Consider the following 72,089-nt stretch of genomic DNA (forward strand, 5'->3'; position numbering starts at 1 on the left):
TCTCTCACCCAAGACATGAAGCTGACTCACAGCAGAGGGTACTATACAGAAAACAAACCTAACATCTAGAAAATTTATCCATACTCACATTTAAGCTCTCTTTGAGTTTTTAGTGCAGAATAAAATTACTTAATTCTTAATCATATTTTTAAAACTAGAGACCCAGACCAAATCCCTGTACAACTGTTACCTTAGAGTTATTTTTTTTTTTTTACCCATGATGGCCAACACAATTAATGGTCTCACTACAATACACAGTTCTGCAGCGGTGTTGAGGTGTATTACCAGGTCCTTTGAGGCCCGTGGGCCTTTTTGGCAGCATTAGAGGCCCTCTGCATAGTGACACATACGTGGCAAGGCAAGCTTTATTGAGTTTCAAAGGAACTGGCCTGCAAGCCTCTACAACAAGATTAACACTGCTGGAGTACGACTTTTCAGGAACTCTAATTTCCTCCTCGCATTAGCTTGGAGGTCAGTTCCTGCTGCTGTTTCTTGTTAAGACCCACTGGAGCATGGCAGCATGGGAGACTTCACTCAAATGAGCCACACCTCTAGTTTGTCTTATATTCTGGATGTTGATTCTGAGAAGAGTTTAATTATAATTTTGAAGTGTGGCCATAGAAGTGGAATCATTTTTAAAATTTCTAAAGAAAAAAGGGGAAACACAACTGATTGACAGATCTGTTAATTTGTGTAATGAATTAAGTTTTTATCCCTTGCAGCACCTCTGCAACTATAACAGCATGTGACTTTGTAAATGAATGAATGGAGAAATATGATATATTTTAAAAGACTAGAATACACAAGTGCCTTGTGCAAGAATTCAGTACTTTAGTCATATCACATGTCATTTTTGTTTTTAGTCACCTAGGTGTATTTGGATTATTTTGGGTTAATTTTTTTGTTACTTACGGTTTATTATACATGGTTTACTCTATTTTTGGTTATCCTAAGTTCTCATGCTCTGTTCTTGTGTATTGGTTTAGGTCCTTATTTGCATTAGTCTTTAGTCATTTTCCCTCTGAACTGCATTCTGTGGATTGTTCTCAACTGTTTCTCATGTAATTGATCACCTCCCCAGGACCTAGAAGCCAGCCAGTTTATTTATGTTCTATGTCAGTTCCTTCCACTATCCATTACCTCCCATGCTAGATTTCCTGTCCTCTGTCATTTTTCCTATCAGAGGCTCTTCAGTTACTTTCATGCCTGTACCTTGTTTTTGTACTTCTTTAATAAATGTCATCACCTCTGCAAGAGACTTTCATAGACCTGTCTGCCTCCACATTCAGAGCTAAATGTGGAGAAAAATTAACACTGAACCTCACCCTCAACACACCATCCACACTGTGAAAACTAGTGGTGGCAGAATCATGCTGTGGGCTGCTTTTCTTTAGTAGTGGTAAGGGAGCTGGTAAGAGTTGATGGGAAGATGGATGAAGATAAATACAGGGAAATCCAGGAAGAAAGGCTTCAAAAGACTAAAGACTGAACAGAGGTTCACCTTCAAGCAGGACAATAACCCAAAAAACACAGCCAGAGCAGGAATTAACTTTTATAATCAAATCATATTCATATTTTATGATTTCCAAGTCAAAGTACAGATCTAAATCCAAACGAGAATCTATGGCAATATTCTGTTCATATATGTTCTCCATCCCATTTGAAGGAGCTTGGGCTATTTTGTGAAGAATGGACAAAGTTTTTAGATATGCAAAGTTAGTCAAGTTATACCTCAAAAGGCAGTTCTGCAAAATATTGACTTAAGGCGGCTGAATAGCATATCCAACTGTTCAGATTTGTATTTGTAAAAACTTCGAAAACCATTAAAATTTTTCCTTCCTCTTCACAATTATGCGATACTTTTGGACATTCACATAAAATTCTAGTAAAATATATTTGTGGCAGTAATGTGTAAATGTGGAAAAATTCAAAGTTGCATGCACTTTGTCAAGGTTCTTTATAAAGTAGATTGAAATGTGGTCATGCTGAAAAGAGTATTAACTGAATTCATTTATCAACTAACACCAGAGAGCACCGTGGTGGCTAGTGAATCAGCAAGTTCACAGTGCAGCTATCTATTTCTCACTATCATGTAGCTGTGGTTTTCTCTGTGTGCCTGTGGTGCGACATATCGAGTCCACACTGATGTTCCTTGACCGACTAGACTGCTGGTGGAGACATATGGCTCTGATTAGAGGATCGTTTAACCTCTTTCTGTCAGCATGCCCAGAGTCAGTAGACTGATTGAATTTGCAGAGGGCCTTAGCTGGTACAAAATATTTAGAATGCAGTCTAGCAATTATTTCTGCACTTCTTGCCAAGTCTAGTGGACGAGTGTGTGCATTTATGTGTGTGCAGCTTGTTTATACCCAGACCCTTCTCGGAGTTCATAATCACTTTGGCTGACAGACACCTTTTCCCTCCAGCTGGTGGCACAGTCACAAAAGCTTTAACTTATTAACTTTAATGGAGAAAAATAGGCTTAGTTGTGGGGCTGATGGGAACTGTGGAACTACTGCGGAGATACAAGGAGGATGCAAGGGCATAAGGAAAGTCATTCAGGTTCTTCTTAATCTCTAACATAAAGTGACTTGCAAAAGTATTCATACCCTTTGAACATTGTCATATTTTGTCTCATTACAACTACACAGTTTAATGTATTATAATTGGGACATTATGTAATAGAGCAACATGAAATGGTGTACACTTGTTATGTTGGAAGAAACCTGATAGATAGTTTTTCACAAACAAAAGCCTGAAAAGTATGGCATGCATTTGTATTCAGCCTCCTGGAGTCAAAACTTTGTAGAACTACATTTTTCTGTAATTACAGTTGCAACTGTTTTGGGGTTTGTTTCTACCAGCTTTGTACATCTGGAGAATAACAATTTTGACTATTGTCTTTGCAAAGTGCTTGAAACTCAGTCAGACTGGATGCAGAGTGTCTGTGAGCAGTGATTTTAACATGCCTCAATTTCTCAGTCTGGAGCGTTACTCTCCAGCAGGAGAGCATTTAAAACAGAGATTAAATTGCACACAGGCAAACTCTATTTATGAATCAGAAGACTTCCAGTTGCAAATGGTTGCATTGGATTTTTATTTAGGACTACCAAAGTAAGGGGATAAACACAAATGCAACTTTTCAAATTTTATTTGTAAAAAAAAAATCAATGGGTTTGAATAGGTTTGGAAAGACTTTAGCTATAAAACTGACATCCAATAATGTTGACATTTTCCATCCTTATCTTTTCTATAGCTAATGTCTTAAATGCGTTCGTTTTCAGGAGCCAAAGTCTGGAAACAACCGCGACACATTTTTAAAAAGCTCTCAAACCATCTCCAGATGTTTACTAATCTCTAAAATCATTAGTCACAGACAGAGGTCTGCTCTACCATTGGCGAGAAGACAATTTCCATATGTGCAAGCATTCTTCAGGACACAGTGAAGAAAGATAAAAGAGACATTCTGCAGGTATTTTAAACGTGTTTATGACATTTCTTCAAGTGAAAAAAAAAAATCTTGAATCAACTTCCTGTTAATTTCAGCAGGAACCTGCTGTGGCTTCCAATAGTTTCTAATGTTAAATCAAGACGGGCGAAAAATAGCCTGTAATTGAAAAGCACCATGTGGGTGTCAATGGCCCCGGCCCGGCCCGCCCCTCACAGTGCCATTAGACGCTCCGGTCACGCTGGAAACTGCGACTTCCCAGCTCCATCACATCGACTTTTATTTCCTCCACACACTCGGTGCTTTCTTTTTTAAAGGAGCGCTGCGTTTTATTTACGCATCTTCGGTGGACAAACAGATCGCAAGCACCTTTTTTTTCCTCCCCTCCAACACTCCTGCAGCTGATATTCGAACCCAATGGCTCTGCGTGTGGTGCTGCTCTGCTCTCTGTCCGGGCTTCTTCTTGGCCAAGGTAAGTCACCTTTACAGAAGACGCTGTACACGTGAGGGATTTTAATCAAGTTGGGACAAAACAACATGAGATTGGCAATGATGTGTCAAAGTATTAGAAGGCTTGATAACTTTTTACACGAAGCGCTTGAAGGTATTCAGAGACAGAATCAGATCAAACAGAGTGAAACTTGAGGAAGTGATGATTTGTCTGGAGACTAGTTGGGGCATGTGATAAAAGTACTGCTGGGTGCTTCAAAGTGCCTCGGGTCTCTATGAAATACACTTATTGTATTACCTTAATTCAACATCAGCTTTATACAATGATAGTACAGAAATATATGCTTTCAGTAGCTAATCAGTTTTACCATCAATAGCCTAGCTGATTTATAGAAGGTGTGACGTCACATTAAGGCTGCTAAATTGTGTCTCCACAGGAGCTGTTCTGTTCCTTTGGTCATGCAAGTCAAAGGCATGGTGTCCTAGTGTGCTTTGATGTTATGTGAGAATCCTAAATTAGTATCTTACCAGGACAGGGCTCCACATCCCCCAGGCAAAGATCAGTTTGGTTTTTTTGAAGTGAGGTGAAGTTGTCTGCAATAGTCTTTTGTGAAACTGTTGATATATGGTCACATATCATTACACATTTTTCTTTTGAACTGGTTGATATTGAAATTATGTTTTAAACAGCTGTTAGCTTCCACCACTCAGAGGATTTATTAACTTTTTAAACAAGCAGATGTGTATATATGGCATCTTTCTACTACAGGTGCTATTACAAATAACTCCAGAACCTTACCTTAAATAAAATCTGAATTATCCCTTTTCTCAGGCCTTATTATAGTGATGCACCGATCAGACTTTTGTGGCAGATTTCTGATTTCTGACTGTTGTAAATGATTGTAAATGAAATTGTTGTATATGACAATACCAATCTTGGCCTCTTGAGAATTAGAATATAGAAAGCAGAAGCTTTGGCCCCAAAGCAGTCGCTGTGAAACTTGGTTTTGCTCATATTTTAAAACAAAGACAATATGATTAAGGAGCTGAGATTTTAAACCGTGCTTAGCGACTTGCATTAGCAATTAGCATGGCTAGCATTATAAAACTGCAGAATGTAGATGCTAACATTAACTCTGAAATTTCCAAAAAGCTGCCTGCATTTCTAACTCCATCATGTTCCATGACAGACAGAAAGCTCAAAATGATAAACGAAGACAACTCTGCAATATCTTTAGCCTTGCTGTTATCTGCTTCAAGTCCTTCTCTCTCTTACTCTCTCACAGCCTAAACAAACCAAAGACATGTCTCCTCATGTTGTAGAAAATGTAGTTTAGCTTTAAATAACTTCGTACATCTGTGGATGTCCTCTTACTTCGATTTTAAACACCTCTCTGATACTAAAACTTTGAGCCTATCTCCATTCTTGGAGAGTGTTGTGTGACATGGTAGTGCTTGCTCATGGTGCATTTAGTAATACAAAATTCATTAGATATTTCAGTTTCTGATCAGTGTTATTTGGAGAGAATGTAGTTGGACATGTTATTTAACGCAGTGGCGCCAAGCCCTGATCCTCTGACCACCTGCCCTGCATGTCATGGGATATCTTAAGGAGGCTTCATCTTCTCTTAAACAGGAGAAACAAAATGATTTCAGAAGTTGGGGTCAGAAACCTATCTTGGAGCACAATATATGAAGATCTTTGGCTGATCTCCAGAAATGTAATCATGTATTCGTAAAATCAGTATTCGTAAAATCCTAATTTTTAAAATGTATAAAATAAAATCTATAAAATACAGTTGTAAGAAATGGACACAAATGGCACAATTGGGGTTTGGGGTTGTTTATGCAGCTTTTTTCTCCCACTTAATTCAGAATTAAAATCTTTAGCAGTGATACAGTCTTAAGTAATTGATACACTTAGTTTGTGGAGAAGATGAAAAGTTTCAGAACAATTGGTATAGACAGACAGGTGTGATTTCTCCACTAGCACGAACAGCAAGGCGGGGTGTAGGATGGGCCACATGCTAATGGACATTTGTCTTCTAAGCATGCATGGGAAAATTCTTTCAGCTTTCTTCAAGAAGATGTCAGTAGCTTGATATTATTGTGGACAGTTATTATTTTCTAGTCAGTGAGCTGTTGAGTGAGCAATAGTTGACCACCAATCTTCTCCATGCTAGACTTTTATGATCATCCAGACAGAACAGAAAGCTCCCATTAAAAGCTTTGAGTGCAGCTTGGAAAGCGTTACAGTCTTCTGCTGTGATCTGGTCCAGGCAAGTTACTCTGTCTGGGCCGAGCTCCACTAGTGCGCTCCCTTGACTGTGTTTACATGAGATGTCTAGACTCAGGCAGGCCACGTGCTGCTCTGCATAGACAGAATGGCCCTCGCTACCAGCAGCTTCCAAAATGGAAAAGAGTCCCCTCCTGACAGTCGATGAGTCACAGAAACTGGTCAGAGCCATTCGGAGTGATCTGCGGATGGTTTTACCCTGCTAATAAATGTCAATATGTGTTGATCTACACATGTGGACTTTCAAGATAAAGTAACTTAGCAATGAGCTGTTATAGCAAGAAGACTCCTTAACAGAAGCAGAGTGAGATTATAAATAAAGGTTGCTTTAATATGTAAATATACACTAATCTCCCTTTACACCACAATTCAGATGTGCTATGTTGGATCACAGTGAACTTTCATGCTGTTCCATTCTACAAATTCACTTTCTTCCCTAGTTTAAACTTCAGCAAGTTGTCTTTGGCAAATTCCTAAATACATGTTGTTGCTACTAAGTGATTTGCCATTGTGTAGCTAATTACAAGTACTTGGACAGGTGTATCTAAAAAACTGGGTATTAAGTCTATATATACACAAAAATATTTAATGGCATTTTAAAAGGCCAAAATGACTATAAATCTGCTCTGCTTTTGATATTCCTCTGTCAGTTTTAATTTTCAGAAAAATCTCAATCACTTTTAAAAGCACTATAAAGTTAACGCTTCGCAAATAAATCCTAAGTTTATTTAAGGACATCAGCTGACAAAACCTCCACTTCTTGGACAATTCCTACATTTAGATTCTGTTGTCAAAGCAAAATATTGGTGTCTCTTTGTGCATGAAGTGATTCTTTCCGCATGCAGTAGCTAGAATCTGTCACTCCCAAATAAAATGTAATTTAGTCTAGCCAAAGAGACGTTCTTGTGAATTTGCCAATTTTGCCTTGTGAAGTTCAAAGGTCACAGAAAATTCATTCTCGACATTAAGCGCCCTCTATGGAGAAGTGAAACTATTTTTACTCTGGAACGGTACCTTTTGGATGCTTCTAAAACTGTGCAGTTTGACAGTAAAACTTGCAAACTTATGTTGACAAAATTACACACGGTTTAGGTATGGAGTTTACAGTGAAACTTTATAGACATATTAACTTTTCATAGACAAAATATTTTCTGATACTGTATTTGAAATGACTCTGAGTATAAGATTTAAAGCCAGATTGACTTTAAGAAGGCCACCTTGGTTGGCTTATGTTGAAAGCTTTTAAACTGGTTTCTAATTATGACAGGTGGTCGGTGCAAGAGAGCGTGATCCTGTGCGTCCTCACAACTGGTTGCTTGGAGAATAGTGTCACGAATAAATAGTAAATGGCCTGCACAGATTTATAGTGCTTTAACAAGTCCCCAGAGACCCCAAAGCACTTTACACAACAATCAGTCATCCAGGCATTCATACACACATTCACACACTGACATATCAAAACCGACATATAAAACAGATCATTGAAGAGACTTTTCCTGCCGAGCAGTTTATTGTGTGACACCACGTAAGCAGTTGTAAAAAATGAGCTTTGCACGGACATTGTCCAGCAGATATCCGCTTTGAGTCCGCACTGAGTCCACCTCAAGTACGCCCGACCGTGTGGGAGCCTTTACTTCTTCATGTGGGCATATACAAATTGTAGTTAAGCTTTTTGGTCAAGCTTGTAGGTGTCGAGTTTGGAGCAGAAGCTTTTTTTTTTGGTGAGCACCATCTCAGTCAATGGCAGTGTTAAACTTGCATCCTAACCAATATCCTTTTATCTATAGGGGACAGACAGTTGTCTGTGTCAGACAGGTAAAGCCTGAACTCAGTTAGGCAATGCTCCCAGACACACATCAATATTAATTTTAGAACAGATACATTAGACTAAAATGAAGCTTTTGGAAAGCCCTGACCTCAACCATTGGTAAACTTTGTGGACCAATGTTGATACTCAGTTCAAACAAACATTAAATGAAGTTCTACTATAATAAAAAGAGTGGGCTACATTTGTCAATCTGCAGTCTTTTGGTTTAATTGACTAATATTGCTGGTACCTCATCCAAACTGCTTTAATTGAATGATTCTGGTACACTTCCTTTAGTTCTTGTGGAAGAAAACAACAACTCTGTAAAACCAGGGAGTGCTAGTTCAGACACTTGTCCTCTTGTCCTAATCTCACTTACTATCTAAACTTGCTCACTCCTGCGAGGCCGCTTACAGCAGAGACAGCCCCCAGACAAAAGTATTCATACAGTGTATTTCCCAATCAGCATTCAGTGCAGTTATTCACAAACCACAGCCAAGGTTCTGTTACCAAGAGTCAATAAACAGCCTGGGTCTCTAATCCTGGTTCCAGCTATAGGCAATTTTTTTCTAGAAAAACAAGTATATCTGCCAAAGCATTTTCATGTTTGGCAGATCATACAAACCACAGGCAAGTGAATGTACTTGATGTGATTGTGATGGTTGATTGTTTACAGAGCTGAGGCATTCCACATTCTCTAATCCACATGAATCAGCAGCCAGATCCCCAAAGAACTGGTCGTGCTCCAGTCAAAAGCCTCTTTGTGTGTGCAGCAACAAATTCATCGTTCTCTGCCTTAGGCAAAAAACAAAATCCCTCAAGGACTGTAAAAGATTCTGCAATTCATCAATCTTAACAGGAATATTGGAATAGAAGGGAGGCATCTTTTTGTTTTTGTACTAAAAAGACAAATGTGGTTATCAAGACTCAGTAATAATTAACTGTCCCACATAATTAAAAAAACTGAGTTGTTATCTTCTGTTTGCCCTCATTCGCTGATAATTTGATCTAATTTAGGGAAACAGTTGTGGGATATACTTTAAGGAAGTTCTAACAGATACCTACCATAAGGTACTCATGGAGAACCTTTTATCCTTTATGAAATTTATAATTTGCTCTACAATGTTTTTTTTTCCATTCACAACTTGCTCCTCTGCAAGGTTATAGCCGAACCCATTCCACAAAGAAGATCAATTACATATTTGTTATATGTTCACAGGAGAAGAGCACATCTCAGTAGACGACTGTTGTAAAGATGGCCAGAAGCATGCAAATAATAAGAATGACTGTGCGTCCCTCCCCCTCATTTCTGCTTCAATCACTTGCAGGTAAGGTGCTTATTTGCTCTCAGTGATTCAATTGATATGAATTTAGAGTCGGGGGGGGGGGTGGGGGGGGGGGGTGTTCTCCAGCTTAGATGTACTTTACTCTCTGTCATGAAAAACTTCACCTTTTGTCACAATCTCTCATGTTTTTATCAGCACTCAATAAGTTCTTCCAGTATTGTCTCCTTGGATTTTGGTCTGCGGAATGCATACTGAAAATTTCTCTCAGTCCTTTTTCAGAATTACTTTACCTTACTGCCGTAAATCTCTGAACACATTATTCACTAGTGATGGGATAATTCATGTGTCCATGTAACCTTAGAAGGTGTTCTGCCACAGGTTGAAGGCCGCTGGCCTGGAGAGCTCTGCAGCAAACATGGATGGCAAATGCGTTTCCCATAATCTGCATGGCTTATCTTACATCTCTAAATTATAGTGTGAGTGGAAGATCTGGAAAGGGCATTAGTGGGGCAGGAGAGAGTACCTGGTGGTGCAGAAGAGTGTGTGTGGTCAAAGAAGGTTAAGAAGAGGGCCTGAACAGAAGGAAAAACGAAAAACCCTGAACAATGTCTGAACAATATTAAAACTGAAGAAAAATCTGTCAGAGATAAAGAATAGAGGGACAACAGGAGCACAGCTGCAGCCTTAAAAGGGTTTGTAGAGAAGGGGTGTGCCTTGACATAAAATACTGTTGTTTATTGGGAAAAGCTAGAGTGAGCTCCTTCAGCCAACATGCTGGAAAAAAGAGAATAACAGGGTGGGGGTTTATTCTATCCTTCTTGTAAAACAGCAGTAGACAGTAGACTAATTCTGTGTGAACATGTTGTTGACTGACTTGCCATAGATTTCTAAAGCAGTTTTTTTAGGATGCTTACACTGATTTATTAATTGTTATCTTGCTGAATCATGTCTGGCTGATGATGCAAAAAAAACTGAATTTCCCACCAACTGTTGGTCACCTAAGTAGTGGTCAACCCTCCTTTTTCTGACAGGAATCGGGGAGTTTGTTTTAAATGACTGGTTTGCTCTAATGATATGTTTCTAACTTACAATGCCTTGCAGAAGTATTCATGCCTCTTTTTACATTTTCTCTCATTACAGCGTATTCTTCTTCAGTGTATTTTATTGGGATTTTATGTGCTAGACCAACATAAAATAGTGCATGGGGTAGGGAATGTAGTCAGAGTTAATAGGAAGCTGGAAAGAGCTAAATATTGGGCACTTCACAAAAGGTTTGGAATGGCGCGAGGTTGTTGGGGAGGTTAGAATAAACTACTGAGTGTCAGTTTGGCCATTTTAGAATGGGCTATGTGCAGGGGTACTAAGTAAAATAATAAAGTGATAAAGTTTGTCCATCTAGAGCCCACTGGTGGCCATTGTTATACTAAAAACCACAAGGATTGGGGGTACCTCTCTCTGTCAGACTGATTATAACCATTGGAAAAGAGAAGGGGTCATACAGGTAGCAGAAATGGAGGGTGTGTTGCACCTCAACCATAACTGAGCCGGTTTAGGCTAAACCTGACTCCCCCTTACTGCAACCAACAGAGAGGGAAGAAGATGGAGCTAAAAATAATTGGAGAGTGTTGTTTCCTGTTGCATTGTGTATAAGGTGGGTAACTTTAAAATGGGCTGAGTCAATTCACTCGAATCATATAGATTTCAAGTCAGGTTCATACATTCCAATGAATCCTAACCATTGAACAGTGCAGTTAGAGTCAGTTATTTATTCAAATTTGTTAAAAAGTTTTTCTATCTAAGGAAACCCAACAGATTGGATCTTGTCAGTTACTTGCAGCATTCACTCCTCCCAGATGAGCATGTAGCGACAGTGGACAGTCACTGGCGTTGACTTTGCAGCAATCCCTCATACTGAGCATGCATGTAGCGACAGTGGAGAGGAAAAACTCCCTTTAAACAGGAAGAAACCTCCAGCAGAATCAGGCTCAGTGTGAGCGGCCATCTGCCACGACCGACTGGGGGTTTGAGAGAACCGAGCAGAGACACAAAGAGAACAAAGAAGCACTGATCCAGGAGTACTTTCTATGGGAGGGAAAAGTAAATGTTAATGGATATAGCTCTGTCGGTACTTTCATCTAGGAAGAAGAAACAGATAAACTGAGTCAGTTTTCAAGTTTATCTGAGGCCAACTTGAAAACTGCACTCCATCTAACCCTACTTAGCCCTGCTTTCTTGCAAAGAGGGATGAGCTAAATTTTCAATACATATCCGTATATGAAAAGCTGGGAGAGACATACCCTGAAAGACTGCTATAATTGCAGCAAAAGGCTCGATCAATTAGCGCCTGATATATTTTTTTTATCTTTTATTTTTTGAAAATAAAAAAAAGACCATGTATAATTTTTCTTCCGCTCCACAATTATTCACATTGTCATTTTCTGCTACACATAATTATATAAAACACATTAAATTCTGTGGTTGTACCATTGCTAAATTTAAAAAAGAAAGTGGTGCGAATCCTTTTGTAAGGCATTGTCCCTTACAATAAAAAAGGAAACACTGTAGATGACAGGTTCTTCAAATGAGAATAAAAGATCTGTTTTAACTTTTAAAACAACTGAATAAAAGCCTCCAGAAGTTCTGTTCACAAGAGTAGGGCAGAGCTTCTTTGCCGCATGGTTTGTTGACAGAAGAGACTGTAAATGCAACACCTGGGTTATGTGTATGTTTTTTTTTTTTTCCTTCTGGCAGGATTGCACAGGAGCAGTGCTGTGTGTCAGTGCTGGAAGATGGCATGTGTTCCACTGGTATCAACGTGGCCAAAGATCAGGCGGTCTGCGATTCTGTGCTTGCTGGCACCTGTGAGACCAAGACAACAAAGGTGTGATCGTATGTGACATTAAAGGCTAATTGACTTACAAATTATGCTACCTCTCAGAAAACAGAACACAAGTATAGCGCAAACAAAACATCTCTATTTATTAAATCCCTGTGCACCCATGTGTTTCTGAAGACTGACAGTTTCCATCTGAATAATCCAAGAGAGCAAGGCTGTGTTCGGTTAGATGAAAAAAAACAACGTTGTGTTTTGCACAGTACTGTTAAAACCCGTTCACAGCATTTCAATCAGGTTGAGGTCTAAAAGAAAAAAAGTTGGAGATAATGGTCTTGAAATCATAGCCATGTTTTATGTTTGGGATAAGCTTGAGCTTTTAGACATATTAACCTCAGATCTGACTTTAATAAACCTAGGTATGCAGAAGAATTCAAGGTTGACACAGTATCTACCAGGTATCCAGGTTTTGTAAATGAGGTCAAATGATCAAAGACAACAAAAAAGTAGAATTTAAATTGATTGTATTGTTGTTGTCTTTTTGTATTTTCTGCATGTGCAGGATGAGGCATGCCACTGCAGGGAGGAACTGAGTTTGTTGCTGTCAGATGGATTATAAATTCATATCTGACTTTAGAGCTATTCACAGGCTCACAGCCAACCACTGTTCAGCTTCACTGCATTTGGATCCAGATTTAAACTAACCTACTCTGTTTTCACAACATTGTACTTATCAACGCATCTGGAGGAAACTTGTCTTTGCCTGATCAACTATGTAGTTCAGGCTTGTACCTAAATGCTCTGCAGATGTAGTGGATAAAAGAGGATGCTCTGGATCCCACTCAGATGTGATATAAGAAGTTTTGTTATTGTGCACGATTTGAGCAGTATTTTACACTGACACTGGATATTTATATGTGAGTGACCTGTTCTACACTGTTTAATGGAAAAAGTAAGGGAATCCATTTGCATGGTTTCTCTAATGTGTTCAGGAGACGTGACTAAATTACACACTCATTAAAAAACACTCATACAGAAATTGCAACATGCAGACTCTGATTAATGGCTTAAATCTAAGTGGTGTTGACACCCACGCCTCTCTTGACAGTCTTCTGGTTTTATAATCACTATTTGTTGAATTTGAGGAAGCCATAATATACAAAACCCATTTTTTTAACTGGTTGAGTCAATTTTCTAATAAACTGTCTATTATAGATTATTCTTCAACATTGTTTAATAAATCTACATTTCACAAAAGGGCATATGGCTGATAGTATAAAGTAAGGAAATTGGTAAGGAGTTTGGTTAATTATTTCTTTGTTGTAACAATGCATCTTGGCTATAAATGTTCTACAGTTGGAAAGCTTATAGTATAATTTCTGCTTAAATGGGAACACAGTTGCAAGGAAAATGAATTTGGTAGGTTGCCAGTCCATCACAAGGCCACACAGGACAAACAACCACGCACACATGCAGTCATACCTAAGAGCAACAGTCATGTTTTCAGGCTGTGGGAGGAAGCTGGAATACGCGGAGAGACACTACACATATTTGGGGAGAACATGCAAACCCAGGATCTTCTTGCTGCAAGGCAAGAATGCCATCTGAATAACTCTTTCTTTCAAGACAAAATATTCCTCATTGCCGTTTTTAGTTGTGAACGTAGACTCTACAGCAACAAACGTAACGGTTACAAGTCAGTTACTTTACATTCATCCTAACTACTAAAAAGACAAGACGTCTATCAAAGGTCATTTGTTAATAGTTTCATAAGAATATCTTTAATAAAGTGCGTTTGCATCTTTAAGTCACGACTTTTACAGCTTTAAAAACTAAGGGGTATAAATTACCCCAAAATGTCAACTTTTAAAACATCATAGCTGTCTTTATTTTTAACATCCATATGTCTTGCTGACATTTGACCTTTAAAATGTAATTTTGAAATTGATTTATATAGAATCTTCATTTGGAAAGCTCATTCTTTAGTTTGAATGAAAGACATTAAAACAACTGGCAGTATCCTTATAGGATAATATCAGTTTGTCTTTTAAAAGTCTGATGAGGTTGTTGCATAGTTCCAAATGACATGAAAAATGATGAGTCTCCTTGTAGTTTATTTTCTAATTCAACAAGCTTGGTCACAATTCTTGACCCAATGTTTAGTTAAAACTACCCAACTTCTGTTCCACAAGCATAAGCTTGAGTTATTATGTGTATGTATGGTACACTTGTACCTGTATTCCAGTCAGCCAGCCAGCAAGCAGTCATTGGGCAAAAAGCAAGGTTCGCCCTGGACAAGTTGCCAGCCCATCACAGGGCGTACATTTAACCTTTCAGTTAAATAAATTATTGTGCAAAACAGACCTTTTAATATACACTGTTGGACTGTTGGACATAGTAACCCTACAGATTACCAGTCACACAGGCGGTGTGGCAATGATCCATCGCAAATAGGCAGATGTTGGAGGTTCTGGTTTGCATACAATCTCCAAATCGCTGCACTTTATTCAGTGTCAGATTTCAGATCTAAACCTACACTGAGCTATCACTCTTCTTCCTGACAGACTGTCATAGTGGTAGACTGAGCACACATCAGCCAGAGGGGATGATGTCAGCTCGTCATTGTCTGCCTGTTTCTCTCACTAACTTCCTGTCCGGGATGTTTGTCTTTCTGAAGCATGCCAGCTGGTGTATCTTCTTAATTCTTCTCTATCTATTTTGAACTCTTCTATTTGGCCATCCAAAGCAAACAAATTTTAGCAAAGTCTAAACAGCCTGTCCCAGCGACATTTAAACAACCAGCCCTCAGCTTCCCATCTCTTGCGTCCTGTTTTCACTCTTGGGCTTTCTTCTGCTGGAAATGAATTCCTTATAGAGTGCTTTTCCATCTTTGTCGAATTGCAGGATTGACTCAATGATTTACTCGCTCTTAAATGGGTTTTTGTGTTCCGTTTTGCACAGATGTGCTGCGAATGTTGTCTTCTGGGGAAGGCAGCTCAGGAGCTGAACATACCCTGCGACCACAGCCTGTCTGTAGGCTACCAATGCAGCCTGGTGTTCCGGGCCTGCTGCACGGATGGAGCCTCAGACAACCAGACAGCAGAACTAGGACAGTCTGAATGTATGTAAAAACTATGAATTCATGCAAAATATTTATATTCTGACTTTGTTTTGCATTAATCGGACAAACAAACAGAGAGAAGGAAAGAAAAAAAAAATTTGAAAATTTTGTCAGTGTTAACACTGGTTATAAATGTACGTCTCCACTGCCCTCTTCTGGACAAATATCGGCATTGTTTGTTGGGTACGTAGGAAAAAATACTAGCAAGCCCAGGGCTGTTCACAGACGTCCACCACTCATCCCCCTGCACATAAGTTACAATGAAGACCAAAACCTAATTCAAATTGAAGCATTTATTTAAAACATAAGTGACTTGAATGCGACATTTATTTGTGTGTGTGTGTGTGTGTGTGTGTGTGTGGTTGTGTGTGTGAATCCATGGGAAGCAACATCATCTGAAGCAACAGGGGACTCAGGGCACAACCATGATGACTCTGAAATGACATGAATTAGTTTATATGAATGTTGATTGTTCACACTGCACAAACACATTCAAAACCCAAGATCTGAGCATACTTCTTATCTCTGTACCACCCTCTCACCTGTCTCTCCTGACAAACCAGAAAGATAGACTGAAGTTATCCACCTGCCTTAGTCTGTCTTTCAGTCTGAATTTATTTTAGATTTGACTCACTGAAACATTTTTCTAAAAGAACACAAATATAAAGTGTGCTTTATTGAGTTATACACACATTTAATAGTGCAACTGTAATTTAGTACTGTATTCTTTGCAGTCAAATTTAGCCTGGATATCACTGTAATAACTTAACACATCTATCTGTGGTCAGTAGTAGTCTGGAGTGAATGTAAGAGAGAACAATCAGTTCTTGTTTGTTTTGAACAACAGAGGGACATGGGTCTCAGGATGTTTCACTGTCAGCTGCACTCTTCTTCTTTTGGCCTTTATTTTATTGGTGGAGTATGCAAAGCTGCACTCTTCAAGCATTAAACAACAGTGTTCTTGGGCCGCTTTTCATTTTAATTAATCTTTGTTAATAGTAGAAGAGAATGATTTTAAGGGTAAAAATAAAATTAAAAGTTTTTTGTAATAAAAAAGGAAACTATTAAAGCTGATAAATGAGGCTTTCACTCTGCACAACAATATACCGATAATGTCACCACAAAAGTAATAGTCACCGAAAAGGAATTGAAGCTACATCTGAGTGACTAGCAACACCTTAGGTTATGAGAGTACATGCTTTCAGGAAGAAAATAATTATTAATCATTGTATCACTGGTTAATTAAAAGTGTTGGGTTATAATGCACTGACCATAAAAGATATTGAAATGTATTATTCTGCTTACTAATGAAACACTTACAGTACAGACCAAAAGTTTGGACACACCTTCTCATTCAAAGAGTTTTCTTTATTTTCATGACTATGAATATTGTAGCTTCACACTGAAGGAATCAAAACTATGAATTAAAACATGTGGAATTATATACTGAACAAAAAAGTGTGAAACAACTGAAAATATGTTTTATATTCTAGGTTCTTCAAAGTAGCCACCTTTTGCTTTGATTACTGCTCCGCACACTCTTGGCATTCTGTTGATGAGCTTCAAGAGGTAGTCACCTGAAATGGTTTTCACTTCACAGGTGTGCCCTGTCAGGTTTAATAAGTGGGATTTCAATACTTATAAATGGGGTTGGGACCATCAGTTGTGTTGTGCAGGAGGTGGATACAGTACACAGCTGATAGTCCTACTGAATAGACTGTTAGAATTTGTATTATGGCTAGAAAAAAGCAGCTAAGTAAAGAAAAACGAGTGGCCATCATTACTTTAAGAAATGAAGGTCAGTCAGTCTGAACAATTGGGAAAACTTTGAAAGTGTCCCCAAGTGCAGCCGCAAAAACCATCAAGCGCTACAAAGAAACTGCCTCAGATGAGGACCACCCCAGGAAAGGAAGACCAAGAGTCACCTCTGCTGCGGACGATAAGTTCAACCGAGTCACCAGCCTCAGAAATCGCAGGTTAACAACAGCTCAGATTAGAGAACAGGTCAATGCCACACATAGTTCTAGCAGCAGACACATCTCTAGAACAACTGTTAAGAGGAGACTGTGTGAACCAGGCCTTTATGGTAAAATAGCTGCTAGGAAACTACTGCTGAGGACAGGCAACAAGCAGAAGAGACTTGTTTGGGCTAAAGAACACAAGGAATGGACATTAGATCAGTGGAAATCTGTGCTTTGGTCTGATGAATCCAAGTTTGAGATCTTTGGTTCCAACCACCGTGTTTTTGTGCGGCGCAGAAGAGGTGAACGGATGGACTCTACATGCCTGGTTCCCACCGTGAAGCATGGAGGAGGAGGTGTGATGGTGTGGGGGTGCTTTGCTGGTGACACTGTTGGGGATTTATTCAAAATTGAAGGCATACTGAACCAGCATGGCTACCACAGCATCTTGCAGCGGCATGCTATTCCATCCGGTTTGCGTTCAGTTGGACCATCATTTATTTTTCAACAGGACAATGACCCCAAACACACCTCCAGGCTGTGTAAGGGCTATTTGACCAAGAAGGAGAGTGATGGGGTGCTGCGCCAGATGACCTGGCCTCCACAGTCACCGGACCTGAACCCAATCGAGATGGTTTGGGGTGAGCTGGACCGCACAGTGAAGGCAAAAGGGCCAACAAGTGCTAAGCATCTCTGGGAACTCCTTCAAGATTGTTGGAAAACCATTTCAGGTGACTACCTCTTGAAGCTCATCAACAGAATACCAAGAGTGTGTGGAGCAGTAATCAAAGCAGAAGGTGGCTACTTTGAAGAACCTAGAATATAAGACATATTTTCAGTTGTTTCACACTTTTTTGTTCAGTATATAATTCCACGTGTTAATTCATAGTTTTGATGCCTTCAGTGTGAAGCTACAATATTCATAGTCATGAAAATAAAGAAAACTCTTTGAATGAGAAGGTGTGTCCAAACCTTTGGTCTGTACTGTATATACACAGCATTATGTATACATACAAATCCCAATGTATTTGACTGGGATTTTATGCAATAGACCCACACAAAATAGTGCAAAAAGAGGAAGTAAAAGTTTACAGAGACTCTTAAAACGTTTACAAGTTTTTGTGATACTCCTGAATAGAATCCAGTTCCACCAATTGCCTCAAGAAGTCACATAATTAGAGTTTACCTGTTTGTAATTTAACGTCAGTATAAATCCAGCTGTTCTGTGAAGACCTCAGAGGTTTGTTAGAGGACATTAGTGAACACACGCATTATGAAACCAAGGAACACAGCAGACAGGCGAGGAAGAAAGATGTGGAGATGTTTAAAATATGGTTGCAAAACTACCCAGAAATGGCCATCCATCTAAACCAACAGGACAAGCACGGAATCTCAGATCTGCAGAGATCCACAACTCATGTAGAAGAATCTGTCAACAGGACAACTGTTAATTGTGCATTTCAAAAATCTGATCTTTTTGGTAGAGAGGCAAGAGGAAAGACACTGTTGAAAGAAAGCCATTAGAAGTCCCATTTAAAGTTTGCCACAAACCATGCAGGAGACAGCAAACATGTAGAAGAATGGGCCCTGGCTAGATGTGACCAAAATTGAATTTCCGGGCCGACATGCAAAATATACGGCAGCAAACTAATAATGAACGACACCATGAAGACACCATCACTGCTGTAAAACATGGTGGTTGCAGCACCCACAGTGGATCAGATTTGATGGGAATATACATGGAGCTTGACTTAAAAGTGGGGTGGAAGTTCATCTTCCAGTAGAACAACAACCCAAAACAAATCTTGAAAACCACTTATTTTCTTTCCGCTTCAACTATTCCACAATTATGCACGACTTTGTATTGGTGTATCACATAAGCTTCTTAGTTTTCATAAATGAGGAAGCAGACTTGCTTCATCATTTATTAACAATGTGGATCTAAAGTCTAACATGGCAAGCTTAAGGTGCCAATTGTATTTGATGGATATGAACACAATTTACTTTCCCTCTGCTTCATACAGTACCCAACAAGCATGGCATCAATGTAAATGGAGGCAAATCAGTGGCAGACGATCCGTGCAAAGGTAAAGAATGTGAAAATAAGGCAGATGTGATTGTCTGTACTGAAATGCTTTATCCTTGAAAACCCTCCCATTGCTAGTATACAATGAAACAATAATTCCTGATCGGTGTTGTTTCCCAGGAAGGTGTGATCATGTCTGTGTTGGGAATGACATCTGCACCTGCATGGAAGGCTATAAGCTCAAACCTGATGGGCAGAGATGCGAGGGTAAATGATCTCGTTGATGTTGATATAAAAAAAAAAACAAAAAAAGAGAAAGCGATTAGGCAACTGTCCTGTCAGGAGATGGCAACATAAATTTCGCCAGAGATATTTGTGTTCTGTTGGTTTTTCAGACATCAACGAGTGCTTGCTGGGATCCAGTAACTGTCGGGGTGGAGAGCGTTGCATCAACACCGAGGGCTCATTCCGCTGCATGAGAGAGGTCAGCTGTGGAACCGGCTATGAGCTCACTGAAAGCAATGACTGCAAAGGTTAGCTACATTGTCCTCTTTTCTTAAAACTGTCTTTTGGCTGGTGCTCACATTCAGTGTATTAATTAACAGTTCTGGTGCTTCATCCAGATATAGATGAGTGTGAGACGGGTATCCACAACTGTGGTGAGCAGTTTGAGTGCCAAAACTCCCAGGGGTCATTCCGTTGTGTCCCAAAGACCAAGTGTGGCGAAGGCTTCATCCAGGACGCGCTCGGAAGCTGCATTGGTGAGATCTTTATATAGAGAAAGGGTTTTCTCAGATTTATTTTGTTAAGCTTTAACTGACTGGTACAGATTTAAATTTATGACTGTCATGTAACAGTGTGTGTAATATTACAATTACAAAGGACCCTAAACACAGTATTTGGTTGGATGTTACACATCAGGTGTGATGCATTCATGCTCTGTGTATTGATTATATATTTGACCAGCTGGATGTACTTTACCTACCTATTTTAGCGGCTGAGACGCTAGAGCATAGGGAATGTGGTGGGCACGTTGTGTAATGATAAATAAAGAATCTGAAGAATGTGGGTAAGTTGTAATTAATATCGTCAGTGCAATTCTCAGCAAATAGTATCACCATTACATATTTCCTGATATCTTGCAGCTCTAGTGTTTGGCATCACAAGGCTAAACAGCGATCTCTGTGTGTATTCCTGTTGGAATTTTGATCCTTATCTTAGCTTGGAGATTTCCAAAACGCTGCCAACAAATTCAACATGTTTCATGACAGATAGAGGTTGAAAGGCAAGAAGGATAAAGCAGAGCACCTTTTCCTGTTCTGTTCAGCCTTCCTGTTACCTGCTGAAAGTCTGGCTTTCTCCAGTCCGGCACCCTGAATAATCTGTGGACATGTCTCGACATGGCATAGAAAGTACAGTTTTCATTTCATTAGCGTGCATCCGCTAACTTTATTTTAAGCACCTCACCATTAGCGACCTTAACCAACCTGTAATCTTATTTACTCAGTAACAGCATCCGTCCACACCGAAGAGTGTTGTCGTCAGTCTGACCTAGTAGAGCTTAGTGTTGCACGTTTCAATAATTGGCAAAAGATTCAAATTTTTAGGTTCCGACCGGCTGGTCATTCAGTCCTGGCCTGCCAATCATCTGATTTCAAACGCCACTTATTTCTTTGTGCATCTCTAAATATTATCAATACAATAGTAATCATCTTCTGATGCTCTTTTCTAAATTCCACTCCCAAATAGCAGTATAGTAACAGCAGTAAAATAGTAGTTTTTATAAAATATCTAATTAGCTTTATAAGCTGGTTGAGGGATTGATTTTTGTATGAACCTCAGTTCACCTTGTCAATGTTATTGACCTGAACTGTTATCCCTCTGAACCTTTTTACATTACAACCATAAATGTCATAGATTTTGTTAAGGACAATATATGTTAAACTGTACAAAACACTGAATAATTGATCGCTGGAGTGAAAATGATACATTGGATACTCCTGGCTGATTTCCTAATCTCCTTTCCCAGCGTGTCAGTTCAGATGGACGCCAATGTCTTGGTATTTTTGCAGTGGCGCCCTACTTTTTCCGTAAGATGTTCAAGTCTTGTGATGTTGTTTTGTAACCAAACCCTGCTTTAAGTTTTTCCACAACTTTATCCCTGATGAGTCTGCTGTGTTCCTTGGTGTACATGACACAGTTTGTTCACTACAGTTCTCCAACTAACCTGTGAGGCCATCACAGAACAGCTGGATTTATATTCTATTTGCTAATGAGGGAACATCTGGAGTTAATTGTTTGCACTAGATTTTATTTATGGGTAAATCAGAGTAAAGGGGGCTAAACATAAATATATACCTGACTTTTCAGTCTTTTATTTGTTAAAAAATGTGAAAACTAGGTAACATTGTTTCTTTATTTTTATAATTATTGCAATATTTAATCAAATCAGGTCACGAAAATACATAGAAATTTGTTCCTATGTGAAAAAATGTATAAAATGTAAAAATACTTTTGAAAGACACTTAATGTTTGATTTATGAAAAGATGGAAATTGGAAGGTTATATTTTTCCCCCAAAAGGAGCTATTTCCAGAGTGGAGTCAGGTTAAGCCATTATTATATGATGTTAATGTCGGGGTGCAACATTTTGGACTTTGTTTTTGGTTCTGTGTTTGTTTATTTTTTCGTCTAGTTTGGGTTTTGTAGTTTGTTTGTTTATTTCCTTTTATCCCTGATAACTTTGTTCTCTCTATTGCCTCCTAGTGTTTGTTTTCTCTCCTCTCTTTCTTAGTTTCTAAGTGGTTGCTTTCTTATTACTTTGTGTGGTATTATTATTATTATTATTATTATTATTATTATAGTCCTTTGTCTTCCCTGGATTCTCTTGTTTAGTTTCTCATTTAGTATCTCGGTGTTATGTTAGGTATTTGTTCTCTTCTCTAGTTTAGTTCCTTGGTTTAGTTTCTATACTTCCAGCCTCACTTATAGGTTAGCTTTAGTTATTGTTTAGTTATTGTTTACTCCACACCTCAGGAATCTGCGCAGGGATAAGGAAGAAGCTCACAGCAGTGGAGATTGGGCGCGGTACAGGCAGGCCAGGAACAGACTAACAAAGGAGATCAAAGCAGCCAAGAGAAGCTACAGTGAGAAGCTTAAGAACAGCCTTTCTACTGGTGACACTTCAGCTGTTTGGACCGGTCTGAGAAACCTGACTGCCTTTAGGAGCCCCTCCACCCATCCTGAACAAAGTTGTCTCCTGGCCAACTGTCTGAATGGCTTCTACTGCAGACATGACAAGAAGCCATTCACACCTCAAATCATCCCCTCTACATCCCATTCAGGAACAAATTTGACCCGTAAAACAACCCACCCCCTACCTTCAGATCCTCTGTCTGCACTAAAGATCTCCGAGGAAGAGGTAAACAGGCTCTTTCAGTGCATGAAAACAAAGAAAGCTGGAGGACCTGATAACGTCTCCCCATCATGCCTGAAAGCCTGTGCAAATCAACTCGCTCCGATCTTCACAAGGATCTTCAACAAATCACTGGAGAAATGTGAGGTCCCCTCCTGCCTCAAACGATCCACCATCATCCCGGTGCCCAAGAAACCCACCATCGTAGGATTAAATGACTACAGGCCTGTAGCCCTGACGTCTGTGGTCATGAAATCCTTTGAGCGGCTGGTGCAGAAGCACCTGAAAGACATCACAGGCCCCCTGCTGGACCCCCTGCAGTTTGCTTACCGAGCAAACAGGTCGGCAGATGATGCTGTTAACTTAGGTCTACACTTCATCCTGCAACACCTCGACCGTCCAGGGAAGTACGCCAGGATCCTGTTTGTAGACTTCAGCTCGACCTTCAACACCATCATACCAGACATCATCCACCAGAAGCTCACCCAGCTCAACGTTCCAGCCTCCACCTGTCAGTGGATCAACAGCTTCCTGATGGACCGACAGCAGCAGGTGAGACTGGGGAGCATCTTCTCCCAATCCAGATCAATAAGTACTGGTGCCCCCCAGGGGTGTGTTCTATCCCCACTCCTCTTCTCTCTGTACACAAATGACTGCACCTCATCGGACCCGTCCGTGAAACTCCTGAAGTTTGCAGACGACACCACTGTCATTGGACTGATCCAGGACGGTGATGAGTCTGCATACAGACAGCAGGTGGATCGGCTGGTACACTGGTGCGGTCAGAACTACCGTGAACTGAACCCACTCAAGACTGTGGAAATGGTGGTGGACTTTCGGAGAACACCACCCCCATACACCCCCCTCACCATCCTCAACAACACTGTATCCGCCGTGGACCACTTCAGGTTCTTAGGAACCACCATCTCTGAGGACCTGAGATGGTCTTCACATAGACACTGTTCGAAAGAAGGCCCAGCAGAGACTGTACTTCCTGTCGCAACTCAAGAAGTTCAACCTTACACAGGAGGTTGGTCATCTTCTACACTGCCATCATTCAATCTGTCCTGTCTTCATCCATCTCAGTGTGGTTTGGCTCATCCACAAAACAGGACAGGTCCAGACTGCAACGAATAATCAGGAATGCAGAGAGAATAATCAGAGCTGACCTTCCAGGACTTATACAGGTCTAGGGTCAGGAAAAGAGCTGCTAAAATCTCTGCAGACCCAACACATCCTGCACATAAACTGTTTAGAGTTTTACCTTCAGGCCGCCGCTACAGAGCACTGTTCACTAAAACCAGCCGCCACAAAGACAGTTTCTTCCCCCAGGCTGTTTCTCTGTTGAACATTTAATAGAGTACAAAACAACAGCATACAGATGTTGCAAATGCACCTTTTTATTATATATGTGTATATTGTACATTGTAAATTGTAAATTTGTATATTCTGTAATGCAAAAACAAAACCAAAGAGCAAAGTGTACCGGAGTCAAATTCCTTGTTTGTATGTACAAACTTGGCAATAAAGCTCATTCTGATTCTGTTTACTTTTGGTTTGCACATATTCTAGTTCTCCCATTCTGTTTCCTTTCCAGTTTCTTCAGCCAGTGTTGGTTTAGTTTTGTTTACTTTTCTACTTAGGGTCTCTTTATGGTTTCTTTGGTTATGGTGTTCTTCTGTTCCCTCTAGTTCTCTGTTTACTTTAGTTAATTATTTATATAGGTTCTTATGTTTCTTTGGTTATTTATGGTTTCATTTAAATCTGGTTCACTGATTCTTGTTTATTCAGTCCTTTACTTAGAGTTTTGTTTTTGTTGTCATGTTTCCCCCTGGAGTTATGTTAATGTCTAGTTCCTCTCGTGTTCCCTTTGTTTTTCTAGTTTGGTCACCGTAGCAACTATTCACATTCCCTCAGTTCTCTACTGCCTGGTCCACACCTGATCTCTATCTCTCCTGATTACCAGCCTCCCTGTCTCATTGGTCCATACTCCACTTCCTTCAGTTTATAAGCTCTCTGGTTTTCTTTGTTCCTCGCTGGTTCTTTCCGTTCTCTACCCATGTCAATGTGCTGTATGTACCATGTTCCTGCTAAGCCAACTTTTTAAGTTGTGGATTTTCATCTTTGTTAATTACCTGCAGTGTTTTGCTACGTTTTGGAGGAACCTTTAAATAAAGACAAAGCCTTCCTTTAATCATGCTGCTATCAAGCTCTTGTCTGCACTTTGGTCTGACCCAAACCCTGAATGTGACATTTGTGTGAGGAAAAGCAAATAATTACATAATCTAACTTTGTCTGTGTTTCCAGATATCAACGAATGTGTCACCCAGACGAGTCCGTGCCACAGAGGGCAGATCTGCCTCAACACGGTCGGGTCCTACATCTGCCAGAGAAACTCTGTGAACTGCGGTCGGGGATACCACCTCAATGAAGACGGCACGCGCTGTGTCGGTACGACAGAAAACTGCTCCTCAATTAGGCCTTTCTTCAAGCAGCCTAACTGAGGTGGATGTGACGCTGAGGTTGTTTATGTCTCTGCAGATATTGACGAGTGTAAAGGACCTGAGCAAGTCTGTGCTGGTCATGCTTGCATCAACCAACTGGGATCGTACCGCTGCGAGTGTGAAATGGGATACAACTTTAACAGCATCACCCGGCTCTGTGAAGGTAAGCTCTTTGTAGATTCAATTTTGTTCTACTGAACTAAAGTGTTGCAGCAACCAATTTGATGTCTTATCCTCTTTATTTTAATCTTTTTATTTAGATATCAATGAGTGCAGGCATTACCCTGGACGTCTGTGTGCTCATAAATGTGAAAACACACTGGGGTCCTACATGTGCAGCTGCACCACCGGCTTCAACCTGGCTAAAGATGGCAAGAACTGCGACGGTGAGAAAATTCTTATACTTTTTAAATATTCTGAACACAACATAGACTTTAGTTTTTTCCAGTGATTGAATCAACAAAAAAATAGTTTGTGTCTCTATGTGGACAGTGTACACTGCCGTGCATACACACATTTACTTTTCATATACAGCAGCTGGAGATGTAAAACCAAATGTTTTATTGCAGTAGCAAATCTCACTTCGAATTTTGTTTAAAAAAATCAAGCCTTTTACTTTTTTAATATTTGGGGGGAAAAAGACCAACATTATTTAATTGATTTTGTGCCTGGTGAAACATTTCTGTCTTGATTAGGCCATATGTTTCGGATCTTTTAGAGTCCCCCAGGTTTTTATTTAAAATGTCCTGGTAGCATTACAGTTTTGCAGACATGTCACTTTTGTAAACAATGATATTAATAGGGCATTTGTGAGGATGTTAAATTGAGCTAAAATTATCTATTTTTTCTGGCAGATATTGTTAAACGCTGTACAAATGCAATGTGTAAACCTGTTAAAATAAACTGTTTATGTAGATGCATGTCAATACTTAAAATAATGCTATTTAAAGGAATTTCCTGATAGTTTAAACTTCTATTTTCGGTCCACGTTGCTAACATTGTGTTTGGTTTCTACCTCTTTATCTGATGCTAAGGAGCTGTCTCCATTAAGAAGTAAACGCAGTGTGAAAGATTAAATTGATTCCTGTTTTGCCTTGGTATGATAATACTGTACACCATGAACACACGATCTAAACTGCCCTGTGCCTGATGACATCATGGTGGGGTGACTTCTGACTGCTCTAATGCTATGTCAGTGCAAGGGGAGTCAGATTGAAAGAATTAAGAAGCATTAAACTTTGAAAAATTGATCTAATTATTTTAAATTTGATAGCATTTTTGTTAACTGTCTAATTTTTTCCAGGGAGCTTAGTTTTATTCTAGCTTTATGCCTCTGTGATAGAGATCCGAACCTGGCATATACAGCAAGTTACAGTGAGACTGTCTATGATTTGGTTCTGAATTCCAAAGAGATAAATCAATCCAACTCCTATGCCGGATGTGAAACACCTGGTGCCTCCCTGGGAAGAGAAATCCGACGTAAGGATGAATAAATGTTGAAAGGGCTGAGATTTTCTTGTTTACTGAGATGAGAAATGAGACATTCAGAACTGTAAATCCAAGGACCCAGACCAGATCACTGAGAAGGTGGCACACCATATAAATTTGTAACTCTGAAGTCACAACCTGCAGAACATCAAAGGCCAAACTGCCCTCAGAATTAGGCCAGCTATTTAGAACTCCAAATTATGTGTAAAAACCTTGAGTTTACCTTTTAGAGAGACAGAGACCTTTTGATTTTGTTATATCTTTAGTCGGCTAATAATGCTCTGAACGTTCAATCTCAGTTCCTATTGGAATTTCCCTTCTTAGTAGGACTTGTTTGTGTGTTTAGGTTTATGTTTTCTTTCATCATGTAATTATTCATTGAGGCATACTATTGTTATTATTAATTTGTTAATTATTGATTCTAGAAGTGATACAGTAAAATCATTGAATTTTCATTTGAACTGCCAATATTGTGACACTTCTAAGAGAACTAAGGCTCCCTGACAAAAACATTTTACTCCTTTTAAATAGAGACTGATTAGAACAATAATATAGTTTGGAGTTCATGATGGTATTGACCCAAACGAGGTTCCCTTGGCCATTTGACAAAACCAAGCCCAAAGCATCACATACCCTCCAACATGTTTCAAAGAGGGCATGAGCCGCTTTTTCACATATTTATCTTTTGTTACATGCCAAAACTCACCTCATCAAACAGCAGTGCTTGTTCCTAAAAAGCTCAATCTTGGTCTCCTCTGACCAAAGCACACAGTTCCAGCAAAGTCCACATGTATACATTCGTGATGGTAGGACAGAAAATACCTTTTCCTGTTATTTCATTCAAACTGCTGGCAGACAGGAAGTTATGAATTTATAATTAAACATTCCTAGATTAATCAACATAAAAGTGGAAGAATGAATTCAAAAAATGACTCCTTTACATGTATTTTATAGGAATTGTAAGGGGTGCAAATAGTTGTGGTGGCTGTAATTTTGTTAAAAAATATTATTTATAATCGGGATTTTTTTTTGTCTCTGCGGAATATATGTACTCAAACTAAAAGTTGGATTTTTCTTAAAGATTACCTAATATAAAGGCTTTTTACATGTCTTAATAAGGGGAGCCAATAAGTGTGGATGCTGAAGTCATCTATGAGGAGACATTAGTGATCTGGTTGGAGGAATGCTTTATATCTTTTACAACCATCTTCTCTCTTTGTAGATTTGAATGAGTGTGAGAGCAACCCATGTAGTCAAGAATGTGCCAACGTGTATGGCTCCTACCAGTGTTACTGTCGCCGTGGCTACCAGCTCAGTGATATAGATGGCATGACTTGTGAAGGTAAAATGAAACTCTGACACACTTTGCTCCTGCCTTCAGCAAAGATTAAACTCTTCTGCATACGATTTGGAAACTCTATTGCATGCAATAAGAGATAAACAGTAATATATCTTATCGTATGCAAGAAGAGATCTAAATATTTTTGGACAACATCAAGGAATATTTTGATTTAATGAATATGCACCCTGGTGTGACCTGTTTTCAAGAATTTTTGTGATTTTATGCAGACATAGATGAATGTGCCCTTCCCACTGGAGGCCATATTTGTTCGTATCGCTGCCACAACACACCAGGCAGCTTCCACTGCTCCTGTCCTGTCAACGGCTACGCCTTGGCAGTGAATGGTCGCAGCTGCCAGGGTAAGCAGCTCCTGAAGTTGTTTGTGTTTGTTGCTTTTATTTTTTTGACTACTTTGCAAATCGTGTCCGTGAAAGTTTTTTTGAAAGCACTTTTGTTCCATCCTTTGCCAATCCAGATGTTGACGAATGTGTAACGAATAAACACACATGCACCGAAAATGAGAACTGCTTCAACATACAGGGAGGGTATAAGTGCCTGTCCTTTGACTGTCCCAACAACTACAGACGTATTGGACAGACGTGAGTATCTGAACATTGAATCTGTCTTAAATTTGGTTGTCTTAGCAGGTCTTATGCAGATCACAGAACAAGTTCCACATTCAATAAGTGTCCACGTTGGGCAGTAGGAGAGTTTTTAATTCAGTCCATGTTCATAAGTCTAAATCATTGTCCTGCATTCTCATTTTGCTTCATGTTGGAATGATTTTAGAATATATTTGGATGTAGCATGTTCTTTTTTTTTTTTTTTTTTTAAGGATGATGAAATACACATGGATATTTTTTAACTTTAATTTTTGCTACTTTTCTAACTAAGACTGTATCCTCAGCCTTGTATGGAAACAGCAGAGCCTCTTGCATGTTCTCTTGGACAACACCTTAACTGGCATTACTCATGTTTCTTTTACAGCATGCAATGCATGGTCATTGAAATTTACAATCATTTTCACCTCTCTCTGTCGACCTCTTCCCCTCCCTCTGCCCCCACCCCTCTGGACTTGCAGTCGATGCGAACGCTTGCTTTGCAGTGACTCTGAGTGCCTGATCTTGCCCGTGAGAATAACCTTCTACTACCTCACCTTCCCCACCAAAATCCCCGTCTTCACCAACATCTTCCGCATGGGCCCCTCCCACACGGTGCCCGGCGATGACATCGAGGTGGCTCTCATCGCTGGCAATGAGGGGGGGTTCTTCAAGGCAGAGCGCACGCCCACCGGTGGCGTGCTGTCGGTGGCAAGGCTCATCGACAAGCCACAGGATTTCTGGCTGGACCTGGAGCTGAGGCTGCGCCGCTATGACACGGTCTCCATTTACCTGGCTAAGGTTCTGGTGTTTGTAACCCAGGAGAAGCCCAGAGTACCATACAACCCCTACCAAGAATAAAATTAGGACTTGTTGAGAGTTACACGCATTAGTTTACAACGAAAGAAAATGCGTCAAACAAGATAATAAGATGTACACTGCTATATTCTTCAAGGTATAGGCAATACAGAATGCAATACTGACACCCCTAGTAAAAAAGTGTAAAAAGCCTTAAAAAATGCACTACACCAATCACAGTGCTTTGACCGATTTCCAGGCTCTGGCATTTGTAATGCTTTGATTTGATGATACAAGTTTTAACCGATTCCATTTTCTCTTTAAGTCCTAAAATAAACAGCTTTTAAAATAATCTGATATTAATGAATCATATTTAGAGCAGAAGTGAAATCACACTTTGTCTGAATATCATTAATGTAAGAAATGGTCAAAATATATTTACAGATTTGAGATTTTAAATGGTCTTTAGCATCCTATGTTTTCTGTTATACCTGAATGTGTTGCCATTGTTACGCCTCGTCCCCAAACTTCCGCTATATGTGACGTCATTGCAGCCACCCCATAAACGCAATTTTGCTGTCTTACTTTCAGCACTCCAGGTGTCTGCTGAAGTTTTTTTCTGAGTCAGTTTGCCTCAAACATAGATACAAATTTCTGTCCTTTGGCAGACAACCCAAACTGCAAAAGTATAAATTATTGGACTTTTATAGGGAAGCTGCTGTCTTTGTATCTGTATAGCATCTCTTTGTACTCTCATCCACAATAGTTTTTTTCAGACCTATAAAAAAAATCTTAAAATGTACACAAAATTATTAAAGAAAAGCACCACAGTTTTGGTTTTCAGTTTTACACTGTCAACTGTTTCAGCTAAAACTTTGAGCGTCATCTTTCTGAATTATAAATTACATCTGAGTTGATGTTTTTATTTTCTTTTTAGTTACTGCATTGTCATAGCCACAACTGTAGGTGGCGACCTAGGTCTGGGTAAATGGTTAAGAGGTAACGACCCAAGTATGCCTTGTGGATGAGTGTAACTTGATGATGGTTGCATGATAAAGTCTGACATTCTGCAGCATTTTATGGTTTTGGTGTTGGATGAACACTTTCTATTAAAACCATGATAGAAATAACACATGTTCAAGTCAAATCCTGTTCTTGATAATGGTGCATTCTGGGGTTTTAATCAAATGCAGCGATGGGAGCTGTTATGTTGGGAGGCCAAGTCACAGTTGTAGGCATGAAGAGTCACATTCACATAGTCTCACATTTCTTGTATTCCAGCGGTTTCAGCAGAGAGAAAATGCAGCTGTGCATGCAAATTCTCCAGTATTAGACTCTAATATATTGTTTAAAATGATCATTTTTAAAGAGACCTGCATTGGTGTAATTTGCAAACAGAAATCATATAAAGTGTGCATATTAAATTGCTCAAGCAAACAAAAAGGTCTGATTTATCATTTATAAGTTAAACATATTTGTCATATGGATTACTATCAATGCACACACCTTGATTTTTACCACTTATTGGGTCCAAGTTATTCTGCACCACCAAATTACATTCATAAACAAGACTGGGCCTAATGTATTGCCACTCCCACATCCCACATGTCATTTACAATGCACCGCATCTGCAACTCTCTGCACATCTTTTTGGCTTCCATTACACTAAATGTGAAATGCAAAGTGTTTTGCTGCGTTCCACGGATGCAGACCCCAAAGCAGACAAATAATCCAGAAGCAGGCAAAGTAAGTGACCTACGATGGGATGCAGCAGCAAAAGAAGGGGGAAACATGAGTATAAATAGTTTGACGTGCTGCGAGGCTGCTGCCCAAAGCCTGCGGCTTGTATTAACTGTAAATTCAGATGTCCCGTGTTCCTTCTGTCCAGAGCCGTCAGGCCCGTGAGGATGCACTTGGTTCCTAGCAGGGATATCCTTAAAATAAGAGCGCGGTGGTGTGGAGGGGCTTTTTCCCCTCCCCTTTGACATTGAGTTATGGGGCTCTGGGCTCTGGCCGGTGGTCTGAACAATTTGTGGTACGGCAACATCACCGCATACAAAATGAATGATGCCCTGCAGTGTTTGTGTTGGGGCGTTATCAATGTGCCGACTATAAATAATAATTACCAAAAAAACACTGAGCCCTAAGCTTGACCAGAGCACTTTTATCCAAAAAGACTGTTTTTCTTTCTGGTCTGTAGGTATTGGGGTTTTTCTCCCCATCTGAGCCACGTGAGGCAGGGACTGCTGAGGAAGACGTGCATGTATTCATGTGGCTGAAAGCATGTCTGCATGTATGAGTGTAAAACTGATTTGCCATTCTAGACATTTTTCTGTTCACCTTGAATTACTGCCCCAAGTGCCCACATGAATGTTCAGTATCTTGCAAAAATATTCATACTTTGCAGAAACGTTCTGGAATAGATCGACACCTCATTGTGAAGTAGCAATTATGGATGGTTTTCAGTGCTTTAAAGATAAAATAGGAAAGCTGCATTTGTATTGATCATCTTTCCTTTTATAAAATCAGGTGCAATCAACTGCTTTCAGAATCCACCTGTTTAGTAAATAGACTCCACCTTGCTGCAAACTTACTAAGACATTGCCAATGAGCTAAACAGTCTGGGCAAACACGACATAAGTGAGAGAAGCAGCCAAGAAGCCAAAGTTAGCTCTGGAGGAGCTGCAGAGACCCACAACTCAGGTGGGAGAATATTTCAACAGGACAACTTTTAAGCTTCTTTCAAATCACCCTTTCATTTCACTTTGCTAAGTGTTTATTACACCTCGCAATCAAAGGTCCTGACAAGAAATGTTGTACTGAAGTTGACCCAACAATACAATTAGTTGTACACTCCATGAATCTGTCCTTTTATATAACAATGGCAAAAAGAAAGCCCTTGTTGAAAAACAGCCAAATATAGTCCTGTTTGAGGGTACCACATGCCATGTAGGGGACACAGCAAACATGTGAAAGAGAGGGTTCTCAACTGTTTAAACACTGCATATCATTCCGGGGCACACCGTCACCTGTGATAGTGGTGGCCGCATCATGCTTTTTCTCAGCAAGGACTGAGAAGTTGGTCAGAGTTGACCGAAAGACTGATGGTGCTTAATTATGCAAATCTTGAAGAACTCCTATTGGAGAATGCAACAGAGTTGATTCTGGGGTAGAAGTTTACCTTCCAGCATGACAACACCCCAAACATACAATCAAAGCTACATTAGAATGGGTTAGATCCAAGCATATTTATGTGTCGGAATGGCCCTGTAAAAGTCCAGACTGGATCTAATTCAGAATCTGTGTTAAGACTTGAAAACTGCAAAAGATCCAGTTTCAGCAAATCCAGAGCTGGTAGAGACATACCCCAAAATGCTTACAGCTGTAATTTCCACTAAAGGTGGTTCTACACCGATCTACTGAGGTTGTTGGCCTATCACTTAAAATTCCAATAAGATACACAAAATGTGGTTGTAAGATTACAAAATGTAAAAAAGTTCAAGGGGAATGAATACTTTTGGATGGTGCTGTAAAAGGGGGCAGTTCACGCTTTGCTGTCTTCTCATAAATTCACTCCCTACCTCAGCAGCTTTCACCTCGTCCTCTAGAGCCCCGCTCGGGCAGTGGTATTATAAACTAGTAGAACATTTTGTGGGTTTGGCCTGGACCAAAGCAAAACTTGGACCCACCCGCTAATTGCTAATTACAAGCCCTTATAGTGGCGGCTTGACTTTTTGTCAGGGGCTCCTCTCCACGCTGTCTATGAAAAGAGCGCTGCAACTCAAACCGGGCGGGCTTTGAGCTGCAGCAGATGGGTCCCCTGAGGAGCACCGGAGATCCACAGCCCCGTGACTCACATGTGGCTATATGGCCGCCCGTGCACATTAAATTGACCTATACATGGCAACTTTTATGTTTTTGTAACCCAATATAACCACATACTGACATGTCTACCCTGTGAAGACCAAGCATGAGCGGCCTAATTTAACATCAAGGATTCTTTTTTAAAAGTTCCTTGCAGACAAAGTGTTGATTTATGAGGTTGTTAATGCCTTTAAAAAATCTCATGAACTCCTATACAGCAGACAGGAAGTGAAAAGTGATGCTCCAGGTGGCGTTGGGTTTGGAAGTCTGTCAAGGCCCTCCAGTGTCTCCGACCTGTCACTGATTAGGCTGTGGAATAAACAAAGTCCTAAATAATAGGATGAGAGCTGCCCCGGGGGAGAGGACAGGGAGTTGTCGAGTCATGTTGCTCACAATTTAGGAGTCTTTTAGAACATTCCCTTGCCACATAAATCCTCCTCAGGAGTTTATCTGATGTGAAGCTGGGGATGCTCGGCAAATCCAAATATTTTCCTGAGCAGGTTGTGGATCATTCTTTGAGTGTGCGGTAATTCATTTCCCGCACAGCTTGACACAGGGCATCAGAAGAGCATCAACGTTGGCGCGAGTCTCCACAAGCTATAAAGTCTGGCTGTAGCATGAGCTTTGGCCATTCCTGGTTTGTTTTTCTTCCTAACCACATGGATTGTGATTATTCCTAATGCTGAGTGCTATATCCAGCACCCTTGCTGTCTTGAACAGCCATTGAGGGAATCCCACTGAGTTCTTGATTATGTAGTGGGCAGAACTCTGGAGTAGGTTGTAATTGTGAGCTTTAGAAAGCAAAGGTAATTGAGTCCGAAAACTAGAAATAGAAAAAACCAAAAAAACTAAGAACTTCAGTGTTTGTAATTTTTGTTGGAGTATTTGTTTTATTCTCTTCTTTAGAGCCCCGAGGCTTGAACGATCGGACACCATCCGCTGTATAAAATCCTGTCAGCCCAATAACATGGCCTGTGTTTTGGACCCCACACACTCCGTGTCCCACACCTTCATTTCCTTGCCTACCTTCAGAGAGTTCACAAGGCCAGAAGGTAGGTACATGTTCCCTGTTATTCCTTGCTCCTTTTTCTTTTTCTGGAGGGTTCGTTACTTAAAACGAACATCAAAACAGTGTAAAAGGTGCAAAGACATAACAACTGACTGTTATCATTGATAAGAAGTTCTGTTTATTCAAAAATCCATCCATCCATCCATCCATCCATTGTTCTTTGGACAGATGTGTCAGATTATTTGTGCAAAAGAACAGATGACATGTTGGCATAAACCAAATACAGAAGTCCAGGAAAAGAACCTTATGCCAACTGTGAAGCATGAAGGTGGAACTGTAATAGTTTGGGGATGCTTTGGTGGAGCAAGACATGGCCAAAAACAACAAAAAATGTTATTCTATACCATTGAGGCACATCTGACAATCAAAAAAATATGTTTAATGCAGGTTCCTGGACTTTTTCAGACTCCATTTTCTCTGGTGAAAAAAACCTTTGGCTGCCCTTTAGCTGCGAGTTAATGCCATGCTGCCTAAATAGAAGTAACCACTGTAATCATTTGCAGACGGTGACAGCCGACAAGCATCTGTTGGCCAGGATGCAGTGCCTGTCTCAGATACTCTGATGCTCAGCATCTCAGAGAGTTAAGCTCTTGTCATCTTTCATAAGCTCCACGTTAGGGTGTAAAAGTCTCAAGGCACTTTAGTTGAGCAGCGGTACTGAAAAGCTTCAACCTCTCTGTGACCCTCTTAGAATACAACAAAAGAGACCCATCTTTCAGTATATTGAATGGTACACATTTGGCAGAACAATCGGAGAGTCCTTATGAGGATTTAGGTCCTAAATGCGATTTTTGTCCCTAATTATCTTCCAACAGAAATTGTTTTCCTGAGAACAACAGTTCCTGCTTACAGATCGTACCACTTGGGTAATTATGACGTAAATTTTAACATCCTGGAGGGCAACATGGAGAACGCCTTTGACATCATCAAGCGAGTTGAGAATGGAGTGTATGTGGGTGAGTAGATTCACACAAAAGCAGTTTTGTTATGTAATATTCACCACCCTCTGGCATCTATGACTAGAAACAGCATTCTGTTTTCTACTAGTTTTTCTTATTTTTGGTACAAATATACTGCCTTGCACAAGTATTCATACCCCTTGAACATTCCAGCTTTTTGTCATGACAGACTTATGCATTCATGAATTTATAGTCAGTCCCATTTACTCTGATACCACTAAATAAGATCATGTTCCATGTTGAGAACATTAGTGAACAAATAGCATGATGAAGACCATGAAACAGAGCAGACATGTAAATAAAATCTACAGCAAAAAAGAACGGCCTTCAGAAGTCACAAATACAAATCTATCAAGACATGGCCATCCAGCTAAACTGACAGGGCTGACACGGACAGTATTAATCAGAGAAGCACATGGGAACTCTGGAGGAGTTGCAGAGATCGTGGATCTCTTGTGATTTATTTATGTAATTTTCATGAAAGAGTGACAATTGAAAAGCTACTCTTAAAAAGCTACACAAAGCTCAGTTTAAGCCACATCGGGCAACAGCAAACATGTAGAAGAGGTAGCTCGGGTCAGATGAGTAACAAAATTTGAACTTTTCTGCCAGGTGCACACCACCTGTAACACCACCATCCCTAAAACACAGCAGTAAAAGCATCATGCTGTGGTGTTCATTTTCTTCAGCTGGGGCAGGGAAGCTGCTCAGGCTTAATTGGAAGATGTATGGATGTTAGAGGCTGTAAAAGATTTCATAAGAGGTTCACCTTCCAGCAGGACAAGCCTAAACATACAACTAGAACAAATACAGTAGAATAGTTTAGATCAAGGCATATTCCTCTTTTAGTTTATTGTACTGAATGGTGGTTCTAGAAAATATTGAACAATGAGAAATGTTAATATTACTGAGTACAAATGCAGTTCACACCTTTCAGGTTTTTATTTATAAGATATAACTGTTCTTCCACATTACAATTACTGCAATACACTGTGTTGCTCTACCAAATACAATGCATTGAAGTGTGTGGTTGTAATGTGAGAAAACATGTAAAAGATCAAGGCGGATGACTATTTTATGATGACTCTTTATGAATGGTTCGTCATAACTACTTGTTCATAGACAGCAATCATGCAAGACCATCCCTGAGAATGAGCTGCAGATACCGTCTCATCAAGTGTGTTTAAAGGGTAAATGCCTTTTCCATCCTGTAATTCTGGTGTTAACCCATGATCCTTGCACGGCTGTCTGAGAGCTGATCTCACTATCGTCTCTGGTGAGACGAAGCTGCTCTCAGTCTGGGAGTTTTTTTTTCTATTGTTTCTGTGCTGAAATGCATGCAGGGATTGTTGTGCAAATAAAGTTTCTTCTTCTCTCTGTGATGGATGAAGAGATTGGCTGTCACTAAGCACATCTGCCTTTACAGAATAGGAGAGAAGATGAGGAGAAACAGGGTTATATGGGGAGAAAGAAATGTGGCTGTCGACGGTTAATGCTGGATTGAGTGCATGCCATTCTTTCTCACTTGTGAACTTGCAGAAACAGATGTGTACTTATCAAACACACCCAAATCCACAGAAAGAGGTCGGAAAAAAGTGCTATTGGGGGTAATAATTCACACAGTTCTCTGTAGTTGTTATAATTGCACACACTTACTTCAAATGGCATGCTTTGTTGGAATTCACAATGGTGTAATTCAGCATCATGTGTGTACAGAGACGATCTTGGTTAAATCCCTGTTTATATTAGTGCTCATTTTCATAGACAGCGTGTGTGTGTGTGCAGTCGAAGGAATGCAAATAAAACAGCAGAGAGAGAAAAAGACACAAAGAGAGACAGTAAGACAATGAGAAAATTAGGAGAAAAAATATATGCAGAAGTAATCCTTCACTCTGCGCTTCATGTGGTTGAATGTATTGTTCCATTTCCCCATGCTAGGCCTTAGTGTCTCGCCGAGCATTAGAGCACTTAAACTGACAACCACATGAAAGGCTCGTTTTTTTTTTCTCTCCTGAATCCATCGGTTGCTTATTGGATGCAGCTTAGTGCGTGTTAGCAGAAGTTTGCTCATCAAACATCCAAACCCCCCCGTTCGCTGGAACCTTAGGTCACCGACTACTTGCTGTGAAGTGTAGCGTTCATGTTGTGAAGAAGGCGGCTTTCTTTTTATTTGCACCGCTGGTGCTTTGGCCCCCAGATGCTAGTGTTGCATAACCATTGTATGAGGCTCGCTGATGTGTCACACAAGTAAGCTTAGTTCTCAGCGTCTACAGTGACTCCATCAGTTGTATAACGGTTTGGTAGGACATGAACAGCAGCAGACTTTCAGGCTCCAGTGATGAACGTGTGTCAGCTCAAACTACTGTTGGTCAGTCATTTTGTCCCCTTTCTGAGGCATTAAAAGTGACAAACAAGGCATGCATTTAACAATGCTAAATATCAGCTGCTGGCTTTTAAAAAAAGTTCTTGTTGGATTATTTGATTGGCAAATTCAACTTTTTCACATTTTGTTAAATTACAACTATCCGTGGCTGTGATTTATTGTGATTTTATGTGATAGATGAGCACAAAGTACTGCATAAATATGAATTAGGAAAAAAATGAAAAAAATCTGATAAAGGGGAAGAACATTTGTATTCTGCCACCTCTATTCTGATACCCCTAAAAAAAAAGCCCATTGCTACCAATAATAATAAACTGAATGGAGACCATCTGTATGTTATGTAATCTTAGTATTAATCCAGCTGTTCTGTGAAGGTCTCAGGGTTTTTTTTTTAACAGAAAATTAGAGAAAAAAACAGCATCATGAAGACCAAAGAACACACCAGACAGGTCATGGCTAAAAGTTGTGGAGAGCTTTAAAGCAGTGTTCGGTTATAAAACAAAATCCCAAGGTTTGAAAATCTCACCAAGCACTATTCCACCCCTCATCCAACAATGGAAAGTTTTATGTTTGGAGGTTGTTGCGGACCCAGATGGCAACAGGAGTAAGGGAGGTGCATGATGGAGATAAAGTTCAATGACAAAACTGACGAAAACACGAGGAATGCACACAGAAACCGGGACAAGAGCAACAGTAGAATCCAACAGTGAGACAAGGAGCTCAAGTACTAAGCGGAGTGATGAGTGATATGGAAACTTGGTGAGTACAATCAACCGAATGTAGAGGAGCTGAGGGAGAATCTAAGCAGGGAAGCAGGGGAAGGTTGAATCATGGGCACAAGGCAAACTGAATGGAAACAGAGGATTTAGCTAACCAGAAGCTAAGGATGAATACATACTGTACATAAGAGTCTAAACAATAATACACAGAACATGACACAAGAAGGAACTGAGAAACTCAACTCTAAGGAATGAACAAATATGGAGCAATCCTAATGACAATAAAACTAAAATGATCTTAATACAAAAAACAAGTCAGAACCAAAGCACACATCATGACAGAAAGAGCATGGCCAAGCTGAAAATCTGTATTAGGCCAGGTGAGTTGAGCATTAATCAGAGAAGCAGCCAAGAGGTAAATGGTAACTCTGGAGGAGCTGCAGAGATCCATGGCTCAGGTAGGGAAATCTGTAGGCAACAGAACTATTAGACATCCACTCAGCAAAGCTGGCATTTATGAAAAGAGTGGCAAGAACTGTTGAATAACTGTAAAAAGAAAGCCATAAATTTCCCAGCTTAGAATTTGCCACAAGCCATATGAGAGACGCGGTAATCGTGTAAAAGAAGATCTTATGGTCACATAAAGAAATGAAGCCTTTTGGCTCACTTGCAAAAGGCTCTGTGTGGTGGGAAACTAACGCTGCACTTTACCCTGAGCACACCATTCCCACAGTAATATATGGTGGTGGCAGCATTGTGTTATCAGACCTGATTTCCTTCAGGAGAGACAAGGAAGCTGGTCAGAGGTCATGGGAAGATGGATGGAGTTAAATGAAGGTCAATCCATACATCATGTGTTAAAATGGCCCACACAGGTAGAGTCTTTTACTTATTTATTAAGTGACTTCTGAAGGCAACTGGTTGCACTAGTTTGTTTAAAGGTATCAGAGTACAGGGGGCTGAACAAACACATGTCACCTTTTCAAATGTTTTTAGTAAAAACTGTTGGAAACCATGCAGTCTTTCCTTCCACTACTTTATGTTGGTCACATAAAATCCTGATTACATACAGTGACGTTTGTCGTTGTAAGTGAAAGAACAATTCAAGAGGTATGAACACTTTAGCAAAGCACAGTACTCAAACAAGCACACACAAGTTAAACACGTAGCCCACTGTGAGAAACACAGTTATTTCGCAGTCCAGGGACATCCCTCTCTGGTGTATGGAGTTCTGTCATGCATGAATGACAACCCTGAGAGTGTCATGCATCTAAGTAAACACGGCAGTCAGTCAGCACTTGGAAGACATGCTTAGAACCGATCTCACATTGACAATTTTCCCCAACCACTGCAGTGGTGTAGTAGCAACCACACAAAATTCCTTCAGGCAGAGAGAGACACATCAGGTCCACCAGAGTAACACTCTTCTTTACAAGAGGATTTGTGTGATAAGAACACATGAAAACTCACAAAGAGATAAAATTGTTGTTTGAATGGAGCTGGCACTGGCATGATTAACTATAGCAGTAGCAGTCAGTTAATGGATTTACATACTTGTTTTTCAATTTTTTTAATGCTAGCTGCCTTTATTGAACAATAATCTGACAGAATAGAGGGTGAAAAGAAAAGGGGAAGACAAGCAAATTTCCTGATTTTGGGAATGAAACCCAGGACAACCACGTCAATATCTATAGCCTCTGCATATGGTTCACCTGCTCTACCAGCTGAGCCACCCAGCGCCCAGTTGATGGAATAATACACTGGCTCAGCGATGTCTCAACATTTTTACTGTGTTCCATTGAAGTACAGGTCCTTCTCAAAATATTAGCATATTGTGATAAAGTTCATTATTTTCCATAATGTCATGATGAAAATTTAACATTAATATATTTTAGATTTATTGCACACTAACTGAAATATTTCTGGTCTTTTATTGTCTTAATACGGATGATTTTGGCATACAGCTCATGAAAACCCAAAATTCCTGTCTCACAAAATTAGCATATTTCATCCGACCAATAAAAGAAAAGTGTTTTTAATACAAAAAACGTCAACCTTCAAATAATCATGTACAGTTATGCACTCAATACTTGGTCGGGAATCCTTTGGCAGAAATGACTGCTTCAATGCGGCGTGGCATGGAGGCAATCAACCTGTGGCACTGCTGAGGTCTTATGGAGGCCCAGGATGCTTCGATAGCGGCCTTTAGCTCATCCAGAGTGTTGGGTCTTGAGTCTCTCAACGTTCTCTTCACAATATCCCACAGATTCTCTATGGGGTTCAGGTCAGGAGAGTTGGCAGGCCAATTGAGCACAGTGATACCATGGTCAGTAAACCATTTACCAGTGGTTTTGGCACTGTGAGCAGGTGCCAGGTCGTGCTGAAAAATGAAATCTTCATCTCCATAAAGCTTTTCAGCAGATGGAAGCATGAAGTGCTCCAAAATCTCCTGATAGCTAGCTGCATTGACCCTGCCCTTGATAAAACACAGTGGACCAACACCAGCAGCTGACACGGCACCCCAGACCATCACTGACTGTGGGTACTTGACACTGGACTTCTGGCATTTTGGCATTTCCTTCTCCCCGGTCTTCCTCCAGACTCTGGCACCTTAATTTCCGAATGACATGCAGAATTTGCTTTCATCCAAAAAAAGTAGTTTGGACCACTGAGCAACAGTCCAGTGCTGCTTCACTGTAGCCCAGGTCAGGCGCTTCTGCCGCTGTTTCTGGTTCACAAGTGGCTTGACCTGGGGAATGCGGCACCTGTAGCCCATTTCCTGCACACGCCTGTGCACAGTGGCTCTGGATGTTTCTACTCCAGACTCAGTCCACTGCTTCCGCAGGTCCCCCAAGGTCTGGAATCGGCCCTTCTCCACAATCTTCCTCAGGGTCCGGTCACCTCTTCTCGTTGTGCAGCGTTTTCTGCCACACTTTTTCCTTCCCACAGACTTCCCACTGAGGTGCCTTGATACAGCACTCTGGGAACAGCCTATTCGTTCAGAAATGTCTTTCTGTGTCTTACCCTCTTGCTTGAGGGTGTCAATAATGGCCTTCTGGACAGCAGTCAGGTCGGCAGTCTTACCCATGATTGGGGTTTTGAGTGATGAACCAGGCTGGGAGTTTTAAAGGCCTCAGGAATCTTTTGCAGGTGTTTAGAGTTAACTCGTTGATTCAGATGATTAGGTTCATAGCTCGTTTAGAGACCCTTTTAATGATATGCTAATTTTGTGAGATAGGAATTTTGGGTTTTCATGAGCTGTATGCCAAAATCATCCATAATAAGACAATAAAAGACCTGAAATATTTCAGTTAGTGTGCAATGAATCTAAAATATATGAATTTTAAATTTTCATCATGACATTATGGAAAATAATGAACTTTATCACAATATGCTAATATTTTGAGAAGGACCTGTACATTATTAACTGACCTTACTTTCCTGCCTTCACATATCGAGACCAGCTCGATTAGGATGCCAAGGATTGGGGTTTAGATTTATTAGGTTGTTTTCTTTTGATGAGTGAAATTGTGTTATTTTTTCTTCCTTTTAACATTGCAAAACATGGATATGAACACCTCTGATTTTACTTAAATCAGACAGCTCCATGACTTGTTTCGCTGTGTATAAATCCACTTTAAAGACAATCAAAGGACATCTATGGAATCACATAGACAACCCCCTTAGTCATCCTTTGGATTTCTCTGAGCTTCTCCTCTTTGTCAGGGGTGACTTCACTGTGCCATTAATCTTTGCTGTGTGGGACAACTTTTTTTATTATGCAGTACTTTTTGTTATCTTACTGGAAACAGCAGATTATATAGAGCCCTTTTCTCATCAAACACATCCATCTTCTGGAGAAACTGTAAGTTTAAGACGGCAATGTTAAATTCTGGTCATTTTTCATACGCTGGTGCAGATATGCCTCTGGGGCTAATTTGATCTCCACTGGCTTTGACGATAAGCTGAAAGCAAATTTAATGAATAAAGAAAAGTAGGAGCTTGTTTCTGTGCAGGTAGTCATCGTCACCGTTGCAGCCAACAGTAGCCAGTGGAATGTGAGCTCTCAGTGTGAGACATGACTACTTCTGACCTAGTGGAGCTTTTGGCTCTGACTTGTGTTGGCGCGAAGCTGAGAACAGCCATGGAGATAAGCAGACAGCTAACTCCTCTGGTCTGAGCGGCTGATGAATCCTGACAAGACTGCAAGGGGCCCACCAGAGAGCGCCAGGCCCATGAGGAATACTTGTTCTGGAGATTTATAGAGCTAATCAAAAACAGGGTCTTATCCATCCAGTGATTCCATAGTCACACGCGGAGTGCTCTGCTCAGGTGGTCTGCCACAGTCAAACGTACTGTGAGCGAATAATGATGCAGAGACATCATCATCGCAGGGACATACCGAGCATGTAGTGTGAACTCAGAGTACATATTACTTGCAATAAAACTGTCTTCATAAGTCACCCTGATACATTAATCTCTCTGGGGTTTGTGGGATCTGTTTAATTTAAAGTCATTATGTCCATGCTTTCATAAAATGAGTTCCTAGAAAAATCCATTTTTGTTTAGTTAACTACTAAATCTGCAACATTTCTGGTGCTTTTATACATATTTATCATGTGACATGCCAAAGTCAAAAGAAATGTACTTCAATGGCTCATCAACTTGTTGCTTCAGTCTATTTAGACAAGGTTTCAGTAGTGATGATTAAAGAATCCTGATGTGGAGAAAGCAGTTTTTCTTTATTTAACCTTTACATTCAAGCTATTTAATCCCTTCAAGTTGTGGCTTTGGAAGGTTACTTGTAATGCTGTGCAAATAAGTTGCTCTGGCCTGAGGAGACCAAAATGGAACCTTTTGACCTGCATGCAAAAATGCTGTGTGGTGAAAAGCTTCCACTGTGTTCACGCTCAACACACCATTCCCACAGTGAAACATGGCGGTGGCAGTATTATGCAATGGAGATGGTCTTTTCTCATAATCAGCAACAAAACTTTACACATAATTCATTGTGATATATTTATCTCCCTGGGGATTGTAAATCTGAACTCTAATAAATTGAATGAAAGCATTAATCAAATGCTTTCAAACAATGTGTTCCTAGAAAAATCTAGTTTTGTTTAGATAACCATTAAATCTACAAAATTATTGGAGCTTACATGCATGCTTAGTGACATACCAAAGTCAAAAGGACTGTGCCTCAACAGCTCATCAACAGGTTGCTGCTTTGCTTCATTTACCACGTTTTAGAAAAGTTTACTTGCAGAGAAAGCTGTTTTTCTTCTGCTACCCTTTCCATTCTGGCTATTTTATGCCTCCAAGTTATGGCTTTGAAAGGTTACTTGTATTGCTGTGCAAAGGTTGTGGTAAAGATAATGGCGCATGTTATGTCATCTCAGCTGCTCTGGCCCACAGCTGCTAAAACTGAATATCCAAGAAAAGAACATATCCGTGCCCTTTAGTCTCTTGTTCAGTGATGTCACCAGTCAGAGGACGACACTGTCCAACAATAACCCACGAGCCACTGAAAAGATCTGTGACAATGACTCTCTGTTAATTGACCTTAAAATATCAAGCCACATGTGCTGGCCTTACCAAGCTGGACTGCACATGCATCCCACTCGCTCTCCACAGTGGTCAAAGTTGTGTTTGGATAGCCTGACCTAACCGTCCATCTGTGTACCAGTGAAAAGGTTGTAAACACAAGATCTCATCCCAGAGGGGCTTGTGCACTCTGTCTGTATACAGTTGGTCAAGTTATTTTGCCTGGCAGTTTGGAAGGATTGTATGTCAGCCACAATGAAGGGTTATCAAAACTAGGATTTGTTGGTTCACTAATGGTGTAACAAGGGGGCGAGGTAGAAATTTCTTTTGGCACAGCCTCTGGCTTGAGGGATAATTTAAGCAGTAAAAAAAGTGCTACTGAAGAAAACCACAAAGCACAAGTAAAAATTGTACCGGTATCTCCAAGCACTATGATAGAGGGTTTTTTAAGCATCACACAGTTGGTATTTCCAACTGGAGATGATTTGAGCTTTGTGACATGATACATAATCCTGCAGGAAATAGCCATGATAAGATGGGAACACTGTGGTCATAAAGGGACAGACATGGTCAGTAACAAGACTCAAGTAGGCTAAATTATGTCTAGTTGGCACTAAGAAGCTCCAAAATTAGGTCATGAAAATATTCTGGCCTAATTTTGGTGTCTGTCTACATTCGAAGTCACCCAAATCCCCTTTCTTCCCCATTTTAATGCTTAGTTTAACCTTCAGCAATTAATCTTCACCACCTCTAAATGTATAAATGCACTGTGTATCTGCCATGTGATTGGCTGATTCACTATTTGTGTTAACAATGAATTGAACAGGTGTACCTAATAAAGTGCCCAGCAAGTGTAGATATCAGTGACAGATACAAAATGTATCACTGCAATGATGTTAGAGAAAGTCATCCAAGCACTTCTTTGTACACTGAAACTTTGTACACCACTTGGAAAGTCTCCAACCTCTTCCCTGTCATGTACACACCATAGCACCATAGGCAATGTGTCATTAAACAATGCTGTGGTGAAGCCAATGCATGCTTTTTATTTGTCTCTGGTGCTAAACCCATTCATTTTAGATTTTCTCATACACTTTCTCGCTGAGTTGTAGAAACCAGAAAACCCTGAAATGGTACTGTTTACATGTAAGCCTTCAATATTGCAGACCTTGTGGCCATAAAGGATGACAAATGCCTACTGGCATTTGTGAGGTTGTCTCAGCTACTCACATGCATTTATTTTATTTTTTTCTTCTTAGAGAATGAATGGATTGTACAGCTGTTTTGTGGTGGCTTTTTGAGCCAGTGAAGTCACCTTTGTACCCAGTGGTTGATATCTCAATGAACTGGAAGGGGACCACAAACTCTCTCAGGTCTACAACTGTAATTCCTCCTCAGACAGACGAAGCCTGAAATGGATTTTGAATTTTTATGATCTTCCCTGCTTTAAGGGCCTAAAGAAGTCCCTCTTGTTTGTTAGCCATCTAACTGAACCTGTTTTGTGGCTTTTGGCCTTTTGACTCTTCATCTGGATGAAATGTTCAGGATGGGAATGTGGTTGTGGTTTCGCCTCAGGTTCACTTTAAGTACATCGAGGCCTAGCTGTTATCTGATGCTTTCCCCTCATTGATGATAGTGCTCTGCTTTTGATGGGAACCTTAGGGAGACACAGAATCATCAAGTTAGGATGTAGCAGAAGCTTCCAAGAGGTAGCATAAAAAGACTTTACTATCAAAATCCTCCATGCAGAATGTTATAGCCACCAAAGACTTTGGTTGTATTCAAGACTGAAGAAAGCAGAAGATCTAGCAAATGCTCAATGCACAAAATTCGGTATTGTTACAATGCCACTAAACATTACAGTAATTGTGATCACCTTTAATGCCTTGTTGCTACACCCTATGGCAAACAAATTCCACAATTTTAAGAACAAACAGCTTAAGTGTTTAAAAGTTTGAATTTTCCAACACAGGCTCAGTGGAAATCTGAAACAGGGTCATTATAACCAACTTTATGTTCATAAGAGAACATGAACACTAATTAGACCCCAAAACAAATTTACAAAAGACTAATGGGCCTCAGACATATTCCATATATTTCTGTGTTTAGAAGTCCTTACAAATGTTAGTGTGGAAATAATGTTTTCTTATGTGGTTAGATTGTTTAGGATGCTTTCATAGAGACAGTCGGCAGGAGTTTTGGAGGAAAAAATTTTTTGACCCTGGTTAAAAAGTGTTTGTCTTCATTAAACACCAGATTTACCCTCTGCATCCATTACACCTTTGAATTGATTTAAATTATGAATACTGAATAATTTGCTTTGGTCAACTCAGAGTTGAGTGAGATCTCAACTGGCTTCAGTCAGAAAACAATCTTCAGACTTTAAATTCTAAACGACAGTCATTTTTATAAAATTACAGCTAATGTTAACACAACAATGAGATCTTGTCAATAGTTTGGAAACAATGAAAGCTCAGGCACGTGCCTCTCTGTCAAATGTCACCATGCAATAGAGTTCCAAAACACCAAAACAAGGAGGTAATGCTGGTATAAGTGTGTGCCAGCTTTCATTTTTTCCTACCAAAATCTGCTAAATTTTCTTGTTTGCCCTTAGATCAAACTGAGAGAAGGATGAGAAAACAATAAAATGAAGGCGAGAGGGAAGAAAACAGTTAAATCTTTGCAAGTTTATCCTTCCTTTAGTTTAAGAAGGATTCCTGGAGGAATGCCTTCATGGCTGCATTGCGTGACTACGACTGCTCCTTTCCATCAAACACATGGGACTCATTTATCCTTGTAGGCCACATTGATGGTGCCACAAACACCAGGCCCCCGGAAGGGAAGAGAGGGAAGGGGGAAAAAAGCAGAATGAGAGGGTGGGGGATCCGCCGCTTTACAATCCCAGTGTCCCCAAGGCTAACGCATTATGGATCATCATTTCCCTTGTTGTGGATGACAACCAAATGTGTTTCGCTTCTAGTTGCGAAGTGCCACAGAAAGGAACCTCATTAATCTGATTATTTGAGGCAGTGATCTCTCATCATTTTTATTCAAGCTGACTTAAGCTATGGTATCATTCTTCTAATAATTTGAATGCTTTACTGACTAAATTCTGAACAATTAAAACCAAACTAAACTGGAAAAAGAAAGAGGGTGTTGTATGGTGTAATACAAGGACATATAAGTGGTTGTGTTGCCTGATTGAACTCTGGTGATAGCTGTTCAAACATACCAGAGCTGAAATGCCACCAACCATGTGCAGAGAAAGGTCTGCTGACAGCCTATATAAACACTGGTACCCCCACGTAATCGCACGTTCTCTTAAAAACAGCACCAAGTGAATTCCTAGGGAATTTCGTAATGCTCTGTAGCAGAATGTTTATTCTTACATCTATTTTACTTTGACTTTAATGTGTCTGATTTGTGAGGTTTTGTCATTAGTGGTTCTTAAAAATCATGAGGGACTGACTTTATTTCAATAAAACTAGCAGCTTATTCAACAGAATTGAAGTTGGTGTGATAAGTAAAGTTAAAAAATTGTCTGTTAAGCTCTTAGATGTTATTTGATCTAAGAGATCTTAGATCTTATTAATTAATTCGTTTTAGAGGGGTTTTGTTTAGAAGCATTTCTAAGGCCCCCTTGACACCGGATGAGGATCTAACCACGATACAGAAAAAATAAAAAATCAGCCAGAATTTGAATGGTCTCTGTGAGTTCCTAAAGGGATCCTCTATGGTGCATCAAGAACACAGTACACTTCCCTACATACCTCATTCAACCTAACCAGACCAACTAGTTGGTAGCACTCTTTCACCAGGCAACCAAAAACAAAAAATAATCCCCATGCCCTGGCTTCCTGCACATCTGTATGGGCTGGGCTCCCTGTTGGAATAGGGCTGAAGAGAAGTGCACATACCTCCAAATTGCACATTCAGGCTGGATGCTGGTAGATCGAAAATGTTTGTATGTTTTTATGCCATAGTTCAGATAGAAAAAGTATTTGTGATGCTGTCAAAGAGAAGTTCCGGCATCCTATTCAAGGTTTGCAATATAATATTATAGTAAACCTTGACCCATAAAAACAAAATTAATGTTCAGAACTTCTATGTAATCAGAGGTATAGTTTTGTATTTATAGGACATAAGTCTTTCTGATTCCATTCCATGAAATGTGCACACATTGAGAATGCATAAACACACTGCAGTTGCAATGCAATTGAGTGTTTTTAAGAAATTACAAAAACATTAGCTGGTTTCTGTATTTTGGTATTTTACTTTGGTTTTCTGTGCACAGAATTAACAGGCTTTATGTATTAATTTTATTTTGTGGGACAGTGTTATCAGTCAACCAGCTAAATTGGGTAGATTGGCTTGGCAGATGGTTCTAGCAACACAAAGGTTTTGCCGAGGTTCTGCAAGAAACATTTCTTAAGCTCTTGTTTTACCTTCCCTTATCACAATTTAATAAGAAACTAATAAATCTACTCATTTGCTTTTTTCCTCTCTCTTTTATACAAATTATTTGGTCCCATTCATGAGTCAAAGCATATGCGGTTTCACATTAGAACAAAAATGTAAGATTATAAATAAATTACCTGGTTGAAGTTCATGACATTAAAATAAAATAAAAATGCATGACTCTGTATTTAATACCTTCCTAGTCGCCAGGAAATAAGGCATGTCGGTATACGTTTAAAAAAATGGTGTAATGCTTACAAAAAGAACATATGTGCTGCACATATTTCTGGTTTTTAGAAATGCAAAATGGAGACCTGTTTCTCAGGAGACTGGTCTGAGTAACCCCCCTAGTTGACAGTGCTGACCTGGAACCAACCCTTCACACTTTTTGATGAAGGAACCAAAATTGTCAAAACCTTTTTATCTTAAGGCACTGGTCTGTGTTTAACATACAATATATGCTGGAAGAAAAACCACTTTATGCTTATTAAAACTGCAAACAACTCTACATTAGGGATTGCAGTTTGACATTTAATGTGTTAGTTTGCTGGTAAATACATCTTGCACTCATATAGTTCAATCTATAATAACACAGAAGAACCTCTTTGTATGCATTACAGGGATTACCAAGGGTAAAATACATTTAAGGCATATTCTTAATTGTTGGAGCAGTTGTGTTTTAGAATCTGAGCTTTGTGTTGTGTCTGACTGTCTGGTGGCACACACAAACTTTTTAGTGCACCATATGATTTTAAGTTCTATTAAATAAATAATCTTTTTCTCAAAATTTTACAAAAAGTAGCAAAATTTATGAACAGAGGCTAGAGTTAGATTGTTTTTATTTGACTGGATTAGCTACAAGGTGGCTTAAGGACATCACAAAGCCCTGATCTAAGTCCCAACAGAACATTCTGGTCAGAGCTGAAAAGGTGAGTGTGACCATAGGAGGCCATAATCCTGACTAATTCTGTCAAGAGTAGGCCACAATTCCAGCAAACTATTGGGAGAAGCTTGTTTAAATACAGTTTGAAAGGCAAATACTAGGAAAATGTATGTCAACTTCTAACTTTAAAGTCTAAAGCAAAAATCTCTCTCTCATTATTCTAAGATTTAGCAAACAGAAAAACTTTGGTAATCCTAACTGAACTGTGACAAGAAAAACTCAGTGTGATTTAGAGATACAAAATAAAGTGAACACCACAAAGTTGCACCAGGTCAGATGCTCAGTCAATTTGCCTGAGGTATAACAGATGAAGACTGCATGACTGTGTTATAAATAAGAAAAAAATACACTGTTAACAATATTATAATACATCTTTGTCTTCTTCTAGGTGTTGTTCGCCAAGTAAAGTCTTTGATTGGTCCAAGGGAAACAGTTCTGAAACTGTCCATGCGCAACCTGACAACCCAAGGTGAATCTGGCCAGAACATTATCAATGTTCACGTATTTGTGTCAGAGTTCTGGTTCTGAGAAGAAGATAGCAGATTTTACAACACATATTATAACATCCATTCCTAAGACTGTACATGTTGTTGTAAACTGAAGGCATATCTCAGTGTCAAGGGTTTAATTGTATGTTTTGACAATGTCAATACGTCTGACTGTTGTTGAGATTAAAAGGCCACTGCTTGCTTCTGATGAAAGCTCTGTATTTCGTTGATGACAAATTCAGATAAAAGTGCACAATTATAGAGAAATCTTATACTACGTTGTCAGTATAAACACATGCCAGAGATACAGATATACTGTTTGTTTGAAGTGCATGCATGTGAAGAATTAATCTAATAATAATACTTTTCTTACATTTAAACACTTTGTTTTATACATATATATTTTTTTCAGTCTTACTAAATGTGTTTTTGTATTTAAGCATTTTCTGCAGAATAAACACTATTTAATTTACGGTACTTTTTGGCATTTCATTGCATTGCCATTTAAGGAACATTTATTACATTTTTGTAGTCATATTTGGCAGTTTCAGTTTTTCTGGTTTCTAAAAAAACAATGAAACACTGTAAGCCTCAAGATCTCAACTGGCCTTTCTCCAAACAGAAAAGGAGACCAGCCTTACAAGAATAATCTTTGTAATCATAGTTTTCCACAGGTTTTTGTCCTATTTCAACTAAATTTCAGTTCTGCTTCATTATCTCATTTGATAATGTTTATAGATCTTAGGCAGCTGCTTTCTTTGAAATTTACACAAAGACTTTAAAACATCAATTTGAGCAGCAGACATATGCAAATAATTATTATAGAAAGGTACAAAATTATGTCTTTCAAGACAGCAGTCCATAACTCCCCTTAATGAAGGCTGTAATAGAAGGTATAAAGATGCCTGAACTGCAGTGCTATCATACTTTCTATTCAAAAGCCATCCCCTTACAAGCTACAGTGTTGTTATTACAATAAACTATCCCAGATGAAAGGGATACCAGATACTTTTAAAAATATTTCTATAACCAAATAAATAATAGGGTATTTATTATGTGTTTTGACCAAGCAAGAGGTTAGAATTCAAAGTAATGTTATGGCAGTTAATGGAAGAGAGAGTTCAGTTCACTAATAAATGTTAACTGCCAGCGGTTGTTGAATATTGCTGCCACCTTGTTTCTCAGCATTGTTAGTTTTCTGAACATAATTCAATAAGTTTGACCAGAGCACCTAGAAAGCTAACTACTAATAGGCTACTGTTAGCTGACCACTTAGCGCTTGTAGCTCAGGTTCATGTCTAACTCCAATTACATGCTGGTGACAGGACCCCCAAAAATATTCTTGCGATCTTCTAGCACTTTAGGTAAATTATATCATGTTGCCAATGTTATTTTATAGATTGCTGCAAACAGAAGCTAATTTAAAACTGCTTTTCTCAAAAGTTCATTTAATACACCTACAGAAAAGGTAATCTCAATTTACTTCTCTCTAAAGAGCAAAAATTAACTTTTATGCTTGGTGACTAAGTAATCTTATCTTTAAAAATGTGGAAAAATATAATGTTATTTTTTGTTAATCAACATTTTGTAGCATTTTTCAGTGCAGTGAACATTCAATAAATACATGCGTTGTCTTTTCCAGTGGCATCTAAACGTTTTGTCATGCAGGCCAAATCTGCAAGTTGAAAGTACTGACTAGTACTAGTTGTTTATTTTATTTAAAAATGCTCAGCAATAAACTAAACATGCAGTTTTTATTAAACCAAACAAAATAATTTGGCTTTTGAAGAAAATAACTGTAGATCTGTAGAAACTGTAGAAACATAATAAGGGGTTCAAACGTTTCTCTACTACACAAAAGAATTTGCTAAAGTTTTTGGGTTTAATGTTTTCCATTTTGTATATCTGGATTTTTTTTTTTTTATAGTAGAAAGAACAGGACATGGATCAATCTTTCTTCGAAATTACTTGCCATATTTAGCCACGTTTAATGAATACATGCACCCAAATCTGTTTTTGAGTAAAAGTTGCTCAATGCTCTATTGTCTAAAATGAATGGAAAAAGACTTGGGTAATGAAAGTACTTTGTTTTGTGCCTAGCAAGATTTGAATTTGTCAAAAAAAAATCTTGCCCTACAAAATTGCAAAGCTTCCATTTACATCAATATCCTGTGCCAAGCCAAATTTCTTTTATTTTTGAATCGCCGTTGGACACTAGACAAAATCATCCCAGGGGCTGCAAATAGCCCCTGGGGCACACTTTGAACACATCTGGTCCATAGCCTCTTCTTCCCTCCAGGGTGATGGTAGTACCGCTCTCCAATGGTCAGTGGATGACAAGTGGGGTACAACCTCGATAGGGTGCCAGTCCATCACAGGACCAACACACATGGCAAATGAGATCAGCAAGTGTTTACGCACACCCATATATAAGGGCATTTGTAGCGTCTTAGCCTAACAAGCACGTTTTTGGACTAACCTTACTTAACGCAGTATTGCTTCTGCCCTACCCACTGCTGGGGACTGCTTGCCAGCTGGTTGAATGGTTGATAAAACTCTTCATCCTCAACAACAGACAAATGTGGCTGTTTTGAAATAGTTTTTGTCTGAAGAAACCCGCATAGCCTTTGGGTATAGTTGCTGTCTGCAGAATAGGTACTGTACCTGAGGAGATAGTTTGACTCATTAACCAGCTAATATGAACTTCTTATTTGATAAAACATAATGTTCCACACAAGAAAAACTTGAAAAATACTAAATTACCACATATGTTAAGGAATGTGCAATGAAATATTTTTACAGGTAACACTATTATCATATGGATGGCGCAGTTGGTAGCACTGTTGCCTTGCAGCAAGCAGGTCCTGGGTTCAACTCCCAGCCGGGGGTCTTTCTGCATGGAGTTTCCATGTTCTCCCCATGCATGCGTGGGTTCCCACCGGGTACTCTAGCTTCCTCCCACAGTCCAATGACATGCCTGTTAGGTTAATTGGTCACTCTAAATTGCCCTTAGGTGTGTGAATGAGTGTGTGCATGGTTGTTTGTATGTTGCCCTGCGATGGACTGGCAACCTGTCCAGGGTGTACCCTGCCTCCTGCCCATAGACTGCTAGAGATAGGTACCCTGCGACCCACTATAGAAGATGACTGACTGACTGTTATTATATTATACAATTTTAGAGCAGCAGTGGGCATAACTGTTCTTTTTAATAGCAGCATTTTTCTTTAGATCCTATGTATTGTAAAACAATGGTATTTGTACTAAAGTTTATCGGGTCATCAGAATCTCATAGTTGGCCATGGCTGTTTAGAGCAGCAGGAGGAAGCTACAATACTAGGAGAAAAGAAATGCATGCACATGGAGAACATGCAGACGCCAGAATGGGTCTGGCCCTGTGTTTGAACTCAGGAGCTTTTTGCTGGAAGGCAACAGCCTTAACAAGTCCATATGGTGGACCACAGTCATGAAACCATAATTCCTTTTGCAATAGCCTGGCCACACTCATGACAGCAAACCTAATTTTGAAAGTTCAGACATGTCAATATTAGTGAGCAAACAGAGATATATGAATCAAACGATCTTGACCGGTTGGCTTTTGTTCGTGGTGTTCTGAGGAATTTTGGTTTCCATGGTGAGATCTAGAAATGTTGAGATTGTGTTTGCACCCAACGATATCTGTCAAGAGATGGATAAGATATGTTGGTCCTCTGAATGCCCTCAGACAAAGTGGGGATATTTCTGTTAGATTTTTAAGGAAAATCCAGGTAAGATAAGTATTTAAAGAAGTGGCAGTAAAAGACCTGGCTCCACCCTATGGCATGGCTGGTGAACCAGATCTTTTCTTTCCATAACTCATGTGGGAAATGAGAGAGTAAATTAGCTGTGAAGATGTTAGTAATAGCCTGAATACTGCAATCATCACTGTGGACGGGCATGGCCAAAGCTACAGATGCTTCAAAGACAAAAGAGGAGAGATCTCATACATCACCATCTCAATTCATGTGCTGTGATGGATTATGAAGCCCCAAAAAGGGGGAAACCCTCCTTAGAGAAAACATGGGCCAGCAAGTCAGACTAGTGGTCGACATGAAAAGAGGAAGGAAATGTGGTGTCTTTCAGTGTTTGTGTGTTTGTTTTAACTTCTGCACCCAGAACCATAATTTCACCAAATGCTGGACATTTGTTTGGTGATGCATTTCTTAAGAGATTAAAATAATCAATTTAGCTGTGCATCAATCATATTTAAGAGTAAGAAGAAGGAAATTGTGGTCAGTTTAATAAAACAAAGGAGTAAATTAAGTGCAGAGTTGTATAATCATGACATTTTCTGTACACAAATTGAAAGAAGAATAATTAGTGTTTTGCCTTTTCTAAGAAGCTCTTGTCCATTTTTAACCAGTACACCATTCACATGGTGTCACATAAAAGACATTCTCTTTAGCTTGAGGTTTAAAAGAAGAAAACAAAAACAAGGCTTACATTTGATCTTTTTGTTCGAATATACAGTAAAGGCAAATCCACAGAAACACAGAGGAGGAACATAAAGAGCTAAATATGAACAATAAAAAAGTCACACAGACAGACTTTGTGGGAGGACATTACCCAGAAAAGGTCTTTCTGGCTCCAGAGTCAGCAAGACTGGGGCACGGTCCTCGAGTAGTGTTAGCAAACCATATACATGTGTGGGGACAAATGAGCGAATATCTTCTGCCAGATTGTCCATCCTAAGCCAAGATGGAGACGCTCGAGCTGGAGGCCTCTGCTATGACTAAACAGAGTGAGCTTCCTGACTTGACGGAGAGGGAGCTAATCCGTGTGACTGAGCTGTTTGTTTGTTCTCTCAGCTGCTGCATGACAGTGGTCAGGCCTCTCAGTACAAGTGGTCATAGTGGTGTCTGGGTCAGAGCAGACGGGGTCTTGGGGCTCACAGGAGTGGGGCCCCCAGGCCTGGAGAGGCTGAGCCCAGACGAGGCCCGGAGGACCTTTGGGAGGCACGTGCTCGGCTGACTCCTGCACTCACCCACTCCTTTTTCCTGGCGTTCATCGCTGGCTCCCACCGCAACACATGTTATAGGATATAAGTGAGTTCTTATAATACATTTGGGAATATTTATTTTTTTTCCACTATTTCTCAAACCACTGCTCCTCATTGCCATATGCAATTACTGTCCAATGGGCACCAACAGCTTTCTCTGGTTTTGCTCTTCTCTCCTCATGATTAAGAACATTTCATGCACATTAAGACAAAAGAATAATTTTTACATTAAAATAAGCTATTAATTACAAACTGATTATGAAGTATGAATAAACCAAAAGGCATACACTTTCTCTAGTGATAAGCCATGACACATAAATATGACCAGTGATGTTTTCAAAAGTCCAATAGATGGCAGACACATACAGCACAAAATCACAGTGCTATGGAGCTTTAACAATGGTCCCTGAATAACTGTAACCAACCTGTATTACAGGGGAAGTCACAAGCAAAAAAATGCAGCAGTAATGCTTTTACAATAACATCAAATGTTTGGTTGATTTTACATAAATTCTCCATGGAGCTGATTCTGACTTCAGCCTAACAAAGTGTTTGATTGCACACAAAGTGGGATGCCAATGTGACCACTGCAGAAAAATCAGCTGGAACCTTCACCCAAAATAGCTTTATGAATTAGTGGCTCTACAACTGTATACTTCATTGTGCACCATGTAATACAAAACTTATATTATTGGCTCCTTAAATCAATTAGGTCTACTGAGGTTTAGTGAGATAGACAGCACACACTATAGGAAAGTGCCTCAACTATGACCCAATGAAAAACACAAAGCATACAAGTGTGCTCTTCCATAACTTACAGGTTTCGAATGCAAGGATTTAACAACCGCTACTGAACTTAAACAGCAGCCAAAGTATACAGAGGATCAATCACATCATTGGATAAAGACTAAGGCTGCTCTCATGAAAATTCATTGTGGAGTCTCTCTGTTGTTACAACCAGCTCTGAAACACTCTGTGACGTCTGTGCTGCTTACGTGGATGAATATCACAGCCATGGAAAGGAAAGAAGTCTGACCACATCTAACCACAGTGCGATGGCCGCCTAAAATTGTCTTAACCTCGTGGACATCTTTCGTCATAGAACTGATGACACTGATGAGACATTTTGTGATGTGGTTAATTTGTGAAACTCTATTTTTTCAGATGATCAAATCCAATCAAACACAAAGTCATTAAAAGGAGCTGCTCCTGCTTTAAAATAAGGCTGCACTCCTGGGACGTTGTCCCAAAAGATTAGACCCCAAATCAATTATGCCTTGACAAATAAATCACACCACATTTTCTATTAAAGAGTTCTAGGACTAAAAACCTTTTTCTGTAACTTTATTTCATTGAAGACTTTTGACTTTGGGAGCCAGGCTGAGTTGGATGAGAGAATGTGTAGACATACAGGGGTTGGACAATGAAACTGAAACACCTGGTTTTAGACCACAATAATTTATTAGTATGGTGTAGGGCCTCCTTTTGTGGCCAGTACAGCGTCAATTTGTCTTGGGAATGACATATACAAGTCCTGCACAGTGGTCAGAGGGATTTTAAGCCATTCTTCTTGCAGGATAGTGGCCAGGTCACTACGTGATACTGGTGGAGGAAAATGTTTCCTGACTCGCTCCTCCAAAACACCCCAAAGTGGCTCAATAATATTTAGATCTGGTGACTGTGCAGGCCATGGGAGATGTTCAACTTCACTTTCATGTTCATCAAACCAATCTTTCACCAGTCTTGCTGTGTGTATTGGTGTATTGTCATCGTGATACACGGCACCGCCTTCAGGATACAATGTTTGAACCATTGGATGCACATGGTCCTCAAGAATGGTTCGGTAGTCCTTGGCAGTGGTGCGCCCATCTAGCACAAGAATTGGGCCAAGGGAATGCCATGATATGGCAGCCCAAACCATCACTGATCCACCCCCATGCTTCACTCTGGGCATGCAACAGTCTGGGTGGTACACTTCTTTGGGTCTTCTCCACACCGTAACTCTCCCGGATGTGGGGAAAACAGTAAAGGTGGACTCATCAGAGAACAATACATGTTTCACATTGTCCACAGCCCAAGATTTGCGCTCCTTGCACCATTGAAACCGACGTTTGGCATTGGCATGAGTGACCAAAGGTTTGGCTATAGCAGCCCGGCCGTGTATATTGACCCTGTGGAGCTCCTGACAGACAGTTCTGGTAGAAACAGGAGAGTTGAGGTGCACATTTAATTCTGCCGTGATTTGGGCAGCCGTGGTTTTATGTTTTTTGGATACAATCCGGGTTTGCATCCAAACATCCCTTTCAGACAGCTTCCTCTTGCGTCCACAGTTAATCCTGTTGGATGTGGTTCGTCCTTCTTGGTGGTATGCTGACATTACCCTGGATACCGTGGCTCTTGATACATCACAAAGACTTGCTGTCTTGGTCACAGATGCGCCAGCAAGACGTGCACCAACAATTTGTCCTCTTTTGAACTCTGGTATGTCACCCATAATGTTGTGTGCATTTCAATATTTTGAGCAAAACTGTGCTCTTACCCTGCTAATTGAACCTTCACAATCTGCTCTTACTGGTGCAATGTGCAATCAATGAAGACTGGCTACCAGGCTGGTCCAATTTAGCCATGAAACCTCCCACACTAAAATGACAGGTGTTTCAGTTTCATTGTTTCATTATCCAACCCCTGTATATGCTAGTGGAAATTCACTCTCACATCAGAAAGTGAGCAGGGAAGGAGTGCGAGAACTTCAAGCAAAAACAAAACAATAAAACGTGGTGTTAACAACAACAACAACAACAAATATTGCTTGAGGGATGCTATGCATAGATCACCAGGAGTATCACAATGTATACAGAATGTGAACGAGTGGCTAAAAAACATCTTAGGGGGAGCTGTAGTGATCCACAGCTGAGATGGGATAATTGTTGACAGGACATTAGCCATGCTCTCCACAAATGCCTTTAAATTTTCCTCAAGCTGTGTATTGGGCACAACAAACGTGGAAGACGGTGCTTTATTCAGAAGCATTGCAAGTACCATGAACACACCATCCTCACAGTGAAACATGTGGAGCAGCATTGTGCTGTGGGGATGCTTTTCTTCAGCAGCTTCAGAGAGATGATGAAATTTGGAGGAGTTGATAGAGTGGAGCTAAACACAGTAATTTTGAGAAAACCTGTTAGAGCCCAAAAAAGATCAGAGGCTAAAGCAGAGGTTTGCCTTCCAGTAGGACAAAGACCCTAAACATGAAGTCAGACCTAGATTGAAATGGTTTGGTTAAAATATATTCATGTGTTTGAAGATACTAGTCAAGGTCCAGACCTAAGTCCAACAAAGAATCTGTTGGTTGAAAATTGATGTTCAGAGATGCTATACACCCTATCTAAATGAGCTTGAGTGATTTTGCAAAACAGAATGGGCAACAATATCCGTCTGTAAATATACAAAGCAGTTGAGACGGGTCCCAAAAGACCTGCAGCTAAAATTGCAGGGAGTGAAGTTCATTGAAATTTACAGTTGTAATGTGACAAAATGTACAAATAATTATTTAGCAAGGCACTCTGCTGATGTAAATGATCATTGTTTATTTCTTTACAAATGTATTCATATTTGCTCTTAGAATATAAATCTGGTCAATGGTCATGTGCCACACCATATAACCACTCCATCAAAAATATTAATCATCTGTATGTTACTTCTCTAGTCAGCTATGTCATGTGTGCTCATGTCTTTTCTTTTTACTCTTATGTTGAAAGAATTAAACAGATGAACTTGTCCCGACTCCAATATATTGGTGTAGCATTTAAAAAAGCCACATTGGTTTTTAGACAGCATATCCTATTAGTATGATACATCGAACACCGAGCCATGACTTGTGCAGTGATGATAAGGCAGATGTTTCAGGGTACAGATGAGTTTAGAGCAAAAACTGCAGTTAAGCTAGCAGAACATTCTGGAAGCCACTGAGTCACTGATCTCAAGACCCTCTGGTTCGCTTTTGAGCCTGTGTTTGTTCTCTCTCCCCTCACCCTCCTTCCTCTTTTTGTCCTTTGTTGTGGTCACTGGGACAATCGGTTACAGGCCGACGGAATGGAAACCACTCATTCAGAGCCATGCAACAGCAAACTATTAAACAGTGGATCCAGTTACTTTGGGAGGGAAGTCATCTTTAAAGCAAATGTTTGCCCCCAAAATTCTTCTGTGTAACCCAAGCTAATAAAAAACATTATCGGGCTTGTTATTCACCAGGTGGACTCAGTCAATCTGCATTCAAGCAAAAGATTTGCCTTATTATGTGATGCGGGATGTGTATAGGTTCAATATATTTTTGCATTGGAGATTTTAGGTCAGGGTGGATGTGGTTTTATTTCCACATCTATCAAAGACAAATACAACATTGTTGGTGACGTGGATAAACAACATTCCCCTGCAGAAACCTAATACGACTCATTCCTGTGAATTAGCCGGTCTGTGTGTCCCGCTGAGGCAACAATGATGATTTCTGTTTGAGTTTTGTGGGTTCCAAGCCCAGACCCAGTCTCCCAGTTGGAGCGACAGAAATGGAGGGTCGTGGTCACCGCGAATGCTTAGTTTTCCACAGCATTGGCTCATTGCAGTCCGGCCCGCAAGGGACCAGCTGCCTTCTCAATTAATGGCCATGTTTGTGCTCCACATTTGTTTGTGCTCTTAGATGATTTTTATAATAAAACTCAGACTTTCTGGTATTCGAGAAATCCAGGGTAATGACATTGTCTCTTGTTTTTTTTTTTTTTTTTTTACTGCAGCTTGTGGCTGTTTCCCGGAGAGAAGGCAGCTTGCAGAAACTACTGCAGCTGTTTTTTGGTGTGGCTGTGTGATGAAATGACTCTTGCCGATGTTCGGCCTATACCACAATTAAGAGCAGACCTGCTCAGTGCTGGGGTAATACACAAGATGAGGGAGCAATTTTTACCATCTCCTTTGAGACATGACAATGGGAACAAAGTATTTGAGCCCAGAAAATGTCTTGATGATACCAGGCTGTATTGTTCTATCATGAAAGTAACTTATTCAATAATGGAAAAAAATGCAAAAGTGATTTTTCTGTCTGTTTATTTGAATATGGCTCTTTGGTCCAAACCCTCAAATATTATCCAAAATATTGACTGCTTATTGCAGATAAGTTGGAGAAATAGAGCAAAGGATTTTCCAAGATGCATGCAGCAGGCTAATAATTTTCAATTTACAGACGGTTTTCTTTTATTTATTAATTTTAAAAAAAGAATATTTTAAAAGGTTATCAAAAAGGCATTGGCTTTTAAACAACATTCACAGACCACATGTTCCTTAACTATTATCTGCTTGGTGTTCATGTTAAAAGATGTCAGAATAGATGGTGACCATCACTCGCGCTGTGATAAAAGTAAGAAAGCCATTCAGCCACTTTACTAATACATTTTAGAGGACTTCAAAATGTGTTAAATTAATAAATTAAAAAAATTACGTTAATATTGCAAAGGAAAAATCAAGAGCATGTAAAACTAGATTAATACTTCCAAATAACTGTCAGTCAGTCATTTTCTACCGCTTATTCCATAGTGGGTCGCGGGGAAGCTGGTGCCTATCTCCAGCAGTCTATGGGCGAGAGGCGGGGTACACCCTGGACAGGTCGCCAATCCATCGCAGGGCAACACACAAACAACCAAGCACACACTCATTCATACACCTAAAGGCAATTTAGAGTTACCAATTAACCTAACAGACATGTCTTTGGACTGTGGGAGGAAGTTGGAGTACCCGGTGAGAATCTGGCTGTGGGCCGGAAGGATCTCCTGTAGCGGTCTGTCTCACAGCAGATCTGAAGAAGCCTCTGACAGAAGACCTTCTGTAGTTGTAGGACAGTCTCATGAAGAGGATGTTCAGGGTTCTCCATAATGTTCTTCATTTTATGAAGAATCCTTCTTTGCACAATGATGTCCAGAGGTTCCAGAGGAGTCCCCAGAACAGAGTCAGTTGTCTTTATCAGCTTGTTGAGCTTTTTAAAGTCCCTGACTCTGATGCTGCTTCCCCAGCAGATGATGGCAGATGAGATCACACTCTCCACAACAGACTTATAGAAGATCTGCAGCATCTTGCTGCAAACACCAAAGGACCTAAGCTTCCTCAAGAAGTACAGTCTGCTCTGTCCCTTCTTGTAGATGGCTTCACTGTTGCATCTCCTCTCCAGTCTATTGACCAGGTGAACACCGATATATTTATACTCCTCCACCACCTCCACCTCTTCTCCCATGATGGAAATAGTGTTTGATCTATTTCTGTTTCTCCTAAAATCTACAATCATCTCCTTGTTTTATTCATGTTTGAGATGAGATGATTGTTTCCACACCGAGGTATTTAACAATTATTAACTGTTTTTTAATAACAGCGTGGTACCACCCTGGAATTAACTGGGTTCCTGACAGTTCCTGACTACACATGTAAGTGCTGGATTTTATACACCTGTGGCCATGGGTGTGCTTAGAATACCAGAATTTAGCAGTTGAGATGGGTAACCCATTACCCCTGGCAATATAGTGTATTTTGAAAGAACTGAAGCTTGAGAACTAGGAGAATATCTTTACTGAGTAGGAATGGCCTCGCTACTCTTATCAAAAGATATCAAGATTTTGAAAGTAGCGGTTCCAAAACTGCAGAAATTTTAAACATATCGCTCCTACAGTTTTGGTTAGATCGTTGTATCTAAAATAAGGTTTAAAAATCATTGTAAATGACCTTATTGTAGCTGGAAGATACATTAGTTATTATCTGAAAACCATTATGAATAATTATTGCATTGCAATAAAAAAAATAAAAGCTATTTGATTATATTATACAGTTTTATTTTCCAATCTGGAGACCTAGGTCAGAGAAGTTTTTGTGTTTGTTTTGGAGCCCCTGAGTCCCATGCAGCACCTCTCTCATTCGGAGTAACTTATGGCTCCATTCTTGGCCCCCTTTTTTTCTCCCTTTACCTGCTCCCATTGAGGTCAATTCTCCAAAAACACTGAAGAGCCCTATTTTATGCACATGACCCTGCGAACAAACTACTTGAATGCATGCAGAAATCAGGTTATGTTGTTTGGGCCTAGAGATGTCTTCAACAGCAGTGTTGACCTGGGTCAGTATCTGACCCAGATTGTTACAGACCTGGGTATAAGACTGGACACCTATCTTAACCTTGATGCGCAGATTAAATCATTGGCTTGACTAAAGCTGGTCCCGAATGCTGCTGCTCATCTTTCCTTGGCCAAAAAACAAAAGCAGATTTGTCCTTTTTAAGCAGCGAATCATTGGCCCCCTTTTCGTTTCCAGATTGATTTAAAAATGATTTTATTTGCTTTTAAATATCTTCAGTATCTTAAATATCTGTCAGACCCCCTTCATCTGCACGCTCCCTCTCGCTTGCTCTGGCCGGCAGATCAGTTTTTATTAGTCGTTCCAAAGAAAGTGCAGAGAGGTGACCGCACTTTCTCTGTCATCGCACCAAACTATGGAATGAATTATCTTTAGGCCGACTCACTTTCTGTTTTAAAATCTCTTTGTAATATTTAAAATCTCTTGCTGTTTATTAGCTTTATAGGCCACATAAAGCACTCTGGCCGACAGAGGTGCATTTTAAAGTGGTGTAGAAATAAAGTTGAGTTGAGCTGAGTAAAAAACACCTCCGTAAAACCATTCTGTGCCCATCTCAATTTACAGTGCCTTGTGAAAGTATTCACCCCCCTTTGACATTTTTCATGGTATGTTGCCTTACAGCCTGGAAATAAAATAGATTTTGAGTTTTCAGCATTTAATTTACAGAACAGGCCGACAACTTTGAAGATGTACCGTATTTTCCGCACTATAAGGCGCACTTAAAAACCATTAATTTTCTCAAAAAATGACAGTGCGCCTTGTAATCCGGAGCGCCTTATATATGGATCAATTGGTTAATTGGTTGATCCATGGTTGTACACGGCGCTCTGTCAAAATGTTTCAGTACAACTGGTAAACTACAAAGCCGCACCGCTTGCAGCATTACGGCTACCGTAGTCAGGGGTGTCGCCGAAGTAATAGCGGTAAACACCTGTACTGTGCTTACTCCTAGTCCAACACCACTTGTGTGTGTATAACGACCCCAAAATTGCACCTTTCAAGAGACACGCTTACGATGCTGAGTTCAAACTCAAGGCTGTCAGCTACGCAGTCGAACATGGGAATAGAGCAGCAGCGAGAGAATTCAACAGTTAACGCTACTATATTGTGAATGTACTAACGTTTGATTTAGTGCATCAAACTGTTTCTTTTACATGTTTACTGAATCAGGGAAAAGTTCCCTTTCACGTTTTAACTAACGTTTGATTTCAACTTCAACTTCATAGACTCCAATGCATTCCTAACGTGCGGTTGGCTCTATTCAATAGAATTCTATGTAGAGGAGACCTTACCATGAGAGTGAATGGAGTTATCAGAACGCTGGTTTGTAGTGTATTAATAAAGTTTGACTGACTGACTTATCTGACTGTTTTGTTGACATTCTCTTTAGCACAGCTCCATCTAGTGGATGCATAACGCAACTCCAGTCAAACGTTTGACTGCAGTAGCTTCTATTAATCCGGTGCGCCCTATATATGAAAAACGTTCTAAAATAGGCCATTCATTGAAGGTGCGCCTTATAATCCGGTGCGCCTTATAGTGCGGAAAATACGGTACTACTTTTTTTTTATTGTGAAGCAAACAACAAATAGGACAAAAGAACAGAAAACTTCACCACGCATAACAAAATGTCAGTACTTTGTAGAATGACCTTTTATTTTGAATTTATTTTTGGTTAAGTGTCTATGAGCTTGCTACATCTTGCCACTAGGAGTTTTGCCCATTCCTCAAGGCAAAACTGCTATAGCTCCTTCATGTTGGATGGCATCACCGTTGAACAGCAACCTTCGGGTCTAACCATAGATTCTCAACTGAGAAGAGGTCTGTACTTTTACTAGGCCATTCCAACACATTTAAATATTTCTCCCTCAAACCACTTGAGCGTTGCTTTAGCAGCATGCTTCAGGTCTCTGCTTCAGTTCACTGTCCTCATCTAATCTGCCTGCTTGGTCCACAAAATCACTGGTTTCTTTTGTCATGTTTTGCATGTTGAGAGTAGAACTAACATGCAGACAGGAACTTTTGATGAGCATGGTGGAGGTTTAATAAAACAAAAAACGTACTGATCTTGAACCAGGAGAACAGAACATGGAGCATGGGCAGAGTAACGGGAAAATCCAGCAAGGAACAATGAGAAGCCAAGACTTAAATTCTGGGAAAGGGGTGGAAAATGGTGAGGGAACCATATTGTCATGATGTAGGGTTGTTTGGTTTTTGGTTTCGAGGTTTTTCCTTATGTTTTTCACTGTTCAAGTTTTGAATCATGTTTCTGTTTATTTTCCTGGTTATGCTTTTGTTTTGTCGTCTTGTTCATGTTTTGTCAAGTTTGGTTTTCGGATCTGGTTATGCTTTTGCTTCATGTTTTTCTAGTTTGTGTTCAAGAGTCTCTGTTTTGCTCCAGTCACGTTTTGTTTTGTTAATTAAGTTTATTCAATTCACCTGCTTCAAGTTAATCTGTCTCCTTACTCCACCCGGTTTTCACGCCATATATTTACACCTGTACTGTTAGTCTTTGCGGAAACATCTTTCACTCTCATGCTCAGCTCATGTCTTGTTTTCAAACCAAGTTTTGTTTTTTTGATCACGCCATGCCTGTCTTGCCTGCCCGTTTGTTTTGTTTCTGCCTCCTGCTGAGTGTGAGTTTTTGTTATTAAAACCTTTTTTCACTTACCATCACGCTGCCTGCTCGTCTGCATTCTGAGGTCCAATTCCAAGTAAACCGTGACAGAACCGTGACACATATGAGCTAATCATTGGAACTGTTCAACAACTGTGGCAGAAGGAAGGCAGGGTAGCTGAGGGAGGGAAACTAATTAATACAGAGGGAACTGAACTCAGACACAAAGCATCTACTAACCAAGTTTAGGCAGGTGACCAGGAGGTTATCCAGAGGAAGCACAGAGTTTAGCTGGGTGACCCAGAGGTCTGGAGGCCAGCGGTGGGGATGGACGAGCCATATGGCCGGCGGAGGTGGAGGTCTGGAGGCTGGGAGAACCCATGGACAGCCTTGTAAGGAAACCAGTCATGACGCATGGAGAACCCATGGTGGAGTTCTGGAAACGGGTCCACTGGAGCTCTGGGGCCGCTGGAAACCACGTAGGAGCATAAAGAGCATGGATGCAGGAAGGACTCTCGATCTCGACGGAGTTTGTGTGAATGTAAGATGGAGGAATGTGTGAATGTGAAATGAAGGAATGTCAGATGGAGACGAAACCACCTGAACCTCTTTGAGAGAATCAGGAGACAGGGGAAAGCCCACCAGGAATGCCTTTTAGGGACATAGGATCAGGAATGTGAGGCTGAAGTTGGTCTGTAGAAGGCTGTGGAGTAGTTCCTGGTGGCAGTTCAGGAGAGATCGATAATGTAGACTGCACAGACAAGGAAGGTGACAATGTAGAGAATTGGGATGATGCAGATCACGATGACACAGAAGGTGCAGATGGTGGTGATGATGATGCGCTGGTGTAAGTGGTGCAGAAGAAATTCAGCCCTGACATCAGACCCTGCAGGACCGTTGTATTGGATTGGGTTGTTGACTGCAGCAAATGAGGAAAGTGCTGCGGCAAGGACATGCAAGCTGCTGTTGCTGCTGAGGACAAGGGAGTTGCTGTATGCTATAGGACACATCTTTTTGTGCGTCCTCCAGCTGCTGCTGGATCCACCAGTGTCTCTACAGAGTTTTTGGGGGAGCAGAAATGTTTTCATGACCGCCCCCCCTAAATTGAGAACCTGATAATACATATTTTGTTTATCTGTAAACCACCGTATGAGTAGCCGGTACCAGTGTTCTGCATGAATTCACTTGATCGTTAAAACAGATTAATAAAATAAGCCAATATAACATCTGCAACAGCTTTAAACCAGAGTTTTTAGACACAAAACACAAACAGGTCTTTCCTCATTGCCGACCGTATTAATGGTGAATCCAAGGCCAAGGTAGGCTATGTCATATTTTCTGATTTTATCTTCACCCCCATTTCTTGCCACTGACAAATCATCAGGTTTTCTTTTTACTCCAACCTTCAAACGTCTCCATCTCTCCTCCATCAGCTCTGTTTACTCCGGTACTGTGCACTTCTTCCACTGGTACAGGCAGCCTGTTAATTTGTTTGAACACTGCTGCCGCTTAGTGACTTGAGGCTTGTTTATCTGTCAAGTATGAATAAAAACAGTTGAATCCATCTTGCCTCTCACGCCTCCCCTGACTCCTGAACACGCCCCTCTGCGGGGTCGGCCTGAGAAATACTGCCTTATCTAATCTGCCTGCTTGGCCACAAATGGCTGGTTTCCTCTGTCATGTTTTGTATGTTAAGAGTGGGACTGAAATGCAGACAGGAACTTGAGATGGGGATGGTAAAGGTTTAATAATAAAAACAGAAACCTTACTCATCTTTTACAAGAAGAAGAGAACATCGAGCAAGGGCAGAGTAACAGGCAGTGTAACGCACAGAGTAATGGGTGAATCCAGCAAGGAACAATGAAAAACCAAGAGTTCAGATACTGAGACAGGGGTAGAAAATGATCAAGGAATCAGATGAGCTAATCAGTGGAGATGTGGATCAGCTGTGGCAAAAGAAAAGCAGAGATGCTGAGGGGGGAGACTAATAACACAGAGGGAGCTGAACTAAGACTCAAAGAAGTTACTAACCAAGGGGAAAAAACAAATACTGATCCAAGAGAAATAAATTCAAATGCACAAAGAATAAAACACAAGAATAAACAAAGAAATTGAACACAAAGCAATGAACCAATGTGGAAGCACTTTACTAACAACAATGAACAGAGAAGTGAACTGATGTGGCAAGACCTGTAAAACATAAATAAAAATGGAAATAGTCAAAACACAAACACCTGTGGATGGTAACACTCGTGGAGTTTATACAGGGGTTCCCTTCTCAAGACCAGATGATCAAAGTCAGAAAAAACTGACAAAGATTAACAAACTACTCCTCTTAGATAGGAACGATTTTCTGTACAACTGGATTCTTAAAAAAACTCTTGACTCAGTGGCACAGGTAAATCTTCATGGTTCACCCAAAGAAGAATCTTCGTACAATGTAAATAGTCATGAAAATAAAGAACACTGATAAATGAGAAAGTGTGTCTAAAACTTTTGACCAGTAGTGTACTATATGTTAACATCTAACCACTGAGTTGAGTTGGACTGATTATATATTTTCAACCATACGGAAATTAGAGAAATTGAGAAGGATTTATTTATGCATTCTTGAATTTGTGTTAGTATTAGTACTGTTTTTTTTTTTTTTTTTTGCTGTGCCTGTTTCTTTTCTAAGCCAGCATTATGTGTTATGATGTGCTTTGGGGAAAATAACTTGTGTTCAGAAATTTTTTTTTTTCCAAATGCCTAGTTTAATTTTCAAAAGGCATTGTTTTGAAAAGAAAAGAGACTTTAGTTTTTGAACGCTTTTTGCACTTTCAAAAGTTGTTGTGTTTCGGCTAAGCGGCAATGGCAGTCATTATTGCTAAATCTCATGTGGACAATTGGGCTACAAGGTGATGAAGCAACAACATTTCACACAAGGATTTGTCACTAAACCTTTCACCAACACCAGTCATCAAGTAGTAGCATGGTTGGACAGATTGCTCTTTAGGGAATCACTCCATCTTTAGCATTACATTAAAAGCTGTGGCTTTTCGCTAGGATTCTCTCAAGAGCGTCATGGTTGTAAGGCCTTCCTTTATACATGGATGGTTTAGGTCTCCTTTCCACCATTTGAATGAAGCATGGCACCATTTGGAATAAGGAAATAAAACCATATTGTGATTTTTCTCCATTCTTGCTGGTTCGTCCGACCTCATCTTGCATGTACCCCTAAAATTTAAAACAGTCTGGTCTGTCTTTAGGAATATCCAAAGCTGTCGTCTATCAGCAGTCACTGAATGACTGAAGCGTTCAGAATAGTTGGCAGGTCTGTTCTCCCCAACTGGAATATTTAGAGATTGTTATATTGTGCAGACACTGACTCTGAGGTTTGATGAAATCCTCCCTGGACAGTCCAATTTTGTTTTCCTTCTGGTGAAACTTAAATAGACATTTCAGCAAGAGGTCAGGCCTTAAACTAGTTATTTATCTTAAAAAAAAAAACGTTTCATGTCTTTTCCCTACATTATGTATTAATATTTAATGGAGAACAATGCACAATTTTAATATTGTTTTTTTTACACAGACAATGATTATAACATCTTCTGAAATCACCTATTGCCTGTGTGCTTTTAATTTTTCTAATACAACAAATCATATTTCTGCTTGACTACAGTGACATGGATGGTACAATGAGCATGTGAGCTGTCAACACGAGAATGTCTGCTGCACCACTGACAGAAATTCCACTTTCTGCTGCTACTATGAAACATGGTGCACCTAATTGTACAGTGGTCACCCACTAGGTCTAAATAGGGTTTAAGACCACACAGTATGAAGAAGGCCCACACTAGGAAACTCTCACACAGGCTGAAACTGTGAGCTACAGTCACTGACTGTTTTACTGTAGGTGAATCCATTTCATTAACATTTCAAAATACATCATTCTGCTTCATCTTTTAATCCTGTCCTTAGTGACCAGGCTTACAACTGGATGACAGATATTAAAATGTGATTTTATTTTTCAATTTAATCACTATGTTATTTAAAGTGTAAAAGTTGCATTTCCACGTTTTTATCCGTACGAATGCTGGTCTAAAGGTCAGGCAGATAAGTCACACAAAACATCACAGGTTATAGGAATAAGGTGGATATATGAATAAATCGCACCTTTACTTTTCGTCCTGTGTCGACGACAGCCCCCCCCCACCCGTTCAATAAAACAAAGAAGAAGATGTGGTGTGTCATGCAGACTCTGGACTTCTGTCCTTAACAGAAAGTTTAGATCAACCCCTCCTCCAAGTGACAAATTCAAATTAGCAGTGGTTAGGTTTTTCCTCCAAACACACAGCAAAATTCAAACAAATTCTTCTCCCCACCTCACCTCTCTCTGGTCTGGCCTAAGAAAACCACATGCCGGGGTCACTGCGCGCTCCTCAAGCCAAACCAGACCCATAATTTTGCTTTTGTTTCTGTTGTAGCCTCAAACCTTGAAATATAAAGACCAGGGAAGGTCAGCATGCAGGGGGAAAGAGCAAGACAGAGGATAAGGGAGGCTTAAAGAAAAGTAAGAATGAAAGAAAGAATTAGATGAAAGACGAGATAAAGAGCAACCCAAGGTTGTTGTTGAGAATGGAGTGGTTTTCCAATCTGTTGAGGAAGTTTGTATTATACGCCATATGTGTGGACAGGAAAAGCTGCGTAACAAGACACAGATCTTGCCAAACCACTGGCCATTACTGACCACTGCTGACCATTACACCCAGAGCTTTCACTATTTTTGAATTCAGGCTTTCCCCAGGTTAACAGAACACAATTACACCTAAGTATTTTGTCTACATATAACATACAGCATATTTTATTTTCTGACCATTGCTGCCTTAATGAACAAAACAACATTTTTCCTGGGACATATTTCCAGAAAGGCTCAGATGAGAATTTTGCAATCTCGGGTTTTTGTAAAACTTTGATCTGCCGATACTGATATCAGCTGATTCCAATTTTTCTTTAAGAACTTGTAGTAAGATTTAGGAACAGTGTAAAAAATACTTTTTCTTGCCTTCCTTCCTTGGTCAGTCAATGATTATTTATATATGGAGCAGAGGCAACATTACATGTGAGAGAGCTGTTAATGTAAAACAGTTTTACCTATTTTTAAAAGAGTTTGTGTTTCTGGTGGCTTTTATTGATTCGTATCTTGACAGGAAGCATTGCAGAGAGAGAGGACGAAAACATGCAGTGAAAGGTATCGAACTGAGATCAGCTGCATCGGGGACTAGAGCCTGTGTGTATGGTACACCTACTCTACCACTTAGCAACGCAACACCCCAGACTATATAATCTTAAAACAAATATTAAAAAAAGGAATTGAAATTGTAATTGCCGAGAGAAAACAGAAACTTTGGATATAGGATAAAACAGAGCAACTTTGTTCAAAAACACATCTGTTTTTGAACACAACCTACCTTCCTTCACTCTTAACCTAGTTAAAAGTGAGGGAAGGTAGGTTGTTTTATTTTTTGTAGTTGTTTTTATATTGAGGCACTTTGAGATTGAAAAATGGAAAGTCCAGTACAAAGCTTATAAATTATTATTAGTATTATTAATGTGTTCGAGAAAGACAATATGTCACACTGTGTACGTTGCACTTTGTCCAAAAAAGATCATAGTTTTATTGGGAAACGTTTTAATAAAAAGACATATAAACGTGATTTTAATTAAAGGAGTCTCTTATCAGAATATGATTTTACTATTATTACTGGGTATTTGGATTTTTCTTGCTTAGACTTTCTTGAAAGTCACCTCACCTGGAACAGTGGCATATGGCATACTGTTTATATGACATGCAAACTGATTGTCTTTTTACTTTTGGTCTGACATTGTTAATCCTCCAAATCTTCTCAACCTTAAAACTCCGCTTTCCTTTTCCTATTCCCCAGCTGTCTTGTAAAAACCCCAATTCCATATAGCTCACTCTGGTTGTTAAGAAAGGTATTGTGAACAGAAACTTGAAGTTCTTGCAAAGTTTTGTCACAAAGTTGTTTATAGTGCATAAAATAGGGTTTTAAAAATGTATTTTAAGTATGCAAATATATATCTAAAATTAGAAAACTTTATGCTCACATTTTATAAACAGCTGACATTTAGCTAAGCCAAACCAGATCTCCACTCTCAGTACAACAGGTTGTGCAAAAATATCAAAAAGTCAAAACCTACGAGCCATAAAGCTTCCATTGTGCAAACAGAGAGTGGTGGAGGTGGTGTGGAACGGGGGTGTTGGACTGAAACCCAAAAACCTCAACCTTTTTTAAAGAAAAACAAACTAGTTTTATTTGAGAGCCGGTCCAGTGCACTCTGACTTCAGGAAGCTTTGTGTTTTGGTCCAGTTCTTGGCCCACTGCTCAGTCATCAGGACACTAGGCAGATCTATGACACATGTGACGGCCAAAATGAGCCTGGCTACAAATGCAGTAAAATTTTGCCCCTCAATCCTCATTTCATGGGAAGCTGACGGCCTGACAGCAGATGGACAACAGCATTGGTTTACCTTGGCATTTGGCAAGGACTGGTGTTTTGTAGATAATATGATATATTATTTGGCTTACCATCATCTATTGTAAAAATATCCTGTCACCTTGTGATGAGATCTTAAATAATGGCAGAAAGGGAACAACACAAAAAAGGAAAGTCATATTTACACAAGCATTTCACAGCCATATAAACATTACAACCAAGCATCCCTGCTGTAATTATACTCCATTGCTGATTCTGACACTCCACTGTACTCCATATACCAGACTAGCAGGAATATATAATACTTGCCATAACCTTCTAGTGACAGATGTTTTTATTTTTATTTTTATAAGAGGAAAATATTTATTATTTAATCCCTGATGATTTTATTTATTGTGGAAAACAGAGTATTCACAAAAAATGCTAAATAAAATATTTTGCACTGTATGAGTGAAACAACTATTAGATCTCCGGCAATTAAGTAAAAATGTTTTCTGCATCAATCAATACACCTCAATTTGCTATGTGTACAAAGCACACCTGTCTGCAGAATCAACCTCTTCTATTTCAACCTCTCTGCATCTATGGGCAATACTTAAGAGATGTCAAAAGACGTCAGGGACCAAATCACAGATCTGCACAAAGCTCCCTTTTCCGTGCTGTGGAAGGTACATGTACAACCTGTCCTAGATCTGCCAGCCAGTGAAGATCTGAATGATTCAGCAAAGAAACTCTGATATCAACTCAACCAGCCATGTTTGGAGGAAGAGAAATGTTTAAGTGGTATAACTCCAAGGACAGCATGTCCACAGTCAAGCATGGAAGTGGAAACATTATGATCATTGCATTGAGGAGCCAATAGATGGAACAATAAAACAGCAACTGAGGGGGTTATCAGATGTTTGAGTGAGTCTGATCTTTAATATATTCCTGTCAAAGAGCCATTCAAAAGACTGGCTTATTTTTATATTATTTTTAGGAAGT

General features: G+C 39.8%; 1 protein-coding gene across 3 annotated transcripts; it reads left to right on the plus strand.

The window, feature by feature from the left end:
• The first annotated feature begins 3,645 nt into the window (after positions 1 to 3,645).
• On the plus strand, positions 3,646 to 50,277 carry fbln1 (fibulin 1). 3 transcript variants are annotated; one of them, XM_047346211.1, is made up of 17 exons: positions 3,649 to 3,920; positions 9,221 to 9,329; positions 12,039 to 12,168; positions 15,082 to 15,241; positions 19,227 to 19,289; positions 19,409 to 19,495; positions 19,624 to 19,761; positions 19,852 to 19,989; positions 24,950 to 25,093; positions 25,184 to 25,309; positions 25,407 to 25,532; positions 27,857 to 27,976; positions 28,204 to 28,335; positions 28,452 to 28,575; positions 34,144 to 34,289; positions 35,122 to 35,262; positions 49,701 to 50,277. In XM_047346211.1, the coding sequence occupies exons 1-17, from the start codon at positions 3,866 to 3,868 to the stop codon at positions 49,838 to 49,840; spliced, it is 2,079 nt and encodes a 692-aa protein (XP_047202167.1). In that variant the 5' UTR covers positions 3,649 to 3,865; the 3' UTR covers positions 49,841 to 50,277. The 3 variants fall into 3 exon arrangements, with proteins under 3 accessions (XP_047202183.1, XP_047202173.1, XP_047202167.1); XM_047346227.1 differs by lacking the exons at positions 34,144 to 34,289; positions 35,122 to 35,262; positions 49,701 to 50,277 and adding an exon at positions 28,964 to 29,119 and having other exon boundaries at positions 3,646 to 3,920; XM_047346217.1 differs by lacking the exons at positions 34,144 to 34,289; positions 35,122 to 35,262; positions 49,701 to 50,277 and adding an exon at positions 29,058 to 30,816 and having other exon boundaries at positions 3,647 to 3,920.
• Positions 50,278 to 72,089: the final 21,812 nt, after the last annotated feature.

Source organism: Girardinichthys multiradiatus, chromosome 2 (genome assembly GCF_021462225.1).
Source record: "Girardinichthys multiradiatus isolate DD_20200921_A chromosome 2, DD_fGirMul_XY1, whole genome shotgun sequence".
NCBI classification, from domain to species: domain Eukaryota; kingdom Metazoa; phylum Chordata; class Actinopteri; order Cyprinodontiformes; family Goodeidae; genus Girardinichthys; species Girardinichthys multiradiatus.

Bases quoted from the DNA above. Each gene is read 5' to 3' on its own strand.
- fbln1 (XM_047346211.1), top strand. From the start codon at position 3,866: ATGGCTCTGCGTGTGGTGCTGCTCTGCTCTCTGTCCGGGCTTCTTCTT. The intron at 19,762-19,851 runs GTTAGCTACATT...TGCTTCATCCAG, and splicing joins TGAAAGCAATGACTGCAAAG to ATATAGATGAGTGTGAGACG. The intron at 35,263-49,700 runs GTGAGTAGATTC...GTCTTCTTCTAG, and splicing joins TGAGAATGGAGTGTATGTGG to GTGTTGTTCGCCAAGTAAAG.